The sequence below is a fragment of the Muscardinus avellanarius genome (assembly GCF_963383645.1).
Source record: "Muscardinus avellanarius genome assembly, chromosome: 5".
Lineage (NCBI taxonomy): Eukaryota > Metazoa > Chordata > Mammalia > Rodentia > Gliridae > Muscardinus > Muscardinus avellanarius.
The window spans coordinates 120,063,877-120,118,662 of NC_137790.1; the positions used below are offsets into that span (position 1 = coordinate 120,063,877).

A 54,786-nucleotide genomic window follows, 5' to 3' on the forward strand; every position below is an offset into this window, starting at 1 on the left:
CAGAGTCACGGTCAGTTGGTAGAATCACGCAGCAGACAGGAAGTGAGGGTATTTATGTAGCCAGGTGGTGGGGTGGGGCTACAATGCTGGTCCTCCCAGGACCTCTGGAGTAGGCCTCGCAATGTCTGAGTCTTGCAATGTCTCCACTTCCAGCTTCCAGGATTTCGCCTTCGGTCCCTGCTGCAGGGCCCTCTGGGAAAAGAGAGAGACCCAACCTATCAATGACCAGGGACATTACCAGGCTGCAGACATCTGCTTAGTGGTCCCGGGGACAAGAACAGTCTTCCTGCTTTTACCTTCTGACAATAAGATTGCAGGAAAAGGATTATACTGACCTGGTTCAGATCATGTGCCCATCCATATAAGTCAATTATTGTCCTACACAGAGTGAAGGTGTGGCCAGACCCTGGTCATAAGGCCACCACTGTGGCCAAGGAAGTGGAGTACTGTGAGTGAAAGTCTGGCCAGAGGGACTGACTTGGAGTTGGGGAGGATTTGTTGCCTTTAGGTAGAAAGCTGCTCTGACCAGATGAAGGTAGGAAGGAATTCTGCCAGATAAAAAGCACCTCCAGCACTTACTCCTAAATCTGCCACCAAGGAAAGACATAATGAACACCTCTGTACGGTTCATAAGTGCATGGCTGAGATGAAAAATGCAGTCAGAAGAGAAATTTCCTGAGTTCCTTGGGAAGTACTTGGGCAGTGGCCAAACCTGAGCACCCCCCTCAGCAGGATCGGCGTGTCTCCCCACAGTATCCTGCTCAGCTGGAGACAGGTGCACAGAAAGGACCAGGAGCAGGGAAGCTGATCTCTGCAAGAACCGTTTTGCTTTCTGTTTTGTGTTTCGCACTATTTATCAAAGGAGTTTTCATACCCAAAATGGACTAGTATAGCGAAGCCCTATGCATTAGTCACTCAGTCTCAATGATTACTAGTATTTTGACAACTTTATCTCTCCAGGATGGTGGGAATTCATTGAGATGTGTATTTTCATATATTAACATGTTTTGACTATGATTGATTACTGGGGATGAAACCCAGGGGCATTCTACCCCAGAGCTCCACCCCCAAGCCTATTTTTTATTATTTATTTTGAAACAGGGTCTCGCTGAGTTGAAAAGGGCCTCACTAAGTAGCTGAGGCTGTCCATGAACTGCAATCCTCCTGTTTCAGCATCCCAAAATCTGAAATTACAAGCGTGTGTCACCATGCCCAGCTGGAGACTCTGTTTTCAAACAAAAAAATAAAATTGGTCTGGGGGTGCAGCTTGGAGGTAGAATGCCCCTGGTTTTGATCTCCACAACCACAAACAAAGTCAATTGTTTTTACTGTTTTATTAACATGTTTGACACTCATAAATACTAACAAAATCTTCATATTGGAATGTATTTGACATACAAAAGAAAATAATTCTTGAGGCTTAACTCTGACTCTTCATTCCTTACCAACATACTATTACATTTCTATTTATTTATTGTGATGCAGAAGATTGAACCAGGGCACTCTACCACTGAACTGCACCCCCAGTCTTTTTATCTTTTATTTTGAAACAGATTCTCAGTAAGTTACTGCATGCTGTCCTCAAACTTGCAATCCTCCTGTCTCAGCCTCCCAAATCCTGGGATTACAGGTGTACAACACCACACCTGGCTCAGACTATAACATTTTTAAATAATTCATTTCAAATGGGTTTTTCATGTTTTTTTCTATAAGCCTATATAATTCTTTCCATTTTCTATATAGAAATGTCAAAAAAAAGCCAGGCATGGTGGCACATGCTTGTAATCCCAGCATTTGGGAGGCAGGGACAGGAGAATCGCCATTGGAGGACAGACTTGGCTACTTAGAGAGTCCCTCTGCAACCCAGTGAGACCCTGTTTCAAAATAAAAAATAAAAACTAGGGCTGGGGGGGTGTAGCTCAGAGGTAGAATGCCCCTGGGTTCCATTCCCTGTACCACAAAAAAAAAAGAAAAGAAAAGAAAAGAAATGACAAAAAAATATCACAAGCAAATACACATTTTACCTTAGAAATAAGGAAAAAAAATACAGGTTAGTTTGTCAAAAACGAGTCAGGACTAGTTATCCACATTCTAAACTAGATATCCGTGCCGGGCGTGGTGTCGCACGCTTGTAATCCCTGCGCTTGGGAGGCAGAGACAGGAGGATCACGCAGGTTCGAAGCTAGCCGAGTGCCTGGCTTAGGAGACCCTGTTTCCAAATAAAAATGTAAAAATAGGTCTGGGAGTGTAGCCCGGAGGTAGAAGGGCTTCCAGGAACCCCAGTACCACCAAAAACAACAACAACAACTAAACTAGATATCCACTTTCTAAGGTTCACCATTTTCATATCTTGGCAACATAGTTCATTCAGTGAATGCTAGATGAAGGCAAGATAGTAGTGTTATGCCTAAATTCAATTCATCAATCCAAAAAAGAGATTTTTTTCTCTTTTCTTTCTTTACTTTTCTTGTTTTCTTTTTCTTTTCTTTCTCTTTCTTTCTTTCTTTCTTTCTTTCTTTCTTTCTTTCTTTCTTTCTTTCTTTCTTTCTTTCTGTGTGTTACTTGAGATGGAACCCAGAGGCATTCTATCTCTTAAGTTACACCCCCAGACCTACATTTTTTTTTATTCTTTTTTTTTTTTTTTTTTGAAACAGGGTCCCACTAAACCACTAAGCTGCCCACGAACCTGGGAAATCCTCCTGTCTCAGCCTCCCAAGTACTGGGATTACAAGCATGTGCCACCCACACCCAACCCAACTGAGATTTTCTTAACCCCAATTATAGTTCTCAGAAAAATTTAGTTTCTAATAGATAGTGACCCATTCTTAAAAGATGGGAAATATGCCAATTAAAGTGAATTTTTCCCACTTTCTATTTTTCTCCATTATTGTTCCACTGTTTTTTATTTTTACCTACTGGAAGGAATGAAGTATTTTGCGAGAAACAATAGCGTCAGAGAAGAACAGGGCCCCTTTTGCATCCTCTTAAGAACCTCACAGCCTGCTCAGCTCGGTTGCTTTTGGTTTCCAGAAAGACCTCCCACAGAGCGGTGTCTGCAGCCTTGGAGCTGGGCAGAGCTTGCTCACCCCAACGGTCAAGACATTTAATGGAGCTCTTCATTCAGCCTAGAAAATAACATGGAAATTTCTGGACTGCATATGTCCATGATGGGTACCTCCTTCAATAGGAACACAAAAGATGTTTTCAGGACCCAGTAATATAAATAAAACTGTAACCTCATCATCTATTTGATTTTGGACCAGTTATCCAATAAAGCAATTATTTTTATAGAATGAACATTTAGTTAGAAAGGTGGGAAAACCAGAGAGGAAATGAAATAAGAAACTGTTAAAACTATTAGAATGTAAATTCTAAAGCTATGAAAAATGTGGACAAAGGGCAATTTATACTACCAGGAAAATTTCTCTATTTCTCTACTATTTAGAATTTTAATGGGGTGTGACTTTCCTATTACTGATACCTGTTTTTTTTTTTTTTCCCAGAAAACAAATGGTTAGGTTTTCTCACAGAAATATAGTAAAAGGGAAAATTTCATATTCGTTTTTGTTTTAGTTACTTGCATATTAACCTGAATATGTATTTAGAGGGCTTGATTTGTCCAAAATACATGCCATTTTTAAACTGGAAAAGCTTAGGAAATGTTCTTTCAGATCATTTAAGGAAAACTAATTTTTGTGTAGTATTATGGGATATAAGAGGGGAATCAGACTGGAAACACAGGTTCTATTCAAGATAAGAAGGCAATGCTTTAATGACCCACCTCATTATTTTGTTCATTGATATGAAAACACTTATCATCGGTTTCCCAAGATGAGCAAAAAACCTAGATAAACGCTATAGAAGAAACAAAAAGAACCCCCAATTTTTATTTGATTTTTATTTTTGGGATACTGGCAATGGAACCCAGGGACATTCTACCTCTGGGCTACACTCCCAGCCCTATTTTTTATTCTTTATTTTAAAACAGAGTCTCACTAAGTTACAGAGGGCCTCACCAAGTAGCTGAGGCTGTCCGTGAACCACGATTCTCCAGTCTCAGCCTACCAAGTACTGGGATTACAAGCGTGCACCTCCGCGCCTAGCAAAAAAAAAACCCCAACTTAACAGGGACTCACTATGCTCCTGACAAGAGAGAAAAAAGACTGGCAAGCAAACTCCTTGTACCTGCCCAGAGCCAAAACAGCCATGAGCAAAGTGTGGAAGGACCGAAGGGGTGCTAGTCACCAGGTTCACTGCTGGCTACTGAGTTTAAGTACTCACTGGCTGTGCTTTGCTAATCAATGCAAAGCAGAAGGTGAAAGTGAGGATTTTAATACAGGTATGTGTGTGTGTGTGTGTGTGTGTGTGTGTGTGTGTGTGTGTGTGTGTGTGGTTTTGTTTGTACTGGAGCTAAACCACCAGCATTTTTGCATTTTGAAACAGGGTCTCACTAGGACCTGCATTCCTCCTGTCTCAGCCTCCTAGGTACGGGGATTACAGGTGTGTGCTACCACACCTGGCTTTCTCAGTTTTTTAAAAAACCTACTTTTTGCCGGGCATGGTAGCGCACGCTTGTAATCCCTGCCCTTAGGAGGCAGAGACAGGAGGATCGCACAGGTTCGAAGCCAGCCGCTTGCTCTGGCTTAAGAGACCCTGTTTCCAAATAAAAAATATTAAAAAATAGGTCTGGGAGTGTAGCCCGGAGGTAGAAGGGCTTCCAGGAACCCCAGTACCACCAAAATAAATAAATAAATAAATAAATAAATAAATAAATAAATAAATAAATACTTTTGGCTGGGCATGGTGGTGCACACTTGTAGTCCCAGCATTTGGGAGGCTGAGACAGGAGGATCGTGGTTTGCAGACAGCCTCTGCTACTTAGTGAGGCCCTCTGCAACTCAGTGAGACCCGGTTTCAAAATAAAGAATAAAAAATAGGGCAGGGGCTGTAGCTCAGAGGTATAATGCCCCTGGGTTCCATCTCCAGACCTGAAAAAAAAAAAAAACACCCCTACTTTTAACTTTTGTCTGGATTACTCGGCTTATAAGCATCTGTCAGGCTTCTTCAGCAGAGCGTAGTAGAAATTGAGATTTTCTGAGGTGACTTTCAGTAACCTATAATATGATTATAACTTGTAATATAACCTATGACTTTGAACCAGGCACAGTAGTGTACCTGTGGTCCCAGCTCCTAGGGAAGCTGAGGGCAGAGGGTCACTGAGCCTAAGAGACCAGGGCATCCTGGGCAACAAAGCAAGACTCTGTCCCCAAAGAGAAAATAAAAGGTATTTTGAATTTTAGTTGCATGCAATGCACTGTTATATTTTATTCCATTCTATTCCTTTATCCTTTTCTATTTTAATTGCTGGTGACAATTCATTAAACTGATTTCACATATCACTGATAGGCTATAACCTACAGCTGAAAAATAATGTTCCAGTGTGTCTTCTAAAAATGAAAGGAAAGCCAGGCGCGGTGGCGCACGCTTGTAATCCCTGTGCTTGGGAGGATGAGACAGGAGGATCACACAGGATCGAAGCCAGCCTCAGGTACTTAGTGAGGCTCTCAGCAATTTAGTGAGACCCTGTTTCCAAAGAGTATATAGCCCAGAGGTAGAAAGGCTCTGGGTTCCACCCCCAATACCATCAAAACCAACCAAACAAAAAATAATTATAAAAATGAAAATGAAAAGAAAGCCAGGCATGGTGGCACACACTTGTAATCCCAGCCTTTGGGAGACTGAGACAGGAGGCTGTGGTTCTTGGGCAGCCTCAGCTACTTAGTGAGGCTATTTGCAACTCTGCGAGACCCTGTTTCAAAACAAAGAATAAAAAAAAAATAGGGCTGGGAGTATAGCTCGGAGGTAGAATGCCCTGAGATCCATTCCTAGTACTGCAAAAAAAAAAAAAAAAAAAAAAAGGAAGCTGGGCATTATGGCACCTGAATATAATCTCAGTGATTCAGGAGGTTAATACAAGAGGATCATAGGTTTGAGCCTAGCCTCAGCAACTTAGCAAGACTGTTTTTTTTAAAAGGAGTGTAAACTGGGGATATAGTATAACTTGAAGGAAGAATGCCCTTGCCCCTGGGTTCAATCCCCCGTATCAACAATAACAACAAAAGCACAAATTCATTTGGTAAAGTTATATTTAAAAGCAAGGGGAGCAGGGTGTAGCAGTGCACCTGGGTAATCCCAGTAGCCAGGAGTCTGAAACAGGAGGACTGCAGGTTCAAAGGCAGCCTCAGCAACTTAGCAAGACCCTGTTTCAAATTAAAGAAATAAAATAAGGCTGGGGGTGTGGCTCAGAGGTACAATACCCCGTTCAACCCCAGCATTAAAAAAATTAAGAATAATAAGAGGGCCTGCTGGTCAAGTGGTATGTGCCTGCAGTCTCAGCTACTTGGGAAGCTGAGGCAGGAAGATTGCATGATCCCAGGAGTTTGAAGCCAGCCTATGAAATATGTGACCCCATCTCAAAAGAAATTAGAAGGAGAAATAAATAATGAAATTGAAAGAAGGAAAAAAAGGAAAGGAAATAAATTCTGGGCTGGGAATGTAGCTCTGCATGATGAGGCTTTGGGTTTGATATCTAGCACTGCAAAATAGATAGATGATAGACAGATAGACAGATAGATAGGAATCTAGGTACCTGAGATACCATAAAAGGGCCAAGGGAGGAGAGGTAGCCATGGACCCTATTGTTTCAAAGAGAGAAAGTCATAGGGGAGAAAAAGGATACCTTCTCATACACATTACAGGGTTCATGGCTGACAGCTGCCATAACATAAATAAGAGCAACATATTACAAATTTATTTAATATGTGTTACATGACATGGGGGCTTTAGAAATGGGAATCCAGAGTTCCCAGGAAAACTGTGTTTTTATAGACAGTCATGTGGAATTTTTTTTTGGGGGGGTACTGGGGATAGAACTTAGGGGCAGTGTACCTCTGAGCTACACCCCCCCCAGCCCTATATTTTTTTTTAATCTTTTTATTTTTAAAACAGGGTCTCATCGAGTTGCTAAGGGCCTCGCTAAGTAGCTGAGGCTGTCCGCAAACTGCGATCCTCCGGTCTCACCCTCCAGAATGCTGAGATTACAAGCGTGCGAGCGACCACACTCGGCTTATGTGGAATTAAATTAAGATCTGCCCACCCACCTTCACCTGACCTGATTGGACAGACAACAATACACTGGCTAAGCAGGCAGAAGCCACCCCAACTAACTACAGCAATAGCAATGCCGAGATCTGATACACGAGAGGCAGGGACCTAGGTCCATGTTCTGTGATTCACACAAAATGAGGAAAAAGGCTCAAGTGCTCGCCAGGAACTAGTCGAAGTGCGCAATGTGAATTTCTCTGTAAATAACAATAATAACAACAATAACAAAAAGGAAAGTATTGAAGCATTGAGCCAGATTAAAAGATAATATACAATTTCCTGTCCTATTCCAAATGAAAGTGAAAATATAAAACCACATTCACACACATAATCTTTTGGAATGTTTAGGATCTCACTGACAACCAACTCCATTTAGTTTCTAAAGGTTGCAGAAGCCTCTTCCTTAGTTTACCAAGGAGGCCAATAGCAGCTGTAAGCTTCTGTTACTCTACTCTACATCCCAACAGGGGTCATCCAACTGGGGCCCAAAAGTCTGACTTTCCTCAGTATCAACCATCATTTAAATTGCTGAGGCTGTCTTTGAACCTGCAATTTTCCTGTCTCAGCCTCCCAAGTACTTAGATTTCAGGTATGCACCACCACACCTGGCTAAATTACAGCTGCCATTTTTATTTGCCCTTCCTTCCGTCGTTCCTTCTTTCCTTCTTCTGTCCTTTTTCATTACAGGGAATTGAACCAAGGGCTTCACACATGCCAGGAAAGTGCTCTACCACTCAGCTACATTCCCAGACCCTACTAATCATTAAAAAAATATATGTCAAACATGGTGGCACATGCTTGTAATCCCAGGACTTGGGAGGCTGAGACAGGAGAATCACAGGTTTGCAGCCAGCCTGAGCTACTTAGTGAGGCCCTCTGCAACTTAAGGAGACCCTGTTTCAAAATAAAAAATAAAATGGGGATGGGGATGTTGCTTGGAGGTAGAATGCTCCTGGGTTCCCTGTAACACAAAAAACAAACAAAAATCTCTAGACATTGTGTGTAAGCTAGTGGATTAATCCTGGCTTGTGAAAGAAATTTATACTGTCAGGATGATTTTAGCAACACGTCTCTATGTATATCAAGTCCTCAAGTCAACTCTTATTACTTTAGAAATAAAGAAATTTACTCTCAGCCGGGCGTGGTGGTGCACGCTTGTAATCCCTGCGCTTGGGAGGCTGAGACCGGAGGATCGCACAGGTTCGAAGCCAGCCTCAGCTACTTAGTGAGGCTTTCAGCAACTTAGTGAGACGCTGTTTCCAAATAAAACACAAAATAGGTCTGGGAGTATAGCCTGGAGGTAGAAAGCTCCTGGGTTCTACCCCCAGTACCACCAAAAAAAAAAAAAAAAGAAAGAAAGAAATTTACTATCTCACATAAGTAATTGGGAGGGTCGAGGGTGTAGCTCAGTGGCAGAACACTTGTCCAGTGTGCACAAAGCCCTGGTCTATCTCCAGCTCTGGGGGGATAAAAAGGTAACAGGACTGTTCGAAAGTCTTGCTGCCTTGGGGATTAACAATGCACCTTGGTCTCTCTATCCTCTGTGCTGCTATTTTTGGCACAGTTTCTCAGGATGATCCCCTCATCTGCCAGGAAGAAGTTAGCCCTTCTTCATTGCCAAAATGGTCTCTGCAACCTCTCGGAGCACTGCCCCAAATTCACAAGCAGTTAGAAAGCAAGTGAGGAAAAGTAGCGGCCTCAGACACAGGTCTAAAGAATTTATTATCATTATGGTAAGACATAGAATGTTCTCTGAAGAACTCGTGTATTAATGTTTGAAGTTGATATAACTAAGTCGCGAGGGTTGTAATCTAACCAGTGTGTAAATCTATTGCAACAGATTTACTAGGTGGTAACCTAGGCAGCTGGGATGTGGATAGAGAGGGTGGGTCCCAGGGGTGTGGCCTTGGGGAGTGTGCCTTTGTCTTTGAATCCCCTTGCTTGCTGGCTCTCTCCTTTCTGGCCTCCATACTGTGAGCAGAGCCCTCACTCTTTCATTCATGCTCTTTCTTTGCTTCCTGCCACCAGCTCCTGAGACCTAGAGACCCTGACCTCACACAGACCAGACCTGAAATCTCCAAAAAGTGAGCAAATAAATACTCCTTCCTCTAACTTGTGTGGTCAGTTGCTTTGGATTTATAGCTGTGAGACTGTTGACTGAGACAATTATAAGTAGTGAAAGTTGACAAAACTTAAAAGGTAAATATTCTTTTTAAGCAAAAAGTAAATATGGCTGCCTCAAATAATTAACATAACACAGCCAGGCATGGTGGCGCACACTTGTAATCCTACCATTCAGGAGACAGAGACTGGAGGATGGAGGTTCAAGGACAGCCTCAGCTATTTAGCGAGGCCCTTCACAACTCAGTGAGACCCTGTTTCAAAATAAAAAGACTAAAAAAATAGGACTGGGGGTGTAGCTCTGAGGTACAATGCCCCTGGGTTCCATCCCCAGTACTGCAAAACAAAACAAAAACACATAACACAATAGCCGATACCTACATTTTCTTTTTCTTCAAATTTTTGCACTCCTTATACACATTCTTCAATCTGGTCACTTTTTATAGTGTTTATTTTTTCAAATGCATATTAATTATTTATATTAAGTCTAATATTACACTTATAATAGTATTCTTTTAAGTATTTAAATACCATTTGACTACAATTTTGATCATTCAAAAAATTTTCTATTTCAGCTCAGTGAAAAATGTGCATATATTTACATATTTTGCTTTTCAGAGGTCAACTCTAAACCTCTTGGATATTCTACCCTTTTCTACGAAAGTGTAAGTGACTAATAAGTTTTCTGATTTTCAGTATTAAGGAGAAATTATTCATGGGTTTTTTCCACGTTTCATAGGTCTTCCTAAATTTGTCATAAGAACTTTCTTTTTTCAAGTTGAAATCAAATCCAGTTGTTTTTAGGTAACTGTCTTTTTTCCACATTTCTCTCCAGGAATCTTTGAATTTTTTCAAATAACTTTCTTTTTCGTATTCTTCTTTCCATATTCCTGCTCCTTTTTTTAAAGCTGTTAATTCAGCTTTAAGTAACTTTCTATGAACTTTCCAATAAGTTTTAGAGTCATAATTTAGCCCTTTAACCAGAATGGTTTTGCCCAGGCCTCTTCTCAAAATTTCTTCATTCAGATTCACACTAAAATATCCACCCTTGAATTGAAAAAAAGAAAGAAAGAAAGAAAGAAAGAAAGAAAGAAAGAAAGAAAGAAACCAGTTATTTAAGGACATTGTTATTACATCTACAACATCTTGTTTACCTTAAAGTCAGTCATTCAATGGTTTTATTCCTCCAGAGAAAACCCAAAATGTATATAACAAAAGGGTCCTCAAGAGCTTAACACAGCGATTGCTAAATCCAAGAAGTTTATGCTAGAAGAGACCCTTGCTCAAAGTCAACTGATTCTTCATAACATAGAATTGTCTACAAATTTATTGGTCTCTAACCCAAAGAAATGTGGAAGCAACAAAGAATAGAGAGTGCTTTTTTGGTCTGTTGGTTGATATTTGGAGGTGGGCACCAATGACAGGAGCCTCAGCAAAAGACAGGAAAGGATACCAAACAGACTAATCCAAAACAAGCCAGGCGTGGTGGCACATGCTTGTAATCCCCACGCTTGGGAGGCTGAGAAAGGAGGATGGCACAGGTTCGAAGCCAGCCTCAGCTACTTAGTGAGGCTTTTAGCAACTTAGTGAGACCCTGTTTCCAAATAAAATATAAAAAAGGTCTGGGAGTATAGCCCGGAGGTAGAAAGCCTCTGGGTTCCATCCCCAGTACCACCAAAAAAAAAAAAAAAAAAAAAAAAAAATCACATCATCCTGAATTCTTAAATTAGGTCCAGAATTCCAGTGTTTAGGAGGGTACTGGCATGGAAACACATCTTTTAAAAAACTGCCCTCAAAATAATTAACATAAAAATGGTTCTCACTCTTGGATCTTTATCTTTAAAGAAATTTCATTCCTGGAATATACCACTTCCTAAAGAAAATGGATAAATAAAAATTTTCCCCCAGTAATTCATAGTATATAATAAGATATCCCATTGAGTCATTTCCACAGTCCTTGAGATTTTAATCTAGTAAAATAATAAAATTTTTTTTTGCAGTACTGGTGATGGGACCCAGGGGCATCCTACCCTCTGAACTACAACCCCAGCTCTATTTTTTATTCTTTATTTTGAAACAGGGTCTCACTGAGTTGCAAAGGGCCTCACTAAGTAGCTGAGGCTGGCTGCAAACTGCGATTCTCCTGTCTCAGCCTCCTGAATACTGGGATTACAAGCGTGCACCACCATGCCCAGATGATGATGATGATGATGATTGAGGCCGGGCGTGGTGGCACAGGCTTGTAATCCCAGCATTCGGGAGGCTGAAACTGGAGGATTGTGGTTCGCAGACAGCCTCAGCTACTTGGTGAGGCCCTCTACAACTGAGACCCTGTTTCAAAATAAAGAATAAAAATAGGGCAGGGGGTGTAGCTCAGAGGTCGAATGCCCCTGGGTTCCATTCCCAGACCCACACACACAAAAATAAATAATAATAATAATAATAATAATAATAATAATAATAATAATAATAATTGAACCCAGGGGCACTCTATGTCTGAGCTGCAACCTGGCCCTATTTTATTTTTTATTTTGAAATAGGGTCTCACTAGGTTGCTGAGTCTGGCCATGAACCTGCGATCCTCCTGTCTAAGCCTCCCAAGTCCTGGGAATATGGGCATACACCACCATGCCTGGCTATTTATTTTACTTATCTTGTTCATTTGCCCAGGCTGGCCTTGAACTGAGATTCTCCTACTCCAGCCTCCCAACTACCTGGGATTATAGGTGTGCACCACAGTTCCTGACTATAATTATAATAGTTGAATGTTACTGAAGTGATTAAGGAGTAAAAACCTAAGTTTTGCTATCAAAAGAAAATTGAAGAAGCACTCAAAAGGCTGTTATTCCTAATCACACAGTGCTTTGCTAGTCAGAAAGGTAAGAAAACTCTAAAGCGCATCTTCAGATCAGAATATTGCTTCATGATTTGCGGGCGTGGTGGCGCACACTTGTAATCCCAGCATTCGGGAGGCTGAGACAGGAGGACTACGGTTCCCGGACAGTCTCAGCTACTCAGTGAGGCCCTCTGCAACTCAGTAAGACCCTGTTTCAAAATAAAGAATAAAAAATAGGGGTAGGGTGTAGCTTGGAGGTAGAATGCCCCTGGATTCCATCCCCAGTGCCACAAAACAGAATATTACTTTATATTTTTATTTTAATTTTTGTAGTGCTATGGATTAAACCCGGGGCATTCTACCTCCAAACTGTACCCTCAGCCCAATTTTGTATTTTATTTGGAAACAGGATTCACTAATTTGCTGAGTGCCTCACTAAGTTGCTACCGCTGACTTCAAACCTGTGATCCTTTTGTCTCAGCGTCCCAGATACTGGAATTACAGGAGTGACCCACCATGCCCAGCTAAAATGGAATTCTACCTCTGAGCTATACCTCCAGCCCTATTTTTTATTCTTTATTTTGAAACAGGGTCTCACTAAGTTGCAGGGGGCCTCCTCTCTAATAGCTGAGGCTGTCCACAAACCACGACCCTCTTGTCTCAGCTCCCAAGTACTGGGATTACAAGCATATGCCACCATGCCTGGCTTAAGAAATTATTATTTTTTGTTTGTTTGTTTTGCGGGTCTGGGGATGGAACCCAGGGGCATTCTACCTCTGAGCTACACCCTCTGCCCAATTTTTTATTCTTTATTTTGAAACCGGGTCTCACTGAGTTGCAGAGGGCCTCACTAAGTACCTGAGGCTGTCTGCGAACCGCGATCCTCCAGGTCTCAGCCTCCAGAATGCTGGGATTACAAGCGTGCGCCACCACACCCAGCTCAAGAATATTATTTTAAAATACTCAGAGTTAAAACTCATATCTAACATACAGCCCTAACAACTGTGAAAACAAAAGAAAAGTTATGGTAGAAGCCACACTAAAAACACCTGTCCCTGGAGTCTGGAGGCCATGGTAGATGAGGGGGAACCTACCAACCCTCTAGTTTTGCATGCATATGCGTGGCGCCCTCTCTCTCTCTCTCTCTCTCTCTCTCTCTCTCTCTCTCTCTCTCTCTTTCTCTCTCTCTTCCCCCCACTCTCTCTTTCTCTCTCTCTACTGCCCACCACATGCCCTGAGCTCTGCAGACATCTCCCAAAAATTTGTGAGCAAATAAATCTTCCTTCCTCTCAATTGTGTGGTCAGTTGCTTTGGATTACAGCAGTGAGGATGTTGACTGAAATACTCAGGTTGCAGTAAGAGGGCACTGGACCACTGGGCGCTGCTTCACAGGCCTTTTACTAAGGTATATATTTTTATGTATTTGCTAGTCAGAAAGGTAAGAAAACTCTAAAGCACATCTTCAGATCAGAATATTACTGATATATATCAGTATATATTTTTTTCCTTATATTCCATCCCTTTCATGGCCCCGTCACAGATGACCTATTCTCAACTCAGATTTAATCCCTAGTAACAAAAAAAAGTCAGAAATCCATTATATAGTCAAAGTTTTAATCAAATAAGTATATATGTAAGTAATAAGAATAAAAGATTGCTAGCTATTTCTTCATACTACTTACCCTATTCACTAAAAGGTAGCAAAAAAGTGTTGAGTTTTCTTTTCCAAGAAGCTGGAACCAAAGTAGCTGGGAAGGTTCTAGCTCTTTTTGTAACCACACCTTCCCAGCTGCAGTGAGTTCTACTCCGGCCAACTTAACCAGCAAAACACCACGTTGCTCTTCTAAAAATGTCAGATAGAAAGAATTTAGCTTTAAGAGTATGCTGCAAAAGAAAACTTCGAAGCCACATTCCCCCCACTCCTCCCCAAGAAACACCTCAAAATCTTGTGCTTATTTATAAATACTCAGACTATAAACTCAGTTCCACTGGTTTCTTATTTCCTTTTTTGGTGGTACTGGGGTTCCTGGAAGCCCTTCTACCTCCAGGCTACACTCCCAGACCTATTTTATACTTTTTTATTTTTGGAAACAGGGTCTCTTAAGCCACTGGGGCTGGCTTCGAACCAGCGCGAGCCTCCTGTCTCCACCTCCCAAGCGCAGGGATTACAAGCGTGCGCCACCACGCCCAGCTCCACTGATTTCTATCTGTAAGTTTTCTTTCTTTCTTCCTTTCTTTCTTTCTTTCTTTCTTTCTTTCTTTCTTTCTTTCCTTCTTTCTTTCTTTCTTCTTTCTTTCTTTCTTTTGGTACTGGGGTGCCTGGAAACCCTTCTACCTTCAGGCTACACTCCCAGACCTATTCTTATATTCTTTTTAAATTTGGAAACAGGGTCTCTTAAGCCAGCGCGGGTGGCTTTGAACCTGCATGATCCTCCTGTCTCTGCCTCCCAAGTGTGGGGATTACAAGAGTATGCTACCACGCCCGGGTAAGTTTTCTTTTAAAACAAGTATATAACAGATGAAGTAATTAGGGTACCAGGGATGGAACCCATGGCTTTCTATCTCCAGGCTATACTACCAGACCTATTTTTTATATATATTTATTTGGAAACAGGGTCTCACTAAGATGCTGAGAGCCTCACTAAGTAGCTGAGGCTGGCTTCCAACCTGCAAGATCCTCCTGTCTCAGCCTCCCAAGTACTGGGATTACAAACTACACCACCACACCCAGCTAGTTTTTGCTATTTTATAAATAACATCTAGTTACTTAGTATCATAGGAATACCTACAATAGTTCTTTAGTCTTCTTATTCTTACATCTTACTTACTTCTCCATGAAGATATAAGAGGTAAAGTAATAGGAATATGTTCAATTTCTAAACCATTATCAGTTATTCGGTGTAATCGTCCACGTAGTTTAATATTTCTTCTTATAAATTCTACTGGAATATCTGAAGACCTTATAAATTTTGATGTCTGTTGATTTACAAAGAGAAAAACAGACTTTTATTATTGTTCTCATTTAAAATTAAAACCATAAAACTTTTATCTAAACATTTAGCAAGAAGCATAATTATTAAAATGTAGTTTTTAATTTTATATTAATTTAATATGACTTAATTGAAAGCATTTATAGAAATATGGGTTAAAACTCAAGTCAATATTTTACCATTTCAAGCCATTATATGAAACATTAAAGCTAAAACCTAAACAAAGCTAAGTCAAATTAGAACCTTACTGAGAACAGTGGCACACATTTGTAATTACAGTATATAGGAGGCTGAGAAAGGAGGATCACAGATTCAAGACCAGTATGGGCTATTTAGTGAGACACTGTTTCAAAAATAAAAACTAAAAAGAGGCCGGGTGTGGTGACACATGCTTATAATCCCAGTACTTGGGAGGCTGGAACAGGAGGATCACAGGTTTGTGACCAGCCTCGGCTACTTAGTGAGGCCATCCACAACTTAGACCCTGTTTCAAAATAAAGAATAAAAAATTGGACTGGGGGTGTAGGTTGGAGGTAGAACTTCCCTGGGTTCAATCCCTAGCACACACACAAAAAGATGGGGGTCTATCTCGGAGGTAGAATGCCCCTGAGTTTAATCCTCGGTACCAATAACAACAAATAATTAGACCTCTATTTTCTCTCATTAAAAAAATAAAATCAGCCAGGCATGGTGGCGCACGCTTGTAACCTCCGCACTTGAGAGGCTGAAACAGGAGGATCGCACAGGTTCGAAGCCAGCCTCAGCTACTTACTGAGGCTCTCAGCAACTTAGCGAGACCCTGTTTCCAAATAAAGTATAAAATAGGTCTGGGAGTATAGCCCTGAGATAGAAAAGCCTGGGCTCCACCCCCAGTACTAAAAAAAAAAAAAATCTGGATGTGGATTAAGTGTTGGATTATACTAAGAGATTACTGTTAATTTTATAGGTGTCATAACATTATAGGACAAACTGAAATGAATTTTGATGCAATAAAATGGAAAGCACACTGCAGAAATGTTAAATTTATGAGATATAATAATATTAACATGGCTACATGGGAAAGCGTCCTTGTTCTTAGAAAGTGTACTATGAAGACTTTATGGATGAAATCCCACCTTCTTGCCAATATGTTTACACTGAATTTAAAAAGAAAACAGACAAGGACTGATTATGAGACATTCTACAAGATGACTGGCTTGGACTTCCCCAACCATGAGACAAAAACCAAAATAAAAATAAGTAAAAGCTGGGTGTGGTGGTACACACTTATAATCCCAGTACTTGAGAGGCCGAGACAGGAGGATCGCAGGCTCAGCCTCAGCCTCAGCAATTTAGTGAGGCCCTCTGCAACTTAGTGAGAACTTGTTCCAAAATAAAGAATAAAAGCTGGTTGTGGTGGCGCACGCTTGTAATCCCAGCATTCGGGAGGCTGAGACCGGAGGATCGTGGTTCGCGGACAGCCTCAGCTACTTAGTGAGACCTCTGCAACTCAGTGAGACCCGGTTTCAAAATAAAGAATAAAAAATAGGGCAGGGGGTGTTGCTCGGAGGTCGAATGCCCCGGGTTCCATCCCCAGACTCGCAAAAAAAAAAAAAAAAAGTTAAAAAAAACAAAAACAAAATAAAGAATAAAAAATAGACTGAAGGTGTAGCTCAAAGGTAGAATGCCCCTGGGTTCAATCCCTGGTACCACAGAAGAAAGAAAGAAAGAAAGAAAGAAAGAAAGAAAGAAAGAAAGAAAGAAAGAAAGAAAGAAAGAAGTTAAATCAAAGCAGAAGGAGTTTGGGTGCCCTTGACAAGTATGTGGGAAAACAGGGAAATGTGGGTTAGTAATCCACGCCATCAGGTGGCTCTCAGCGTGGTTTAGTGACATCACACAATGACTCTCAGTCTTTGGGGACTCGCCTGGGAATCCTGACCTGGGTCTCCTCTAATCTAATATGGTCACCAGCGACTTGAATGCTGGCCTAAGGATCAAGCATCAGGCGGACAAGGCTCATACTGGGATTACAGGGATACAACTGGTTTAGGAACAGCTCTTGAAGCCAGGCACAACAGCACATGCCTGTAATCCCAGTATGAAAAAAAAAATGATTACAGAAATACAGGCTGTACAATTACTTTCTATGAAACCCTGTGGATGTTACTTTTTTTTTTTTTTTTTACGGTCCAGGGGATGGAACCCAGAACCACAATTTTACCTCTGAACTACACTCCCAGCCCTACTTTTTATTCTTTATTTACTTTTTTATTTTATTTATTTATTTTTTTTTTTTGTGGTAGAACCCAGGGGCTTTCTACCTTCGGGCTATACTCCCAGACCTATTTTATATTTTATTTGGAAACAGGGTCTCACTAAGTTGCTAAGAGGCTGGCTTCGAACCTATGAGATACTCCTATCTCAGCCTCCCAAGCATGGGGATTACAAGTGTGTGCCACCACACCCAGTGTTTTATTCTTTAATTTTGAAATCGGGCCTCACTAAATAGCTGAGGCTGTCCATGAACCACAATCCTCCTGTCTCAGCCTCCCAAATTCTGGGATTACAAGCGTGCGCCATCACGCTCAGCTTGAAAATATCATCTTCAAACCAAGATCTTAAAATGTGTTCTTTATTCTAAAACACTGTTTAAAAGCTTCCAAGATGAATAACAATACATTGTTTGAAATAAAAACTAAACTAAGAATAAACTGTCTATTGCCTTTTTCATTTCAACTCACCAGTCGAATACTTCTTACAAACAATATTATTCCAGTTATGGCCATTCCAGTGCTGATATGCTACAGAAAAGAGACTTTAATATTAATTCTCACAAATTATCATTCAGCGTAGTGAAAGTACTAATTAAAAGGGGGGAAAAAGACACCCTTTCCTCTATCTAACAGTTCAAATAATACATATCATTTATTTTTGTTTTTTTGGTGGTACTGGGGTTCCTGGGAGCCCTTCTACCTCCGGGCTACACTCCCAGACCTATTTTTTGTATATTTTAAAATCTGGAAACAGGGTCTCTTAAACCAGCATGGCTGGTTTCGAACCTGCACGATCCTCCTGTCTCTGCCTCCCCAGCACGGGGATTACATACGTGTGCCACCATGCCCGGCAATACATATCCTTTAAAAAATAGCCACCTTCTTCCAAAAACTCTGTCCATCCGTTCGTTAATCTTCTAGTCTTTTCCAATTTGCCATACCTAGTAATTTGATTGCATTACTTTACCTATAAGTCCCCTAAATATATGAATGATCTAATATATCACATCTGTGCCCATGATAATTAGGATAACCTTGCATCCATAATGAGAATGTATAAATTTGGTAGAAAACCTTAACACTAAGATCTTAAAATATAGCACCTTGACAAATATTTAGGGGAAACTTAGTGATGCTTTTTATTTATTTATTTTTACAACTCTGTGTGTGTGTGTGTGTTACTGGAGATGGAACCCAGAGGCAGTCTACCTCCAAACTACATCCCCAGCCCTACTTTACTCTTTTATTCTAAAACAGAGCCTAAATTGCAGAGGGCCTCACTAAGTTGCTAAGGTTGTCCTCAAACCTGTGATCCTTCTGTCTCAACCTCCTAAGTATGAGGATTACAAGCAGGCACCACCACACCTGGCTTAGTGATGCTTTTAAATTGCTTCATTTAAACTAAAGCTCACCTGCCAGGCGTGGTGGCGCACGCTTGTAATCCCAGCATTCGGGAGGCTGAGACTGGAGGACCGCGGTTCGCAGACAGCCTCAGCTACTTAGTGAGGCCCTCTGCAACTCAGTAAGACCCTGTTTCAAAATAAAGAATAAAAAAACAGGGCAGGGGGTATAGCTCAGAGGTCAAATGCCTCTGGGTTCCATCCCCAGACCCACACACACACAAAAAAATTAATTTAAATAAATAAACTAAAGCTCACCTAAAGGAATTTAATGAAAAAAATTAAGAACACTACAATTCCTTAAAAAAAAAAGAAAAATCTAACATACTTTCCTTTATTAAAAACAACTTGGTACACAAGAAGAGGTTGAACATATACACACGCTTGCAGAGCTCAATCTGCTCAACTTCTCAGCAGAACTTTAACAAGTTAATTGTTTCTTCTAAAATCATTCTCATCTGGGCACGGTGGGGTGGTGGGGCACTCTTGTAATCCCAGTACTTTGGAGGCTGAGACAGGAAAGGCTCGCAGGTGAGAAGACAGCCTCAGCAACCTAGTGAGACTGTTTCCAAATAAAAAAATCAAAAGGGCTGGGAGTGTGGCTTATAGATAGAATGCCCCTGGGCTCAATTTCCCAGTCTCAATCAGTCAATCAAATAATTCTCTTTACTTTGCTTGAAGGTGCCTGGCTTTCCTGATTTCCTCCTCCCAGTTGATCCCTAGGCCTATGACAGGGCTGGTTCTCCAGATTTTATCATTGCTTCAAGATGTCATTCAAGTCCGAGGTTTTAAACACTACTTAACCTGTTGAGTCCGGTGGTCCCAGACATAAAATTATAAAATTTTAAATGGAGCTGGGCATGACAGCACCATCCTGAACTCTCAGTACTTGGGAGGTGAAGACAGGGAGATTTGCGGTTGGACATTAATTTCACCAATATAGCAAGGCTCTCAGCAACTCAGTGAGACCTGCTCCGAAATAAAAAGGACAGGGGTGTAGCTCAGAGGTAGAATGCCCCTGGGTTCAATCCCCAGCACCACAAAAGGAAAAACAGAAAACCTGAATTGAGCTACAAGCTGAGCGTGGTGGCGCACGTTGTAATGCCTGCATTTGGGAGGCTGAGACAGGAGGTTCCCGGTTCGTGGCCAGCCTCAGCTACATAGTAAGGCCCTCCGCAACTTAGTGAGATCCTGTTTCAAAATAAAGAATTAAAAAATAGGGCTGGGGGTGTAGTTCAGAGGTAGAAAGGCCCTGGGTTCCATCCCCAGTGCAGAAAAAAAAAAAAAAAATAGAGCAACAAATATACTATGGTAACCATTTTAAAAAGTATTATTTTAAGATTTTTGTAAAAGAAATGTAAGAGGTGAATTTGAAAATTAAAAAAAAAAAAATTTGGAAGTTTCCAAAGTCGATTTTGCCTACTGCCTCCATTTTCAGGGAAAAAAAAAAAAAAACCATAAAAAATTTCTCAGCACCCCTAATAATCTACCTTCTTTAAGCCAATACACAGAAAGATGCAGCGACAAATCTGCGTTCTTTTACCTGTCTATGTGTCTTTTCTGTGTCTAATTGGGCCGGCTCTGGGAAACTACGCTTGGTTTCCAACCCATTTTAGAGCACCAGGGCCAATTTCGCTGAAGGATACTGGGCCTTGGGTCAAGGTCTGTGCAGCTCACCCCCGGAGCTCAGCGTGCAGTTCTGCCGGCCCCGCTCGCTCAGCTGCCGACCCGGGCCCGGCGGGCGCCGCAGAAGCTCCGGATCCCCAGCGAGCCTCTGCTCAGCTCCTCCTGCAGCCTCGGGCCTCCCCGCCCGCCGGCCTCCACGCGCGCTGGCCCCGTCCCAGCCCCGCCCCGCCCCGCGGGGCCCTCGGCCCCCGGGACCCCCGCCGCACCTGCACCAGGCGCAGGTGGTCATCGGCCCACCGCGAGACACGCGCCACCGCGTTGGGCGCCGCGGTCCCCGCGCCCGAAGGCTCGGGCCGCCCCGCCATGGCGCCTCCCGCCGTCCTGCTCGCCGCCGGCAGGGGGCGCGCGCGGGCCGTCCCCAGGCCACAGCCGGCTTCCTGCTGGGCGCTGGTGGGCCGGGAACTGGCTTTCTAACTTTAGTCATTTTAATTGACTACGTCACGTCTACGCGTTTTTAACTTTATTCATCGTAATTAACCTAAATAGTCACATGTAGCTAGTGGTTACAAGTGAACTGAATTTTTTAAGTGTGTGTGTGTGTGTGTGTGTGTGTGTGTGTGTGTGTGTAAGAGACTAGGGTTTAACCCCAGCGCTATTTTTTCTTTTTTTGCGGTACTGGATATTGAACTCAGGGGCATTCTATTTCTGAGCTACACCCCCAGCACTATTTTTTATGCATTATTTTGAAACAGGGTCTCACGATGTTGCAGAGAGCCTCACAGAGTAGCCTAGGCTGGCCGCGAACCTGTGATCTTGTCTCAGCCTCCCAAATATTAAGATTACAAGCACACACCACAACGCCCGGCTTCTATTTTTTTATTTTTATATTTATTTATTTGGTACTGGGGGTGGAACCCAGGGGTGTTCACCCCTAGTCCTATTTTTTTTTTTTTTTTGAAACCGGGTCTCACTGAGTTGCAAAGGGCCTAAGTAATTGAAGCTGTCCTGGAACCCCGATCCTCCTGTCTCAGCCTTCCAAATGCTGGGATTACAAGCATACACCACCATGCCCGGCTTCTATTTTTTATTATTTAGAAACAGGGTCTCACTGAGTTGCTAAGGGCCTCACTAAGTAGCTGGGGTTGTCCTCGAACCGCTATCCTCCTGTCTCAGCCTCCCAAGTACTGAGATTACAGACATGTGCCACCACGGCCTGCCTGAACTTTACTAATCTTAATATCTTAATTTAAATAGTCACATACTAGTGGCTACAAGTAAAAAACTAAATTTTTAGCCTTATTTTTTGTTTGTTTTGCAGTACTAGGATTGGAACACAGGGGCATTCTACCTTGGAGCTACACCCCCATCCCTATTTTTTATTCTTTATTTTGAAATAGGGTCTCACTGAGTTGCAGAGGGCCTAAATAGCTAAGGCTGTCCTGGAACTGAGATCCTCCTGTCTCAGCCTCCCAAATGCTGTTATCACAAGTGTGTGCCACCATGCTCGACTTAGCCTTATTAATTTTAATTAAAAGGTGGTGCACACTTGTAATCGCAGTACTTGGAAGGCTGAGACAGGAGGATCACAAGTTCAAGGCCAGCCCCCCGCTACTTAGTGAGGCAGGCTCTTGGCAACTTAGTGAGACCCTGTTTCCATAAAAAAAATTTTAAAAATCAAGCTGGAGTTGTAGCTTGGAGGTAAAATGTCCTTGGGTTCAATCCCCACTATAAAAAAAAAAAAAGTCACATATGGTTAGAGGCCAGCCTCGACAATGTAGAGGGACTCTCAGCAACTTAGTGAGACCCTGTTTCGAAGCAAAAAATAAAATAGTACTGGGAATATAGATCAGACATAGAACATAGTTCAATCCCCAGTGCCAAAAATAAAAAAAATAATTTTAGTAGTGGCCACCATGGTAGACAGCACAAAGTATACTGTTGGTTTGTTTATTTTACAATCTTCAAATATTTCAAAGTCAAAATAGAAAATAGAACGTCAATTTCCTAACAACACATGCTGTGTATGAGTGGTGCCTTCAAGGAAGGTATTGCCTCAGTATTGTCAATATGAAGTAAATAGCAAGCGCATGTCTGCAATCCCAGTACTTAGGAGGCTGAGACAGGAAGTTCAAAGGTTCAAGACCAGCCCAGGCAGTTTAGCGAGACCTGGTTTAATAGGAGGTATAGTTCAGAATAGAATAGAATAGAATAGTTCAATCCCCAGTACCACAAGAAAGTAAAGAAAGAGGAACAGGAAAAGGAAAGGACATAACAATAGATAATATACAGCAGGGCACAGTGGCACGCATCTGTAATTCTTGTACTTGAGATGCTGAGACAGGAGGATCACAGGTTCAAGTCCAGCCTCAGAAACCTTGCAAGCCCCTCCGTAACTGACTGAGATCTTGTCTGAAAATAAAAGAAATAAAAAGGGCTGGGGCAGATTGTCCTTCAGTTCAATCCCCATTACCAAAATAAAATAAAAAAGCAAGCCGGGCGTGGTGGTGCACACTTGTAATCCCAGCATTTGGGAGGCTGAGACAGGAGGATCACAGGTTTGCAGACAGCCTCAGCTACTACTTAGTGAGACCGTTTGCAACTCAATGAGACCTGGTTTCAAAATAAAGAATAAAAAATAGGGCCGGGGGTGTGTAGTTCGGAGGTAGAATGGCCCTGGGTTCCATCCCCAGTACTGCAATAATAATAATAATAATAATAATAATAATAATAATAATAATAATGCAAAATATAAGCAACAGAGAGGTCATTAATAAATCAGTATTTGTAAAGTGCAAACTCTTCGCTTTTGTATACTCTGACATGTACATTTTGACCCCTGCTTAGTCTATCTCTTGGTGCAGGCCATATTTCATCAGCAATGAAAAAAGCATGAAGCTGGGCATGGTGCTGTATGCCTATAATCCCAGTATTTGGCAGGCTGATGTAGGAGGATTGTAGGTTTGAGGACAGTCTCAGCAACCTATCCTATGGAGATCCTGCTTCAAAACATAATTTTTTTTTTTTTAAAGGGCTCAGCTGGGCGTGGTGGTGCACACTTGCAATCCCAGCCTCTGGGAGGCTAAGACAGAAGGATTGTGGTTTGAGAACAGCCTCAGGTACTTAGTGAGGCCCTTTGCAATTCAGTAAGACCCTGTTTCAAAATAAGTAATAAACCGGGCGTGTTTATAATAATAAACATGCTTGTAATCCTTGCACTTGGGAGGCTGAGACAAGAGGATCACGCAGGTTTGAAGCCAGCCTCAGCTGGCTTAAGAGACCCTGTTTCCAAATAAAAATATAAAATAGGTCTGGGAGTGTAGCCCGGAGGTAGAAGGCCCCTGGATTCCATCCCCAGAACCACAAAAAGATGAATGAAAGAAAGAAAGAAAGAAAGAGGGAGGGAGGGAGGGAGGGAGGGAAGGAGGAAGGAAGGAAGGAAGGAAGGAAGGAAGGAAGGAAGGAAGGAAGGAAGGAAGGAAGGAAACAGGGCTGGGGGTATACATCAGGGATAGAATGCCCCTGGATTCCATCCCCAGTACTGCTAAATAAATAAATAAATAAATGGGCTGAGGATGTAGCTCAGAGGTAGAATGTCCCTGGGTTACACACACACACACACACACACACACACACACACACACACACACACACACGAAAAATGAATTAAAAGTAACAAAATTCCTTTGCTTTTTCTCATCAGAAGTTATTAACCTAATGAAATGTTGAAGATACTGTAGAAATGTTATTTTGACCTGGTTTCATTCACCGTTTCATTCTTTTAAAACCCAGAGTTGTTTCTGTTTTTGTAACAAATGTCATTTCCTGACTTACATGGTCTTATTTTCTTCACATAAACTTTCCCGTTTTTGCCTCAGCTCCTAACTCACTGCTAAAACACTAGATGAACATTTTCCTCTATCTACAGGAATGAATTTTGGAAATAATTTTTGCCTCTACTTAAATTATTTGTCACATTTAGACTAGGAGAAAATATGGAAGAAATGTAATCGTTTCAGTCTGAATTCAGTTCTAAGATTCATGTTTCCAAATACCCCAGGCCACTAACCGTAGTACAATGAAGCATCAGATAACAGGTCTGTTTTCGTTTTTTGGTGGTCCTGGGGATTGAACTCAGGGCTTCAACCCAGGAAGTGCTGTACCACTCACTGAATGACAACTCCAGCCCTAGAGGGCTGTTTTTAAGATCTATGTTCATATTTTCCTGGAAATATGAGTTCCTGGAGCAGGGACAGATTTAACCACACTGGTTCTCTATACGCCAATTCTCACCTGTGGTGTGGCCATTAAGTTTATTAGACTGAGAAGGCCTACATACATTGGAGATTGTGCTGTAAAGAACCCCAAAGTATGAATTGGGGTGGATGCGTACAACAGCTGCACAGAAGCCCTGTTCTCTTCCAGAGAGAGGAAATCTTATCCTTGATGTGTGCAAATTCTCCCAGGAAGGATTTTACCCTTGAGAATGTATGTCTCTAAAGGGAAGATAAAATTTAGTCTCCAGATTTGCAACCCAAAGATTTCTCTGTATCACCAGCTCCCATCCTTGAAAAGGTGCTTACCAGAAGAATACCTTCATTCAGGTACACGGTGAGACAGTGGCCACTGTGAGGAGGTGACCGTCTTCAAAGCGCAGTGTGGCCACAGCTGATACCCAACCTGCTGACACCTTGATCATGGGCATCCACTTTCAGAGCTATGAAAAAATAAATACCAGGCGGGCGTGGTGGCGCACGATTATAATCCCAGCTTTCAGCATTCGGGAGGCTGACACAGGAGGATTGCGGCTTGCTACGTAGTGAGGCTCTTTGCAACTCAGTGAGACCCTGTTTCAAAATAAAGAATAAAAAATAGAGCTAGGGGTATAGATCAGAGGTCGAATGCCCCTGGGTTCCATCCCCAGTAAGTACCGCAATAAATAAATAAATAAATAAATAAATAAATACTCAGTGGCATTTGGTACAGCACCTCTAGCAGATGAACGCCTTCTGGATGGTTTCTCACTATTTATTTAGACCTACTTTCACTTCAGGAATTTCTCTTTCAGCACAGGTAACAAATTTCTGTCAAATTTGCTCAGAAAGTTCTAACTACAGAAACCTAAAATATTTCTTCTACAGTTCCACAACTGAGCTGGAACACATCAACTAGTGAGGAAGTCAATACCTAAACACAAATGTTGCAAAACTAAAGAAATAAAATTTCTCAGTGAAATTTTTTATAATTCCAGGTTAGTCATGTATCATGCTTAAAGGGAGAGTAGCGTATATCTACCTACCTTTCATTTGCTCAGGTTACTAACAAAAGATACAAATAATTGAAATGGCTTCATAAAAGAAAATTTGTGGCAAGTGTACATCACTTGGGATTACTAAATTGGTTCTAATTATAAAATGTCAATCTATTGTAATTTTACATGAATAACTTTGAGGTAAAATTAGCTATTACTTAATAAAAATGAAAAAATGTTTTTATTTATTTATTTATTTTTATTTGGAAACAGGGTCTTTTAAACCAGCCTCGCTGACTTCGAACCTGCGCGATCCTCCTGTCTCTGCCTCCCACGCGAGGGGATTACAAGCGTGCGCCACCACGCCCGGCTTAGTGTTTGTTTTTAGAAATTTGTATAACCACCATTTCGAACATTTAAATGCTCCTTTATGTAAAAGTCTAGAGAATTTATTTGCTCTTAAACACTGCATAAATATCAAAGTGTAATATGCATCTTCTAATAAATTAACCAAAAGTAACTAAACATTTCACATCTACTTGAAACACTTCAACAGTGTGAAACTATCAAGGCTAATGCTAGGTCTTCTAAAAATGATAAGAATGGTTGTGCAGTATGTATTTAATTCAAACCTGTCCATGGTCACATCATTTCAAAATTGAGTATTTTTCAAATACTCAATGTTGAAAGCTGTCATTGTTGAAATCTTTATGCTTTTTTTTTTGTTCATTTGTTTGTGGTACTAGAACCCTGTTTCAAAATAAAGAATAAAAAATAGGGCTGGGGGTGTAGCTCGGAGGTAGAGTGCCCCTGGGTTCTATCCCTAGTACCGTAAAAATAAATAAATAAATAAATAAATAAATAAATAAATAAATAAAATGACTTCAACCATTTCACACAAGGCAACATGCTTTTTTCATACAAAGCAACATGCTTTTTTCTTTTTAAGTATGTATGGCACTAGAGATTGGATGCAGGGGAGTTCTACTTCTGAGCTACACCCCCAGTCCTATTTTTAATTTTTTTTTTTTTTTTAATTTTGAAACAGGGTTTCACTGAATGCTGAGGCTGGTCTCAAGTCTCTGATCCTTCTGTCTCAGCCTCCCAAGTACTAGAATTCCAGGAATGCACCACCATGGCCAGATGCCACATGCTTTTACTTAGGTTTCTGTTAACAAGGCAAAATAAGTTCTACATAGGAAAATAAAAAAGGGTTAGATAAGTAAGCTATCATGTGGGATATAATTCACTCTTGTGTTCTCTTTTCTATTAGTAATGTCTCATCTACTATTAATTCCTTTAAAGTTTAGTAATACAAATGCAGACATTTTCCAGTTGTCATCATAGATTTTTCTCTTACAATGTTTTTCAAGTTGTTTTAAATAATCTGACAACTATTATTTTCAGATTTATGATTGTGATTCATAGTACAGCCCACAATCAAGGCCAAGGTTCTTACATTTTGGGAGGTTAGAGTCCATTTAAGATTTTTTTGTTCCTTTGTTTGTGATACTTGAACCCAGGGGCATTCTACTTCTGAGTACAATCCTAGCCTTAAAATTTTTTTGTTTTGAAACAGGGTCTCCCTAGACTGCTGAGAATCTCACTAAGTTTCTGTCTTCCACACTGTGATCCTCCTGTCTCAGAATCCCAAGTACTGGGATTACTAGCATTACAAGTGTTCACCAGCGTGCCTGGCTCTCATTCAACATTTTAACAAGAGTTCTATCCATAAAACTTAAAAAAAAAAATGCATACCCATATTTTTGTAAGCAATTAAAGGGTCTTCAGAGCCCTGCTGACATCTATTGAAGCTAAAAACCCTTGGAATAAAGGGATAAAATCCAACAAGAGATTCAGATTTCAAAAGTTTAATATAAAAATTGGAGAAATTTAGGTTTAAACAAACTTTTTTGTAGCAGATAAGGTGAAATCAAAGTATTTTACAATGAGGGAATTTTTTTAGTCTTAGATAATCTTATAACATGAGACACATGTCCAATCTAAAATTAACTAATAAATATATAATGCATTAACTGGAGGAGTTAATGTCCACACTTGAAAGAAGACTGATTTATTAGGACCAACTAATCAAAAAACAACAGCAACAACAACAACAAAACACTCACGCATAAAAATAAGGTAGTATTTTCTAGTACTACTGACTTACAGTGAGATTCAGGTAGATAATTTTTAAATGCTGTTAGTGACCAACGTATGCAATACAGCTGCACAGAACGATTACAAGTCATTTATGGCATGCATTACAAACACGTATCCAAACTGCCAAAGAGTAAATTTCAAAATAATTTTTGTTCATTTCTAAAATAAATGCAATTAATGGCTCTCACCTTATAAAGGCTTAAGATATGTTTTAGAACTTCAAGTCATTAAAGATAGACTTAAAACCATATTTGAAAATTTGTATAATATGAAATAATATGAATGTAAAGAAATAAAAGGTTATTATTGCAATCTGAGCATTTTTATCCTGCCATTAAAAATCAAAGTACATTTCACATGTGAGAGTTAAGTGGGTTTTTCTTTATTCAAGTAAACCTTTTGGGATAACACATGACCATGGACAACCATGTCACAACGTACTGAGGTCCATAGGTTGGTGGCCTCCCTGCTCAGGAGGAGTATCCTTCCAGGTGACTCTCCAGGGTCCGACTCAGATGCCCACGGCAGGCTTTCAACGGCAGCACGAGAGTTCGAGGCCACTGCTCCTATCCTTCTTCAGATGCGAGTGCATTCTCTCCCACCCATTTTATCCTCCATTAGCTATAAAACCCCACTCTAAAATTCAACCTATGTTACAAAATTAACAGTCAGGAATTAGTATATATTTCCCCTCAAGATAAAATTACTAAGATTCACAACTTAATCTCTCTTCCCCTAACTTTTGAAAAAAAAAAAAAAAAAAAAGGTGTCATTTCTAAAGAGTCAGAGTAATACCTAACACAAATTTCCAAAGGACCTTAGCACTGAATGTACATAGTATGTTGGAAAGTTGGAAATTGCTAATGTGCTTAAAAGCTTAATTCTTCTGGAAATGCAATTCTACACTACAGTGTACACACAGAAGGTTGTGTTTTTAATAAATGGAAATACAGTACTTGATTTGGCATAAGGAAATTATGAGATCTTTTTCATTAATAAAGTGCTTAATGAAGAAACATCCTCCTACCACATGATTTATTAAAGGCACAAAATGTCTCTCTCTCTTTAAAATATTAGTTTTTTAAATTATAGTATTACCTGTTTAAATTTTACCTAATTGAAAAGCTTCACTGTTTATTTCCTCTCAGTAATTTCAAAAAATTACTTGAAGAATAACATTTAACTTTTATTTTCAAAACTTTGCCATGAATATACATACAAGACTAAATTTGATTCCCCTCACTAGCCACCTGTGTGCCATGAGGCACTTGTGACAAAAACATATGTACCCTTCAAGGTGAAAGGTAACAAGCAGTCAACATGGTTTCCAAAACAAAAGGGGTAAGGGAAAGATAAATCAATAAATTAAAATCATAGCTTTCATTTTATAAAAAATAGTTTGAATAATTTTCTTATAAATCTTTAATGCTTACAAAAGCAGGAAATACATTTAAAAGTCTTTTAACACAGACTGAGTTGTACAATATGGTTATGGTCAAAAACCAAAAGCTAAATGATGTTTCAGTAGTCTAAATCTCTTCTCATCAAATTTCACATAAAATTCAACCAGCTTGTAATTCAAAATAAGATTTTAACTGCCAATAATTTCAGACTAGTTGTAGTAAGTACCTAGATATCAAGCTCTCTTCCATTTAATATACTATACCAAAAATCTTAAATATAGCTCAATGACGGTACTGGTAACAATACTTGGCTGCGTGGTCACCACCCATGACTACTGCACTGCAGCTGAAAATATGCTTTGGTCAGTAAGTTAAAAAGATATAAATGAAATAACAAGGCCAGAACAGTTACCTCAGAACCAATTTCCTGCCCTTAAGTAAACCTTAAATACATTAAAAAGGCAAGGAAAAAAATGTGATCAAACACACAGAGAGGTTTCTACTTTTCAACCATTTGGCATTTTATATGAATAATTTCCTTGTTTAAAATAGTATTTTATTCTCCCGTGCACTAATGATCAGAGCTCTCTGAATAACTCAACTATGGTTACCTTCTAGAAAGTCCAATAGTGTATGGATTAATTGTCCCTTCTGCACTTCCATGAAGAGGGTCCTTCATCTTGTAACTTTTTAAATTTTGGACCAAGAAAGAACCACCAGGCAAATCCAATAAAAACACAAATAATGGATTCCACATAATAACCATCCAATGCTGTAACACAGAAGCCACCAAGTTTTTTGCAAAGCTGTTAAAAAAATTATAATGATTATTCCACAATTTCAAAATGGAAGTAACCAGCAATTAATGTTTTTACTTTATAATTTAAAAAACAAATCAAAATGCATTTTGTTAAAACATTTCAAAATTCACTTATTTCAAACGGCAAAATATATTAATGTATCTTAATCTCTCTAGTGCTACTAAATAGCATGGTTTTTGACCATAACCATATTGTACAACTCAGTCTGTGTTAAAAGACTTTTAAATGTATTTCCTGCTTTTGTAAGCAATTCTTTTAGTGCTACTAAAAGAATTAAAACAATTTTCAGAGGAAGACATGGTAGTGGATGCCTGTAATCCCAATACTTGGGAGCCTAGGAGGATTGTAGATTTGAGGTCAGCCTCAGGAACTTAGTGAGACCCTTAGCAATTTAATAAAACCCTGTTTTGGAAAAAAAAATTGGGCTGGAGCCAGGCATGGTGGTGCACGCTTGTAATCCCAGCATTTAGGAGGCTGAAAGTCTTATAACCTTCAGTTGTGATGGGGGAAAATATGTAGATTTCTACACTAGAAGTTATGGGTAGATATATTTTTTTATTTATTTTTATTTATTTTTTTGTTTTGTGGTACTGGGAGTGGAACCCAGAGGCTTTCAACCTCTGGGCTACAATTCCAGACCTATTTTATATTTTACTTGGAAACAGGGTCTCATTAAGTAGCTGAGGCTGGCTTCAAACCTGAGCGATCCTCCTGTCTCAGCCTCCCAAGTGCGGGGATTACAAGCGTGCACCACCACACCCAGCTCCTGATATGGTTTTTTTAATAAGATATAGTACCTCTAGAGGCAAATAAAAAGATTATATCTTAATATTACCTTAATGTTACTTAAATTCAAACGTACCTCAATAGCATCAGGTGTTCGACAATTCTGATTCGATGCTCCTACGCATTCTTTCACTGTGAGGGGATCCACAAGCCAAAGGGCAACTGTAGAAGGCCAGTTTCCTCCCAGATTGGACACAGTATTTAAAAGAGTCATATATGTTCCTCCAATAAGTGGATCACTGACCTTTGCATTGAAAGCCATTATTGAAACATACATGCTGTACAAGGTAACCTACAGGGAAAATATAAAACATGTGAGTATGATTAGACCTCTTATTTTTGGTGCTGAGGATTAAGCACGGGGCCTTATACATGTTCTACCACTGAGCTATCTCGCCAGCCCCTATAATTATAAAGCTTTGACCTAAATTAAGAACATTGAAATTGGGCTAGGCATATAACTCAGTGGTAAAGTATTTGCCTAGCATGTGTGAAGTCCTGAATTTCATTTCCAGAGACAAAAATCAAAAAATCAAAACAAAAAAACCCCACCGAAATCATAAAATCTGAAAATTAATTTTTATGATCTTTGTTGGACACAACTGAAAAAACAATTACCAATCACATATGAGCCAGGATTTCAAATCCCAGCAATAACAAAGATGAATAAGAAGTAGTCTTTCTAGCTGGTTGTGGTGGCACACACCTGTATGAGTACTTGTGAGGCTGAGACAGAAGGATCATAGGTTCAAGGATAGCCTCAGCAAGTAGTGACACTCTCATCAACCAAGTGACGCTTTGTTTCAAAATGAAAAATAAAACAGGGCTGGGAGTGTAGCTCAGAGGTAGAATGCCCTGGGTTCAATCCCTCGTAACACACACACACACACACACACACACACACACACACACACACACACTCACATACACACAAAGAAAAAGAAAGGAAGAAAAAAAAATAGTCCTTCTGTGCCTTGAGAACTTAACCATCATAAAATGCAATAACTATTATATTATAAATAGAAGTGTACACTTCATGCCACTGGGGCACAAGTGAAAAGATTAATTCAATGATGAGTGGCCAAGGAAGGCTCAACAGAGAAAGAGACGATAACGGGCAGTGAAGGATGCATATAACAAAAAGCAAGATCTCATATTTATACTGTACCTAAATAGATGATACATGTATTACACGTGTAAGTACTCAAAAGAAACACATGTAATTCTATTTTCTCTACACATACAAAAAAGAAAAATAACATTTCAAAATTCATGTGACAACTAAAGAGAAAAAGCTTAAGAGGCAAAAGTTAATCCTCCATTTAGGAAGATAGAAACAGTTTTCAAAATAGTATTCTTTTATCTTTTTTTTTTTTTTTTGTGGTACTAGGAATGGAACTTGGGGCCTTCTACCTCCAGGCTATACTCCCAGACCTATTTTATACTTTATTTGGAAACAGGGTCTCACTGAGTTGCTGAGAGCCTCACTAAGTATCTGAGGCTGGCTTCAAACCTGTGCGATCCTCCTGTCTCAGCCTCCCAAGCGCCGGGATTACAAGCGTGCACCACCATGCCCAGCTCAAAACAGTATTCTTTGAGCATTGTTCCAAGGGTTGTTTATATAAAAAGAAATTCCAAAATCAAATAGGACAGAGAGACATGATGTTAGACAACATTTAAAAGATTCCCTCCACTGTAGGCTTTCTGATAATTTTGGATATAAATTACTTTAGGGTAAGATTATGATTTATTCAGTTACATTTAGTAGTCAGTAGTCCTGGCATAGAATAAGTGTTAGTATTTGTTGAAGGAATAACAAATTAAGGAATGAAAGAGCTACTTATTAAGCAGTATGACATGAGCCAGGCATAGTGGCGCATACTTATAATCCCAGTACTTGGGAGGCTGAGACAGGAGGCTCACAGGTGTGGTTCAAAGCCAGCCTTGGCAATTTAGCAAGGCTCTCAGAGACCTAGTGACACCCTGTTTCCAAATAAGAAATAAAACTGGGCTGGGGGTATAGCTTGGGTAAAATGCCTCTGGGTTCAATACCAGTACCCCCCCCAAAAAAAAAGTATGACACAAATTGTTAAAATTACTTGTCCTTGTACCTTTCTTCCCATAAACCACCTGGTTGTCTGAATTTCTTTGACTACATTTATGAAATTCTCTAATGAAATCTAAAGCCAAAGAAATAATTTCTGTACTATAACAACATAGTTTTTCTCTATCTACAAAGACAGTGAAGCACTGACTGGGTTAAACACTTCTAAGTTCTATTATGTGCTTTCACAAAGTAAGTATGGACAAAACAGGAAAAAATATGTATCAAGTATATATACACTTTATCTCCTAACCACAACAATTTTGTAGATATATGATATATTCAGACATGATCTACTATGGAATTTTCCTAACTGATTTAACTATGCAAAAAAAAAAAGTATTGAGATTAGCTGGTAGCTGTATTTTTAGGTTTCAGTTAAAAACTAATAAGTTAGGCTGGGCGTGGTAGTGTACGCTTGTGATCCCAGCATTAGGGAGGCTGAGATAGGAGGATCGTGGTTCGCAGACAGCCTCAGCTACTTAGCGAGGCCCTTTGCAACTCAGAGACCCTGTTTCAAAAGTAAAAAGACAAAAAAATAGGGCTTTGGGTGTAGCTCAGAAGTAGAATGCCCCTGGGTTCCATCCCCAGTACTACAAAAAAAAAAAAAAAAAAAAAAAGTTGTTTAAAGTTCACAAATAATTATTTCAGTGTGAGATTTACGATTAAATCTTTAAAAAAATTATCATCAGCTGGGAGTGGTGGCGCACGCTTGTAATCCCCGTGCTTGGGAGGCTAAGACAGGAGGATCGCTCAGGTTCGAAGCCAGCCTCAGCTATTTAGTGAGGCTCTCAGCAACTTAGTGAGACCCTGTTTCCAAAAAAAAAAGGTCTGGGAGTATAGCCCAGAGGCAGAAAGCCTATGGGATCTACCCCCAGTACCACTAAAAAAATTATCATCATTATTTATTTTTATTTATTATTTTGCAGGTCTGGAGATGGAACCCAGGGCCATTCAACTTCCAAGCTACACCCCCTGCCCTATTTTTTAATTCTTCATTTTAAAACAGGGTCTCACTAAGTTGAGCAGGGCCTCACTAAATAGCTGAGGCTGTCCAGGAACCATGATCCTCCAGTCTCAGCCTCCCGAATGCTGGGATTACAAGCGTGCCCCACCCATGCCCGGCTATCATCATTATTTTAAAGCAGCTGTAGAAAAGCTTCTATTTGACACAAAACAGTTTAGCGCCTAAGGCAAAAGCAAGCTTACCTGATGTAGTGCGTAACTCAACAGCACTATGATGTAGTAATATATCGGGAATCCTCCTTGATGCTCTACTTTGGGAGTCCACCAAACCAGGAGGGCATATTCTAATCCAAGGAGCAATCTATAGAAAAGGGGACATCAAGCTGACTTCTATTTTAGGTTAAACAACAACAAAACTGAAATTGTGTGCCTATCATATGAAATAAGCCTGTATTTAAAACCTGTTAGGAGAGCCGGGCGTGGTGGTGCATGCTTGTAACCTCAGCATTTGGGAGGCTGAGACCAGAGGATCGCGGTTCGTGGACAGCCTCAGCTAATTAGTGAGGCCCTCTGCAACTCGGTGAGACCCGGTTTCAAAATAAAGAATAAAAAATTGGGCAAGGGGTGTAGCTCGGAGGTCAAATGCCTCTGGATTCCATCCCCAGACCCGCAAAATAAATAAATAAATAAATAAAAATAAAATAAAATAAATTAAAAAAATAAAACCTGTTAGGAGGTTAGCAGAGATCAAAGTGCCTAAAAATAAGACTGACATTAAAGATGCTTTTCAAGCCCTTCTTTGCATACACTACAGTCAGGTATCAGTGATACTCATGTTTCTCCTTTAAACTTTTCTTAGGTTACAGTTAAGTTTTATTTTATTTTTTTACTTTTACCTGTAGGGCATGGCTTTGTAGAATATGTTTAGTGGTTGGGGACCTGCAGTGTATTTGCTGATAATTAGAGGCAATATTATCTGTAAAGGAACCATTGGAACTGCCAATAAGGCCAAGTGTTCTTTGGGTACTCCTTCTTCCACCAGTTTCAGTCCTGTCACTGCATCTGCTGCTGAAAAACCAATCTGCAACAGAAAAAGTATTTCAAGTTGTCACTTAGGAAATATTTTCTTCCAATACATCTAAGTTCTTCAAGAACCCTCAATTTCAGCCAGGTCTGCTGATACACACCTGTAATCTCAGTATTTGGGAGGCTGAGATAGGAGGATCACAGGCTCAAGGCCAGCCTCCGCAACTTAGCAAGACCCTTAGAAACTTAATGAGACCAGTTCAAAATAAAAAATAAAAGCCAGGAATGGTGGCACACACTTGTAATCCCAGTGCTTGGGAGGCTGAGACAGGAGGATTGCACAGGTTGGAAGCCAGCCTCAGCTACTTAGTGAGGCCCTCTGCAACTCAGTAAGACCCTGTTTCAAAATAAAGAATAAAAAATAGGACTAGGGGTGTAGCTTGGAAGTAGAATGCCCCTGGGTTCCATTCCAAGTACTTCAAAAAATAAATAAATAAATAAATAAATAAATAAATAAATAAATAAAAAACAAAAAAGGCTAGGCATTTAGCTTAGCAGTAGAGTGCTCCTAAGTTTGATCCTCAATACCTCCCACCAAATATGCTCTGAAATATTATTTACATGATACAAGAATATATTTTGAATAATAAAACAAAAAATAAGATAATTGTATATAGTATGATGCACTTCCACTTTTAAAGTGTAAGTATAAATAAATCTATAAATGAAATATAAGTACATACACACATATATAGAAAGAAAAAATGTGGCTAGAATGTTAGTAACAAAACTGTTAGTAATGTTTATTTCTAAATGATATACTTAGGTAATAGTATATTATCTTCCTTGAATCTTTCTGGCATTTTCTAAACTTTCCTCCCTCATGTTTTAATTTAATTTAATTTACTTATTTATTTGGTGGTACTGGGGATTGGATCTTGGGCATTCTATGTCTGAGTGACATTCCCAGCCTTATTTTTTTTTTTTTTTAATTTTGAAAAAGAGTCTCACTAAATTGTGCAGGAGGGCCTTCTAAGTTGCTGGAGCTGGCCACAAACTTGTAATCCTATCTTAGCCTCCCAAGTAACTGGTCTTATAGCTTGTGCCACCATGTCTGGCTTCCTTTCCTATTATTAAAAAGGAGAAAAAACTATTTAAGATGAAAACAAAACTGGTGGAGGATACGTATAAACTCAGCTACACTGGAAGCTAAGACAGAAGGATCACAAGTTTGAGACCAGCCTGGGTGACTTGGTGAGACACTATCTCAAGAAAAAAAAGTTAAATAAAAATAGCTAGGAGCCAGGTGTGGTGGCACCCACTTGTAATCCCAGAATTTGGGAGGCTGAGACAGGAGGATTGTGGTTTGCAAACAGCCTCAGCTATTACTTAGTGAGGCCCTTTGCAATTCAATGAGACCCTGTTTCAAAATAAAGAATAAAAGATAGGGCTGGGGTGTAGCTCAGAGGTAAAATGCCCCTGGGTTCCACCCCCAGTACCACAAAATAACAAAAAAAACAGCTGGGTACAGCAACTTTCTAAAGAAAGCAGTGAAGCTACACTGTTTCCTCTAGGGGGTCAAAAGATAGTGTAAAGTATTTATGTAGATAAGTTTAAATACATAAAATGAAAATCCTAATACTTTTTTTTTTTTTTTGCGGGTCTGGGGATGGAACCCAGGGGCATTCGATCTCCGAGCTACAGCCTCTGCCTTTTTTTTTTGAAACCGGGTCTCACTGAGTTGCAGAGGGCCTCACTAAGTAGCTGAGGCTGTCCGCGCGAACCGCGATTTTCCGATCTCAGCCTCCCGAATGCTGGGATTGGAAGCATGTGCCACCACGCCTGCAAAATATACTTTTTTTTTTTTTAACAAAATACATTAAATGTTTTAGAACTATAAAGTTCAGACATCTTAATATAGAATAAAAGTCACCAATAACCCCTTTTATCTTTATATTTCCTTTCATTATTAAAAATAATTTGACTTTTAATTTGACTTTTAGTACTTGGGATTGAACTCAGGGGTGTTTTACCTCTGGGCTACACTCGGTCCTTTTTATTTTTTATTTTGAAGCAGGTCTCCCTAAGTTGCTGAGGGTCTCAATGAATTGCTGAGGCTGGTCTCAAACCTGCAATCCTTCTGTTCTAGCCTCCTAAGTACTGGAATTACAGTTATTAGCCACTGTGCCCAGCTAAGTGTCATACTCACACACTTCCCTATTTTTTTATTTTTATTTTTTGGTGGTAATGGGGTGGAACCCAGGGGCTTTTCTACTTCCAGGCTATACTCCCAGACCTATTTTCATATTTTATTTGGAAACAGCATGTCACTAAGTTGCTGAGAGCCTCACTAAGTAGCTGAGACTGGCTTTGAACCTATGCAGTCCTCCTGTCTCAGCCTCCAAAATGCAGAGATTACAAGCGTGCGCCACCATGCCTAGCTACACTTTCCTATTTTTTGTGTGTATGTAGCAATGGGGGTTGAACCCAGGGACACTCTACCTCTGAGCTACATCCCAACCCTATTTCATCCTTTTTTTGGTGGTACTGGGGATGGAACCCAGGGGCCTTCTACCTCCAGGCTACACTCCCAGACCTATTTTATATTTTATTTGGAAACAGGTCTCTTGAGCCAGCGGAGGCTGGCTTCGAACTTGCGCAATCCTCTTGTCTCAGCCTCCCAAGTGCAGGGATTTCAAGCGTGCGCCACCACACCCAGCCTATTTTATCTTTTTATTTGGAAACAGGATGTCGCTAACTAACCCTTCCAAGCTGACTTTGAACCTGCAATCCTCCTGTCTCAGCCTCCCAAGTACTGGGATTACAGGTGTGCACTATCACACTCCGCTAAAAAGGCTTTGTTTGTTTTTGCGGTACTGGGGATGGAACCCAGGGGCGTTCTACCTCTGAGCTGCACCCTAAGCCCATTTTTTTTATTCTTTGTTTTGAAACAGGGTTTCACTGAGTTGCGCTAAATAGGCTTTTAATACTCATACATACCCATATCCTTTGTCTGTATGTATGTGGTACTGGGGATGGAACCCAGGGGCATTCTACCTCTGAACTGTACCCTTAGCCCTATTTTATTTGTTCATTTTAAAACAGTCTCATTAACTTACTCCAAGAGCTGGTCTCCAATTTGCAATCCTCCTGTCTCAGCCTCTCAAGTACTGGGATTACAGTTGTCCACCACCATGCCTGGCAATTTCTGTATCTTTGGGTTTTTTGTTTATTTGTTTGTGGTGCTGGAGATTGAATCTAGGGGCATTTTATCTCCATGATATATCCCTGGTCCTATTTTATTTTTTATTTGGGAACCAGGTCTAAGTTGCTAAGAGCCTTGATAAATTGCTGAGGCTGGCCCCAAACCTGTGGTCTTGTCTCAGCCTGTAGTACTGGGAATACAGGCACTCACCACCATGCCTGGCCCAACTTCCACATCTTCGCAAATCATACTTTTGGCAACTCATTTTACTATCCCAACATTAAAGGCAAATTCATTATAAAAGTAGGAATAATCTATTTACTTTCTTCGGTGGTAGTGGGGATTAAGCCCAGGAACATTCTATCGCCAAGCGATACCTCAAGCCCTTTTTATTTATATAGTAATTTATTCATTCATTCATTCATTTATTGAAACAAGGTCTGGCTAGGTTGCTGAGAATCTCACTACGCTCCTGAGGCTGTCCTGGAACCAACAATCTTCCTGTCTGTTTCCCAAGTAGTACCGGGATTACAGATGTGCGCCACCACATTCAGTTTGGGAGCTATTACTTTTTTTTTTTTCAGTACTGGGGATGGAACCTAGGGGCAATCTATCCCCCAAACTATATCCCCAGCCCTATTTTTTTATTTTTTATTTTGAAACAGGGTCTCACTGAGTTGCAAAGGCCTCACTAAGTAGCTAAGGCTGTCCACGAATCACGATCCCCCTGTCTTAGCCTCCCAAATGCTGGGATTACAAGCGTGCGCCACCACACCTGGCTCAGCTATTCCTTTTTTAAGGCATTCATTTTCATTACAAGCATTAATATCACTAAATAAAATTTCATTTATTAGCAGTTCCTCACATTCATATACTACTTTTCAAAATCCTAGAAGGCATTTTACTTTGAAACTGTATTTGGTATCATCATTAAAATACATTTTGTGTGTGTGTGTGTACGTGAGTGCACACACAGTATGGGGATTGAGCACAGTGACATTCTACCTCTGAGCAACAACCCCCAGACCAATTTCATTTTTTGTTCTGAATCAAGGTCTTGCTAGGTTGCTGAAAGTGTCACTACTTGCTGAGGCTGTCCTTGAACCTGCAATCCTCCTGTCTCAAGTACTCCAAGGACTAGGATTTCAGGCCTGAGCCACCACTCCTGGCTTAAAATACATTGAATAAATGGAAAAGGTTTTTCATTGTCAAATTCTAATGGCAGTGGAAAGGGCTTTTGATATGAAAAGGCTTATGATTATAAAAAGGACTTATAATATGAATCTGTGCCATACTGGTAATTATAACAGAATTGTACATTTGTCTTATAAACTTCTTACCTTTGAAGTTAGAATCAGAAGGCAAAATGTTAGAACTGCTGGCATTTTTATAATAGCGAAAAGCAGCTTGTAAGTATCTGTGATCCCTTGTGTTTCTTCTTTCACTACTGACACTTCTTTGTTTTCTTTTTTCAGAAGGGCGACTAATGTAGTTGTTATTAAAAACACAGTTCCCCAGAAAAAAAGAAAATCTGAAAGTAAGAAGTTTTAAATTTGTAATTAGCTTTTGAAATGACATAACTTCACTGACACTAAATAATTTTATGTAAAACTTTTTCTAAAAAACAATTTTAAGAAAAAACCCACACCACCGGGCATGGTGGCACATGCTTATAATCCTAACATTTGGGAGGCTGAGACCGGAGGATCACGGTTCACAGACAGCCTCAGCTACTTAGGACGGCCCTTTGCAACTCAGTGAGACGCTGTTTCAAGATAAAGAATAAAAAATAGGGCTGGTGGTGTAGCTCGAAGGTAGACTGCTCCTGGGTTCCACCCCTAGTACCGCAAAAAAACCACCCCCCCCCCAAAAAAAAAAATTAGTTGTCCATCTATTATGTTCTTTTATGTTCAGGCACCATACCAGGCATAGCAGATTAATGAACAGTCCTGTTTCTGTTAACTCTCCATCATAGAGGTCCAATGTAAATTAGTGATACTTAACAAGAAAAAAAAAAGGTTACAGACTTTTAATGAATAATTGAATGAAACAAAAAACCTACCATGTCAATTATTCAAGAAAAGGGCTAGGGGCAGGAGATTTTTTTTCTTTTTTTTGCGGTACTGGGGCTGGAACCCAGGGTCATTCTACCTCTGAGCTACACCCCCAGCCCGATTTTTAGTCTTTATTTTGAAACAGGGTCTCATTGAGTTGTAAAGGACCTCTTTGCTAAGTAGCTGAGGCTGCTCATGACCCACAATCCTCCTGTCTCATCTTCCCAAATCCCAGGATTACAAGTGTATGCCACCACGCCCTGCTAGATGATTTTTATAACCCATAAGAGCTATCATCATACTTACACACTCAGACCATTTCAGTTCTTTATTAAATTTTGACAACTTGAGGCAGGCATGGTGGTGCACACCAGCAATCTCGGTACTTGGGTGACTATTACAGGAGGATCACAGGTTCAAAGCCCACTTCAGCAACACAGGAAGACTGTCAGCAACTTAGCAAAACCCTATTTCAAAATAAAAATAAAACAGGGCTAGGGGTGTAGCTCAGAGGTAGAACGCCCCTGGGTTCAATTCCCAGCACCACACACAAAAAATAAGTAAATAGTGACAACTCTGAGAATAAACAACAAATGATTATTTACATTTGATTTTCCAGCTCCTTGATTTTCCATTTAAAATTTTCTAATCGTTTTAAGAATAACTTCTTCACGGGACACAGTGGTGTGTACATGTACTTCCAGCAATTCAGGGAGGTTACGGCAGGAGGATTGCAAATTCAAGGCAAGCCTGGGTAACAGAGTGAAACCTGGTCTCATAAAATGAAAAGGAGCCAAGCATGGGAGCAATCTATAGTCTCAGTATTCGGGAGACAGAGACAGAGGATCACAGGTTCAAGGTCAGCCTCAGCAACTTAGTGAAACTGTTTCAAACTAAGAAATTGAAAAAAGGGCTGAAATGTGGCTCAGTGGTAAAGCACCCCTGGGTCTGTTCCTTAGTACCACAAATAAAAAGGGGGTGGAGGCTTGGATGTAGCTTAATGGTAGAATGTCCCAGGGTTCAAGCCCCCAAAGGGGGCAGGTACAGAGCAGTTCCATCGCCTCCCCCAGAACTCCCCCAAGCTATCCATTTATACTTACCTAACTTCTCCCCACCCACACCTCTGGCAACTACCGATCTGCTCTCCTAATTTACTGTTGTCTCTTTGTGACTGTAAAGTAATCTTGTTAAGCCTAAATGTGGGTGTTAAAGGCTGTATTTCAGCCTATGTAGAAATAGCCAGTCTATTTAGTAAAGGGACAATTAATCCTGCCTAAATTCTAAAAAGCACTTCTAGTTGCATAAAATATGTAAAGGAATAACATTTCTGAAAGCAGGGCAATGTCAGTAAGTGGGACTTAAAGGTCCTACTTTCTTCCTGGTTCAAAGCAGGAACATCTTATAAATTTGTATGAGTATCACAAGTTTGATTAGATACATACCTATACCATCAGGTTTTTTTTTTCAAAGCAACAATTTTTTTTAAAAGCAATGGAAGCCAGGCATGGTGGCACACGCTTGTAATCCCAATACTTGGGAGGCTGAGACAGGAGGACTGCAGGTTCTCAGACAGCATCAGTTACTTAGTGAGGCTCTCTACAACTCAGACCCTGTTTCAAAATTAAGAATAAAAAAATAGGGCTGGGGGTATAGCTCGGAGGTAGAATGTCCCTGGGTTCCATCCCCAGTACCACAATAAATAAATTAATTAATTCAGTCTTTGGGTGTAGCTTGGAAGTAGAATGCCTCTTGGTTCAGTCCTCAGTACCAAAATAAAAAAAAAGAAAAAAAAAGAAAAAAGGCATAAAGGCAAGGGGAGCCAGGCATGGTGGTGCAGTCAGGCTTGTAATCACAGTACTTGGTTTGTTTATTTGTTTTTGCAGTGCTGGGGAATGGAATTCAAGGCCTCCTGCATGCTAGGCTAGCTCTTTACCATTGAGATAAAAATCTACCCCTAATCCCAGTACTTGGGAGGCTGAGAAAGGAGGACTGTAATTTCGAGGCCAATCTTAACAAGTAGTGAGACTGATCAACCTAGTAAGACACTGTTTCAAAATAAAAACAAAATAGGGCTGGGGGTATAGTTCAGAGGTAGAATGCCCCTGGGCTCAATCTCCAGTAACACACACACACACACACACACACCCTCTCTTGATTCCTATGTTTGTTTTTGTTTGTTTGATACTGGGAATTGAACCCAGAGGCGTGACTCTCGACCTGAGTTACAGGCATGACTCTCTACTTGAGTTACACCCCAGCCCTTTTTATTTTTAAACAGGGTCTCCCTAAATTGCTGAGGCTGGCTTGGAATCTGATCCTCCTGTCTCAGCCTCCCAAGTAATGGGATTACAGGTGTGTGATCTACTCCCTCAAAGCAAAATATTCTTTTTCTCTGATTGACTCCTATATGTGCAAACCTTTTAATGAGCCGGGCGTGGTGGCGCACGCTTGTAATCCCAGCATTTGGGAGGCTGAAACTGGAGGATCGCAGTTCGCGGACAGCCTCAACTACTAAGTGAGGCCCTCTGCAACTCAGTGAGACCCTGTTTCCAAATAAAGAATAAAAATAGGGCAAGGGGTGTGGCTCGGAGGTCAAATGCCCCTGGGTTCCATCCCCAGACCCGCAAAAAAAAAACAAAAAACAAAAAACCTGATTTATAAACTCTAATATCAGGTTGCCCTGCTCCCTGCTCCCAAACTCAAATATGCTATTCGTATCCCAATTGCTTCTTCTAGTCATTGCTGTTACTACTGCTTTTGGAGAAGGCTGTTACTACTGCTTTTGGAGAAGCTCACAGGCTGGTCCTACACTAAGAACATATTTTGTAACTGCCTAATAAATGTTTTAAATTGGGAACAAAAAGGCAATTGCCAACTTTTCCTAAATATATATAAGATCTAGTAATCCTGGGATCCTATTGCCACAACAATTTATTCAAGCTGAGGCTCCTAGGTTTTAGAGGGTTTCTTAGGTCATCTTAGGTTTCTTAGGTCGCCCCCCCCCCAATTCCTACAGTTGTGCAGAAACTCAGTTAACTCATTTACATTAACCGCCTACTGACTTGATCATTTGGGTTTGCAAAGCTCCACTCTAAAGAGAGTTCCTTGGGAGCAGAAAATTCCCAGTGATAGGTACACTTGGCTAGAGAGAAACAGGCATTCTGTACTGAGTAAGTAATGGTCTACATAAAATAAAAAATTAAGACAGAAAACTTCAGTGTCTCATTTCTGGGAATCAGGCATTCTAGTAGCGGGCTGATGTTCAAACATCCGGAGTCACCGTGCTACTTTTCTCGGGTAGAAAAGCTCAGTCAATAGATATTATATTTAGGTTAAAAGGCTTTCTTGAGGTTCTTCCTAATTTCCCATCTTACCAACCAAAGGAAAAACACCAAAGGAGTCAGGAAACCTAAACTGCAAGTAGCTCTGTAATTAATCACTTGACCTCAGTTTCCATATGAATGAAGAGATTAAAATACAGGATCTTTTCAAGTAATAAAACTCTACATTCTAATCTTTATGCTTTTTCTGGATTATTTTCATATTTTCTTGCAGTTTAAAAGGTCTCTCTGCCTCTAGAGATTCTGAGTTCTGGACTGCCCTGGTCCCTGAAGTATGAAAAAGCCAGTATCAGCAGAGCACGGTGGTGCACACTTGTAATCCCAGTACTCAGGAGGCTGAGACAAAAGGGCGATAAGTTTACAGTCAGTCTCAGCTACTTAGTGAGGCCTTCCACAACTTAGATCTTGTTTGAAAATAAAGAATATAAAATAGGGCTGGGATGTAGCTCAGAGTTCAATGCCCCTGGGTTCAATAAGGCCAATATCTGTGTAATTAAGACTTTGTTTCTAAGAGATTCTACTTTCACACGATTCTTCATGCTCTGAATGCTCGCTAATACCAAAAACTTTTATCAATATATTTTCATCTCTACTTAACTGTAACACTCAGTTTAACCACAGAATATATTTAAATTTTTTGAAGTAATTATGCCTTCTTTTAAAACTCAGATTTTCTAAACAGTGCCTTGGTGTTTATTTTTTTCTTTAATTACCTAAGCAAATACATTTCTTTCATTTGGTTATTTCTCAAAACGACTGGAGAATTATCTCAGTAGCTGAGCACTTAACTACCTACCATGCATGATCCCTGGGTGTAATCCCTGGCAATGCAAAAGAAAAAAATTACTGCCTATAATATTACTAAATTCTGGGAAGTACAAAACTAAGAATGTGATCTGTGTAATCATTTAAAGGAGAATAAAACTACAAGAACTCTTTAAAGCAACAAAAATATTTGAATCCAAAACAGAAGCCCACTACAGTATAAAAGGGTTAAATTAAAAGTAAACTGTTTTTTCAATTTCCCAGAGACAAAGTTCAAATTCCATAGTTACTAAGACAGCTATTTAAAAGAACAAATGAGTCTAAATAAAAATTCCAGCAAAGACCAAAGTCAAACCTTATCTGCAATGCAAAGCCTGACTCCCACCAGCAGTCAAGGGCTGGCTGGCAACTCTGAGCTCCTCTAAAATGTTCATTCCCCTATTCCTTGCTGGCAGCACTTTTTCTTATTCAGAGGAGGCCCTCAGAATCCTGTCACTTAGCCAACTCAATAATGTTTGAATAAATTAACCCTGTTCCAGTCATCAGAAGGCCAGATGAGGGCTACTGGCACAAGAGCCTGGGTGGAAATGGATCTGAAAATGGACAGCTAGAAATCTCAACTCAAAAAACACAAAAGGGAAAATGAGAACCATATGAGCTAGACTTTTTATGCCATAAAAAGGGCTTAAATGATCCCTAGACACAGCATTTTATTACTTTATGGGTTGCCTCTCTCTCTGTTAACTGCAGAACACTGTCCAATTATGATTGCTCTACTGAAGTCGTTTGGCTTAAAGGACACTTTAAAAAGCCCACTTTAAGGAAATAGAAAACATACCCTGACTCGTCTACCATAAAGAATTCCTGTTAATGAGCTTCCCTCAACCTCACATACGCTATCAGAATTCATAAGCAGAAAATAAGCTTAACAGCATAATATTTAAAGTACACTACCTGAAAGAGTAACGATTCCCCTTGGTTGAGGTTGAAACCGCAAATATTTGTTACAAAAGTCGGCGGATTCAAGGGCCAAAAACAGAACATTGCCCAAAAAGTAGCCTGCTGTTTGGCCCACCGAATTGCAAGTGGAAGCGTAACCCACGTTTTCCCGGGATAACATAGTTAACGCCCAACCATCCACAGCGATGTCCTGAGTGGCGGCCAGGAATTCAAACAAAAAGAAAGTCACAGTGAGAGCAACCACATCGGGTGTCCTGCCGTCGGTATTCCCGAGCATACGGTCCACTTGGGTGGATAAATATATCATGAAGAATCCTAGTATATATTGCGTAGGGACAAGCCAAGATTTGCGACGACCGAAGTTCTTAAAGTAGACCGCGTCAACCAAAGGGGCCCAGAGCAGTTTGAGACTGAAGGGCCAAAAGACAAAACTAAAGAAAGCTTGGTCTGTATAACTAACATTTTTGCTCTGCAAAATGAGTGGGATGCTTCCCGCTAGGCCTAAGGGAATGCCCTGAAGCACGTAAAGGAAGAGCAGAAGTAAAATGCTGCTGAGTTCGGCCCGGTAGCTCCGCGGGGCTTTTGAGAAGTTACCAGAGCTGGCATCACTCAGAAGGGCTTCTTGGTCCCCCTCCCCGCCCACAGAGTCCGGGTGGCTGTCATCCCAGCTGCCGGGCGGCTGAGGGCCGCTCAGGTCCAGGGAGTGGTTGAAGGTCCCCGGCCGCCGCTGCCGACTGTTGTCCTTGTAGGAGATGGTGGGTGACATGTCAGAGACGATGCAGAGCCCGGTCTGTGGAGCGCCGGGGCTGAGCGTTTTGGCGCCGTCTAGTCCCCGGTCCGAGGCAGTCGCTCTGGACCAGGGCTTCGATGGTTTAAGAAGAGGGGATCGGGCGCGGGGCGACAAAGGTTCCTCTCACAGCGGCCCCGAGCGCCGATGAGGGGAGCCAGTCCCCTGGCCGGCGGCCCAGGAGCTCCGCGGAGAGGCTTCGAGGAGCCTGAAGGAGCCCCCCGGCGGCGGCGCCGGGCAGGAGGCTGCGGGAGGGGGCCGTGGTGCTGTGGCGGGACCGAACGGCCGGCCTCCGGACCCTCCCCCAGCCCTCGCCGCCACCAATGCGGATCCGTGCACTTTCTTCCCTGCTCTCCAGCAGTGCTAAATAACTTCCTGCCTCGCGCTTCAGGAAATGGTCCCTCCCTCAAATAGGTCCCCTTTCTCCTCCAGAGCAAGCCAATCAGGACACGCTCTCGCAGACCAGTCAGGGAACAGCGCTCAGTGGGAACCCTTAATCGCTGTGGCCCGGACCTCTGGGGAGGACTGATGCCAGCGGACCGCACCTCTGGCAAGCGCCTCGGCTCTATGAGCGCATGCGGCTGTCTAGAGCGCGTGGACCTCATTCATTGGTCAGTGCTGTCACGTGACCGCGGGCTCTGAATGAAGGAAAGGTGCGGCGTGGGAAGCTGCAAAGGCTGTAGGAGCTTTTGTAGTAATGCTGGGGAAGGCTCTGTCCAGACTTCAGCTGGGACTTGAAGTTATGAGGTTTACTGTGCCTGAAAGAAAAGAAGGCCTGACTGATGGGAAAGCGCGTGGCTCATAGTGGCCACAGCCTTGTGGAACGAAAGAAGCCGCTTCAGAGATGCTAGGTCTCTCTGCAGCCGGTTTCCAATGTGCTGGGAAAAGGGTACCGGGACCCAACAACCAACGCAAATTACGTAAAGACTCCTTATTACATCCCACTGTTTTTGTACTGCTTTGAAAGCTTGTAAGCCACCTCTCTGTTGGCATCCTTGGTTATGCATTTTAAGAGGCTTTTCTTTCTTAGAACTTTTGCCAAAGTATTGCAAACTCCTGGAGTTGGAGATACTGAGAAATCTGTGTGCATGTGTGTGTGGCACTGGGGATTAAACCCAGGGGTATTGTACCAGTACTGAGTACACCCCCGCCCTTTTAACCTTTTTAAATTTTTTTATTCTGAAACGAACTCAGTTACTGCATGAGACCTCGAATCCGAGGTGCTCCTGTCTCAGCCTCCCAAATACTGGGATTACAAGTGTGTGCCACTGCACCTGGCCTGAGAAATCAAATTCAGTGATGCCTAAAAGATGATTTTTTAGCAATCTTTTAGATTCCCGATTTTTCTTTTTCCCTGCAGTACTGGGGATGGAACCCAGCATTGTACCTTCGAGCTGCACCCCCAGCCCTACTTTTTTTTTTTTTTTTTTTGAAACCGGGTCTCACTTATTTGCAGAGGGCCTCACTAAGTAGCTGAGGCTGTCTGAGAACCGTGGTCTCAGCCGCCCGAATGCTGGGATTACAAGCGCGCGCCACCACGTCTGGCTTTAGGTTCCCTATTCTGTGGTTTTCAGACATCACTGTTAACATCTTGTAGTAATAACAATACTTTTTCTCCACTTTAAAAATATTTTAAAATTTACCTCGATGATTAATATATTTATACCCTGCCTGTACTTTTTCACTTCCATGCAGGGCTGATTTCTCTAACCATTTAGCCATTTCCAGCCAGACGTGGTGGCGCAGACCTGTAATCTCATTACTTTACAGCTGTGATCACAGGTTTGAGACCAGCCTCAGCAATTTAGCTAAGGCCCTTGACAACTTTGCCAGACTGTGTTTCAAAATTAAAATTAAAAGGTCTGGGAGTGTAGCTTAGAGGTGGGATGTCTCTGGATTCAAAAGAAGAAAGAAAGAAAAAAAAACATTTAGCCATTTTCCCCACAGGAATTTGAGTTGCTAAATTTTTTTTTTAAACAGCAGAAAATGGCAACTATAAAGTCCTCCTTTTATAAAGTCTTTTTGTTACAAAGAATAGCTTACAGCAATAACTTAGTGTCATTTAGGGGAGGCCAATCAGGATTCAATTAAAAATACCCAGGAGTGGAGGTAATATTGTTCTGGGTTCAAACACCAGCTCTAATAGGAGCTGAACCTTGGAAAAAGTACTTAACCTAAGTCTCAATGTCAGTGAATATAAAATAGAGTTTATATTGTATATATATATATATATATATATATATATATATATATATATATATATATATATATATATACCAGGTATGATGGTGTGTTCCTATTATCCCAGGATTTGGGAGGCTGACACAGGAGAATGTGGGTTCTAGGACAGCTTTAGCAATATAGAGAAGCTTTCAGCCACCTAGCAAGACTGTTTCCAAACATAAAATAAAAGGGGTTGGGTGTGTGGCTTGGAGGTAGAATGGGTTCCATTCCATCCACAGTATCACACACACACACAATAAGAGTTTCACATTTAATTCAGAGTCCTTGGAAGAGTTAAAGGAAGCTGCCTTTTAAGGCCATGAGCACTCAGTATACATAGCTCTTAGATGTATACACATTTCTGGTCACAGATATATAGTGCGTTAAATATACTATAGTAACCCAACATAATAGTTGCTCATTTAGCTGAGTTATAAAGGTCATTTCATAGGCTATAAAACAGATATGTAACCCTGACTCTGGCTTCTCGGGAGAATTGTGAGCATCCATCTTGCTCCTGCCTCTGACAGAATCTTTGCTCGGGGTCACCAGGATGCTGAGACTGCTGCCTGGACCTTTGCTGGCCATGCTGTCCTGGGTGGTACTGTCTGCTGCCATTACAGTGGCCCCCTGTCTAAAGAGCTCAGCCCTCCTAGCACCAGGGGTATTGCAGGCAACAAGGATCTTTCCACAGGGCAACTAAAACTTGCCCCTGTACCACCTCTTCCTGGATTTGGAGGGAAAGTTGTCATGGGCTGATCCCCGAGGAATTCTTCCAGTTTCTTTATCCTAAAACTGGTATAACAGGACCCTAAATGCTTGGAACTGATTTTTTTTTTTTTTGCATTTTCTGTCTAAAGAAATGTGATTACCCCAGACACCTTCTCGACCATATCAATAGTAGGGTTCATTATGTAACTAACTAAAAAATACAGTGCCAACAACTCTCTAAAAGTATTGGAGAATTTATTGATAAGTTCAATGAGCAAAAAATTGGCCAACTAGAAGAGGTAAAGCAGGCATCCATGAAATCCAGGATGTAACTGAAATGGAGAAGTCACAGCAGGCCCTGGTTTGAAGCACCCTACTTTTTTGATGTTCAGAGGAGTAACATTGCTATTGCCTTTGAGGTTACTTCTGGAGAATGGCTAAATCAAGTGTATAAGGAGGTAAAGAATCACTGGACTATCATATCTCTGTGCAGAATATAATGCATCGAAAGGAACAAGACAGCCGGGCGTGGTGACGCACACTTGTAATCCCAGCATTTGGGAGGCTGAGACAGGAGGACCGCGGTTCACTGTCAGCCTCGGCTACTTAATGAAGTCCTTTACACCTCAGTAAGACTGTGTTTCAAAAATAAAGAATAAAAATAGGGCTGAGGGTGTAGCTCAGAGGTAGAATGCCCCTGGGTTCTATCCCTAGTAAAGACAAAAAAAAGAAAGAAAGAAAAAAGAAAGGCACGAGACCACATAATAAATTGGGTGAAAAAGCACGTGGTGCAGCGCATCTCTGCACAGCAGAAAGAGGAGACAGTTGCCAAGTGCATCCCCGAGTCTAAAGCTGCTGGCAAAGAAGGCTTGAGCACAGCCGCTTATGTAAATGTGTTTATCCTAATTGAGGTAAGTAAACACAGTTGACTAAATGAAAACTCATGACAAAATCTTTATGTGCTGCTGTCTACTGAAATTGCAGTTTACCTTTCCTAAAAAAGAAGTCTGAGTTTTATTTAGTGAGAGAGATAAAATCTATTGGCCTGTCATATATTTCCTGATCTTATTCTGCATTTTGAATTGTCCTGTGACCACTTGAATAAGCAGTGTTCTTTTATTAAAACTTCTTGCCTGACTAACGATTACCAAATTATAGTTTAAATGCACATTTAAGCCGGGCGTGGTGGCGCACACTTGAAATCCCAGCATTTGGAAAGCTGAGACTGGAGGATCGCGATTCGCGGACCGCCTCAGCTACTTAGTGAGACCTTTCACAACTCACTGAGACCCTGTTTTAAAATAAAGAATAAAAAATTGGGCAGGGGATGTAGCTCGGAGGTCAAATGCCTCTGGGTTCCATCCAGCCCGACCGGGAAAATAAGTAAATAAATAAATAAATGCACATGTAATCTCATCATCTTGCAATAAAATTATTATATAAAAACCCTACCTCTGCTAAGATGCAGTTTGCAAGTAGACAAAGGTTTAACAAAGACAGCAGATAGATATTATCTTGATATTCTCTTGATAAATATGTAAATCTTTGTTCATTAAACTAGTTTTTATAAAATTTTACCAAAGAGAAGGTCAATATCTTAAGGAAACCTAGTTTGTTTTAAACATAGAATCAATGTATTAATGTGACTTTTAGAAAACCCTTTATTTTTTATTTGTTTGTTTGTTTGTTTATTTATTTAGCGGGTCTGAGAGTGGAACCCAGGGGCATTTGACCTTCGAGCTACACCTCCTGGCCTATTTTTTATTCTTTGTTTTGAAACCGGGTCTCACTGAGTTGCAGAGGGCCTTACTCAGTAGCTGAGGCTGTCTGCGAACCGCGAGCCTCCAGGTCTCAGCCTCCTGAATGCTGGGATTACAAGCATGTGCCACCACGCCCAGCTAGAAAACCCTTTAAATAATTTCTTTTCATTTTAATCAGCTTTATCACATACAAAATTTCTCTCATAAACTTTATTTATTACAAATCATTTGTAACTCCCTTAATCCCTCTTCAATTTGCTTAATGTTTTATTTTTTTGTTCCCATCTTTCTTTTAAAAATTCCAGTCAAAGCCGGGCGTGGTGGCGCACGCTTGTAATCCCAGCATTCGGGGAGGCCGAGACAGGAGGATCAAGGTTCACGGACAGCTTCAGCTACTTAGTGAGGCCCTCTGCAACTCAGTGAGACCCTGTTTCAAAATAAAGAATAAAAAATAGGGCCGGGCATGGTGGCGCACGCTTGTAATCCCCGCGCTTGGGAGGCTGAGACAGGAGGATCGCAGAGGTTTGAAGCCAGCCTCAGCTACGTAGTGAGGCTCTCAGCAACTTAGTGAGACCCTGTTTCCAAATAAAATATAAAAAAAGGTCTGGGAGTATAGCCCGGAGGTAGAAAGCCTCTAGGTTCCACTCCCAGTACCACCAAAAAAAAAAAAAAAAAAAAAATAGGGCAGGGGGTGTAGCTTGGAGGTCAAATTCCCCTGGGTTCCATCCCCAGACCTGCAAAAATAAATAAATAAATAAATAAATAAATAAATATAAAAATTCCAGTCATCTAACCAGGCGTGATGGTGCACGCTTATCTCAGCATTTGGAGGCAGAGACTGGAGGATCACCGTTCGTGGACAGCCTCAGTTACTTAGCAAGGCCATTTGCAACTCAGTGAGATCCTGTTCCATCCCCAGTACTTAAAAAAAAAAAAAAAATCCAGTGGTCTAGAACAGTCTTGCCATACAGAATCCTATAGTACCTAATAGCATTTCTCTTTTCTTTTAACTTTCTTCATTAAAAATTCCTTATACCAGGAAACAGGAGGATCACAGGTTCGTGGTTAGCCTCAGCAATTTAGGCCCACTACACCTTAGTGAGACCCTGTTTCAAAAATAAAAAATAAAATAGGGCTTGGGGTATAGATCAGAGGTAGATTGCCCCTGGGTTCAGTCCCCAATAACACACACACACACACACACACACACACACACACACAGTTCTTTTAGAAATCTTTCAATTTAAAGCCGGGCATGGTGGCGCCAATTTAAAGCCGGGCATGGTGGCACACGCTTGTAATCCCAGCATTCGGGAGGCTGAGACTGGAGGATCACGGTTCCGGGACAGCCTCAGCTACTTAGTGAGGCCCTCCACAAGTTAGTGAAACCCTGTTTCAAAATAAAGAATAAAAAATAGGGCAGGAGGTATAGCTCAGTTTGAATGCCCCTGGGTTCCATCGGAAAACCCACAAAAAAAAAAAAAAAAAGAAATCTTTCAATTTAGACAAAATACTGGTTTTAAGTAAGAAGTTATATTCTTTATAATTCTTTCATCAAAGCACACTTTAAAAATGCTTTAACCTTTTATATAGAAAATCACATTAATTAGGAATTAACTCTTAGTAATTTATGTTAAGATCCAAAAGAAGGTAATCCTGAACTGTTCCTTACATATATGAAAACATATTTGATAGACTTGAATAGATTGTCTTTTGCTCACATAAGGAGCCAAGAGCACTTTGTATTTAGCATTGATGTTTAGCCTCTTAGTCCTGAAGGTTTCTTGCTATATTTCCAGCCCTATTTTTTATCCTTTATTTTGAAACAGGGTCTCACTAAGTTGTGGAGGGCCTCACTAAATAGCTGCGGCTGGTTGCAAACCTACGATCCTCCTGTCTCAGCCTCACAAGTACTGGGGTTACAATCTCGCGCCGCTACGCCCTGCTAAGATGTCAGGATTTTTAAAGGAGTGTAGAAGGTAAACACAGGTGAAGAATAATATAAGAAAAGGGTCAGAAATGCAAATACAAAGAAACCCAACCCTTGAAATTAGGAAGGCTGTGAGAAGCCCAGGAAAAGGCAGCTGAGCAATCTTAGAGATAAAAAGACTTTGTAAGAAGGGAAATAGTTTCAAGAGAGGGAGGGGTCAATAGAGTCAAAAGTTGGTGAACTTAGTACAGCTCCTAGTACTTGCTAAAAGCATTATCTAATGTTGATGAGCTCTAGCCAATCCTTAATGGTGACACATATTATCACATGCCATTTCCATTCTATTGGGAGTGGATGTTTATGCAAGATGAGGCTCTCCTATTGGTTACTGCACTTATTTTCTGGATAGTTCACTCAGACCTACCAACACAAACCAGTATCCATGAGTTTGGAAAGCTCCAGCATTCATTTATCAGCTCAGAAAAAAGTAGGTGAAATACATTGAGTATAAAACTCTTGGATCTTTTTTTTTTTTTTTTTTGGTGGTACTGGGGGTGGAACCAGGGGCTTTTCTACCTTCTGGTTATACTCTCAGACCTCTTATATACTTTATTTGGAAACAGGGTCTCACTAAGTTGCTGAGAACCTCACCAAGTATCTGAGGCTGGCTTTGAACCTGTGTGACCCTCCTGTCTCAGCCTCCCAAGCGCCGGGATTACAAGCATGCGCCACCACGCCCGGTACCCTTGGGCCTTTTTGCCCTGTAAATATAATAAATTAGCCGGGCGTAGTGCCACATGCTTGTAATCCCAGCATTTGGGAGGCAGAGATGGGAAGATCACAGTTTGCCAACAGCCTCAGCTTAGTGAGGCCCTTTGCAACCTGTTTCAAAATAAAGCATAAAAATAGGGCTGGGGGTGTAGCTCTGAGGTAGAATGCCCCTGGGTTCCATCCCCAGTACTGAAAAAAAAAAAAAAATATATATATATATATATATATATGATAAACTGTTTATTCTATCCCCAGATTGGGTAGCCTCTTCTGTGTGGGAGCAGGGGAGTACTGTGGATTGAACCCAGGTGCATTCTACCTTTGGTCTATGCCCCAATTTTATTTTTTATATTTATTTATTTATTTGTTTATTATTTATTTATTTAGTGTTACTGGGGATGGAACCCAGGGGCCTTCTACCTCTGGCCTACACTCCCCGACTTATATATTTTTATTTATATTTTATAAATAAAATATATTTTTATATTTTTAATTTATATTTTATTTGGAAACAGGGTCTCACTAAGTTGCTGGGCACCTCACTAAGTAGCTGAGACTGGCTTTGAACCTGCAAGATCCTCCTGCCTCTGCCTTCACTGAACTGGTTAGAATAAGGTAGATTTGGGAAGTCAGGGTTGTCTCTGGATCAAATATTGTAACTAATTGTTTCTGCTGGTGCCAAGGGATAGCAAGAGGGACTGCAGCTCCTTCCCCCAAAACAATCCTAAGAAAAACATCTGTGCAGGTAGTTTCAAGACCATTTCCTCAGCCCAGCTGTCTAGCAGACAGCTGCTCCCAAACACTCATATTTTTGGGGGGTTGATATGTAATACCGGACCTATGGGTTTGTTTTTGCTGGTTTGTTTTTGTTGGAGATTGATACCAGGGGGTGCTGCAACTGAGCTACACCCGCAGCTGTTTTGGGATAGGGTCTCGCCAAGTTGTCCCAGGTTGGACTGGAACTTGGGTTTCTCCTCAGCCCGTGCGACAGCCCTGCGGAAACTTTTGATGTACCTAAGTGATCAAACTTCACATTGGCGCCCCTTGACAGTGACCAGGAAACTTTCCAAGCAGAAAGCTGCCTGGGCTGTTGCTTGGTCTGGCAACCTGTGATAAGGCCAGGCCACAGGCCAAGCCTCACTGGGAGCCTCTGCCAGCCCACAACCACAGTAGGTAGGAAGGGTCCTGGTTTCCTTCTTCCTCCTTCCTTTCCTCCCATTCCCAGAGCTGCCCTCCTCCTTTGTACATACAGGTGGCCTTCTTCCTCTTCCATTTCTGAGGAGGCTCTCCTCCTCCTTCTCTTCCTCCCTTTCCTGGAGTGGATCTTCTCTTCCTCCTCCTCCCTCTTTCCTCCTTCCCCTCCTCTCTCAGTC

The 54,786-nt window shown here is 40.9% G+C and overlaps 2 protein-coding genes and 1 pseudogene across 4 annotated transcripts; 1 reads left to right on the plus strand and 2 right to left on the minus strand.

Annotated features, from left to right (window-relative positions):
- Positions 1 to 9,930: 9,930 nt before the first annotated feature.
- LOC308263242 (protein C3orf33) lies at positions 9,931 to 20,724 on the minus strand (the record flags this gene model as incomplete). Its single annotated transcript, XM_080696175.1, has 5 exons — positions 20,656 to 20,724; positions 17,832 to 17,891; positions 14,950 to 15,097; positions 13,804 to 13,964; positions 9,931 to 10,332 (listed from the first exon to the last, which is right to left on the minus strand). The coding sequence occupies exons 2-5, from the start codon at positions 17,874 to 17,876 to the stop codon at positions 9,931 to 9,933; spliced, it is 756 nt and encodes a 251-aa protein (XP_080552301.1). The 5' UTR covers positions 17,877 to 17,891; positions 20,656 to 20,724.
- Positions 20,725 to 29,841: 9,117 nt separating this feature from the next.
- Positions 29,842 to 45,997, minus strand: SLC33A1 (solute carrier family 33 member 1; the record flags this gene model as incomplete). 2 transcript variants are annotated; one of them, XM_080696891.1, is made up of 6 exons in its annotated part: positions 29,842 to 30,009; positions 30,887 to 31,102; positions 34,124 to 34,241; positions 34,777 to 34,961; positions 39,452 to 39,642; positions 45,226 to 45,997. In XM_080696891.1, 6 exons carry the CDS (start codon positions 45,995 to 45,997, stop codon positions 29,842 to 29,844), a joined length of 1,650 nt encoding a protein of 549 aa, XP_080553017.1. The 2 variants fall into 2 exon arrangements, with proteins under 2 accessions (XP_080553017.1, XP_080553018.1); XM_080696892.1 differs by lacking the exons at positions 34,124 to 34,241; positions 39,452 to 39,642.
- A 2,830-nt stretch (positions 45,998 to 48,827) lies between these two features.
- LOC308263600 (ATP synthase F(0) complex subunit B1, mitochondrial-like) lies at positions 48,828 to 49,843 on the plus strand (annotated as a pseudogene). The gene is made up of 2 exons: positions 48,828 to 49,480; positions 49,683 to 49,843. The product of its transcript is annotated as an ATP synthase F(0) complex subunit B1, mitochondrial-like (transcript).
- The last annotated feature ends 4,943 nt before the right edge of the window (positions 49,844 to 54,786 follow it).